This window comes from Manacus vitellinus, unplaced genomic scaffold, assembly GCF_001715985.3.
Source record: "Manacus vitellinus isolate BGI_N305 unplaced genomic scaffold, ASM171598v3 scaffold_1_pilon, whole genome shotgun sequence".
NCBI classification, from domain to species: Eukaryota; Metazoa; Chordata; class Aves; order Passeriformes; family Pipridae; genus Manacus; species Manacus vitellinus.
The window spans coordinates 39,115,418-39,187,506 of NW_021939396.1; the positions used below are offsets into that span (position 1 = coordinate 39,115,418).

At 38.8% G+C, this 72,089-nt stretch overlaps 1 protein-coding gene across 2 annotated transcripts; it reads left to right on the forward strand.

Annotated features, from left to right (window-relative positions):
- The first annotated feature begins 7,600 nt into the window (after positions 1 to 7,600).
- On the forward strand, positions 7,601 to 56,339 carry ATP6V1H (ATPase H+ transporting V1 subunit H). 2 transcript variants are annotated; one of them, XM_018080257.2, is made up of 14 exons: positions 7,601 to 7,707; positions 8,712 to 8,838; positions 16,034 to 16,136; positions 17,551 to 17,640; positions 22,990 to 23,103; positions 26,343 to 26,447; positions 27,502 to 27,555; positions 30,112 to 30,209; positions 31,661 to 31,853; positions 34,862 to 35,040; positions 35,699 to 35,824; positions 38,066 to 38,167; positions 43,246 to 43,359; positions 55,972 to 56,339. In XM_018080257.2, exons 2-14 carry the CDS (start codon positions 8,735 to 8,737, stop codon positions 56,030 to 56,032), a joined length of 1,443 nt encoding a protein of 480 aa, XP_017935746.1. In that variant the 5' UTR covers positions 7,601 to 7,707; positions 8,712 to 8,734; the 3' UTR covers positions 56,033 to 56,339. The 2 variants fall into 2 exon arrangements, with proteins under 2 accessions (XP_017935746.1, XP_029815262.1); XM_029959402.1 differs by lacking the exon at positions 7,601 to 7,707 and adding an exon at positions 8,157 to 8,171.
- The last annotated feature ends 15,750 nt before the right edge of the window (positions 56,340 to 72,089 follow it).

A 72,089-nucleotide genomic window follows, 5' to 3' on the forward strand; every position in this document is an offset into this window, starting at 1 on the left:
AACTTGCAGGAAGAAGCAACTCAGCACACATACTCATACTCTGCAGGAGGCACCAAGAGGAGATGTCTGTTTTAGGACAGTGGCACCTGTCAATCTCATTTTTTATCTCACTGACTGAACAGATGGTCTGCTGGTAATCCTTCCAGCACCAATGAAAATGGCACATGAGTCACAACCATGTCTTAGGATAGAAACAAACTAAATATAAAGACTAAGGCCCCAGGTAGATTATTAATAGCTTATTTCTCCCAGCTATATAGAGGGCTGCCAGGGTTTTGCCTTCTGTTTGTCAACATTCACTTGCTATTGTTTACATATTTTTTCAAGTTGAAATTTTTTTCTGCCAAGAGTCCAAAGTTTTGACAATTCAGAATTGTAGATACAAGGTAGATATAACACCATCTGCCCCCACAGCACCTCTTGCGAGAAGAGCTGCTATGGTCACATCTCTGTCTTTTTTTTAGAGAAATCCAGTAAGTGGTGAGGAGAAAAACTAAGAACGATGAGGCTTGACAAGCTGAATTGCACTAGAAGTCATTGTATAGTAAGAAAGCTGTGGCATAAGCTCTGGTAATAAGTCTGACTTTAGCAGAGTTGTTGCTGATGTCTAGGAAACTATCTTTTTTTTTTCTTCTGTCCTTTAGCCAGGCTTATTGTCAGCATTTCCTTTTTTTCTCCAAAAAGATACTGCTCTGACCTTGCCTCTTCCTGTGTGAGAGGATGAAGTTAGAGGATCTATTACCTTTTTTTTTTAAAAAAAAAAAACAGAGAGGTGGGCTTTATTTCACCTGGTACTGCAGCAATTTCCTGGAGAAGAGTACTCCTTCTATACATCCAGGTGTGGACCCCCTTGTACAGACAAAAGGTGTTGACACAAAGCAGAAGAGACTGATGATGAGAGAAGGAGATGCTGATGGCTGCAAAGAGAGGCTGAAGACTGAGATCATTCAGCTTTCAATATAGAAGTGCACATTCATGAGACAGAGACACTTGTCCCTACTCCCTAAAATAATATACTCTACTGTTTTAACCCCAGATGCATTATTTCTCAAGGCTATAAATAGTATTGCACTGGACTTTCTGTTCCTGTTTCTGCATAGTACTTGACTTCCAATTTTCTGTCAATAAAGCGTTGTTGCGTTCTATCGGGGGGAAAAAAAATAGAAGATGTATTAGTTACAATAAAAGGTTTATTTTTCTTTCAAAAACACTGCTCCTATTGAGGGTAAGTACAGTTCCTTCACTGAGCATGTGAAACCGAATTTCAAAATGGTAGTGGGTCAATCAGAAGATTGCCTGCTACAACATATTGTGGCATATTAGCTTTGCCAGGTCCTTTGGGCTAGGATCTGATTAATTTAAAAGAAAAAGTGATCCATGTGCTATGACCTAGAAGTCATGTAAGTCATTATTGGTTGCAGGAAGCAGGATTTACATGTTAAAAGAGATACTTATTAAATAATGTTCTCCCACCATGAGAAAATAAAATGAAGATAAAATAAGAGGAGAAAATTAACACAGATGAAGCAGTAAAATCCAGTTCACAGTGGGCCAATTTTGCTATAATTACTCAGAAAAAATGTCTAGTGAAGTACTCCATATCTCCTCACATAAAAAAATCACTTCTGTTTCTGTACAAGGAAGCCTCTTCCGTGATAACCCTCCACATTTAGACAGGAGAGAAAAAAGTATCTCTTCAATGTTTTGTGAATTAGAGAAGTACGTTAGCTCTTCCTGACCTTCTAAGTATGTTTTGCTTGGATAAACTTTCTGAGCGTTTTCTTCTATCCATGTTAAATCCTTGTACAGACATGCAGGAGACAGCCTATACAGGTGAGGTATAGAATGCTGAAAGGTTAAATGGCAAAACACTTCTGTAATTTGCAGAATATTTGATAGACAATGACACATCATTCTTATTACAAGAAGGAAAGAAGAACAGAAAAATACTCTCACGATCCAGCTGTCTGTAGTCTTATTAGGAGGGTGACTCTGCATTAATTTTTTAGTATTAAACTATTGAGTATTTTTATTCTTTGTGATCCAGGCAATTGATGAGTTTTCTTCCTGCATGCTGATATGCTTTTCATTTTTCACTCTGTTTCACACATCAATGAAGTCATCTAAATACAGCAACTTCAACTGAAGTTTCATTGCCAGGAGTTAAAGGACAAGCACTGATGTGACCAAAAATAGCTAAACGAGAATTGTTTTGCACACCTGAATCCTCAAGGATTGCCAAAAAATAGGAGCACAGCACTTTTACAGTCATTACCTTTAGCAAGATCCAGAGAATCAACTAGCATGAATAAGGTGCCATGAGGTGCTGTCCAAGGCTGATGACACAGGATGTGTTTGTACTGGTTGCTGAGAATTGTCTCTCACTGTCATAGTGATGACATGCACACATGAGACAGGCTCCTATAATGATTATACAATGCTTTTCTTTCTCAAAGCCTACCACTGCAGTGCAATGAAGTTCCTTAACACAGAGAGGGCCTCATGGGACTTGCACTGAGTGAAAATTTTCAGATGTCCCCAAGTGTTTGACAGATGGGGCATAAGAGCACATGTGAATCTGCAGCTTACCCGCCATCCTCTGAAAAGGTGGTTCAAAATTTCACTGTACACTTGTCAAAGGAGTAACACCGTCATCAGCAAAGTTTTCACTACACTATTTACCTCCTTTCTCAAGCATTTCTGAGTGTGCTGAATAGTATAGACTCCAATCTGATGCTTTTTTGCACTCTGTTGAAGACCCTTCTGCATTGTGAAAGATGGTAATTTCCTCCTACCCTATCTCGTACATATCTCATTCAGGAGTTATGAATCAGTGCACAGATTTTTCCTTTTAGCCCAGGAGAGTTGTTGGATGGAGTCTACCTGTACACACCTTGTCTACTCACATGAAGAATTCCTGCAGAGGTGTGAGACATGACTGTCCCTTACAGAGCTTACAATAACCTTTTGTTATTGTTTTGCCTTTTTTCCCTTACATGACATAGAAGTATATGTAAATTAAATACATTTCTATACAGGTATATTCAGGAACAAGGTATTGTTTTCATCCTTTAACATGGCACATTGGGTTCACTAATTTGATTCCTCTGCTAGAGATTCTATTACCTTGCCTGGCATAGATGTCACGCTTACTGTTTTATAGTTCCTTAAATACTCCCTGGAACTGCTGTTAAAAAAAGAAAAAAGTAATTACTATTACAATTATTTCTCCTCTCTTTGCCTTTCTCTTTCTGCTAATTCAGTAGTTGCATACTTTCAGACATTCTGCCTCACTCCAAGGTTACAGAAATGCTACAGGAAAAATATTTTTTACTGTAGCCTCTCAACAGCCTGGGAAATGAATAGTATAGTCAGAGGCTGCCATTTATGATGAAGTCAACATGCCAAATCACAGCTTTTCAAATTTCTTTTCTATATACAAATGATTATGTTGTTGTAATATAAAAATTTTGACTGGAAATAGCAATCCATCTTCTTTTAGCCAGACTCCAGGCTGAATGGATGGTGCTAGACTCTTGCAGGTGGTGGAATTAAGCAAAAAAATAGTCTGCTATAAAAAAAAGGATGATCACTGATGACCTAATGGATGCTCCAAATAAGAGATCACACTGGGCACCGAACTGAAATAATGAATTTATCATTCTCTGCTTAATATAAAGTACTGAAACAATACTAGAAGCAGTGACTGGAAGGGGGAGAACCACAATGCTGTGCATATGCAGGTTCATACAGAGTACTCTGGTACTGGTGCTTGGGCTAAGCAAGAAATGTGCTAAAGGGATGGGAGAAATATGCTGTGCAAAGTAGACTACAATCCAATGTTTTGAATAATTTCCTTTAAATAGGTGATTTCTAGGGCAGATTAGTTGGAGGGGGAACCTTCAGGCCCTGAGTGTCAGCCCACTACCTGGAGGTGAATGCTCTTCCCCCCTGCCCCCGCCACGTGGCCCTGCGACCCCATAAGGAGCTCACACAGACCACCAGGGAGGGATGGACGAAAGAGGAAGTTTATTGTGGGGATAGGGGTTTATAAGGCTTTTAGGAGGGTTAAAGGGGACCAATTACAGGTTCAGAGTCTTACAGAAAAACCAATCAGGTAAAGAGTTAACAGCCAGTAGGAAGGGGTTAACAAAGGCCAATGAGAACACCTCAGGACATCTTCCCAGGACACTCCTGCATGGGAGATAAGAGTCCTTCACAGAGGGTGTCGGGAAGAAGGAGCAGTGACTTTGTAGAAATGCAAAAAGCCATTTTAAGACATGTTTAAAAAACATTAAAACCTTCTGTTTCTATAACATTTGAGCTGTTTTCTTCTTTTTCTTCACCAGTCCATCTTTGACAGGACTTTTTCCATCCTACATATGGTAAATCCATTGCCACAGATTCCCAGCAGAATAAATATCTTTGCAAGCATCCAGGACATTACTCTGCTAGACATAGGGGTACAGGATGAGAAACGACTCTATTTGTGCCTTAAAACTGGCAGCTGGAAATGCACATTAAGAGGTACTGATCCAGTTTTCCAGGGTTTACTTAATCTCTGAGAACAGCTATTAGACTGAGCTTGGAAGGGTGAAGGTGGAAGAATACCATACCTGGTCTAGGTAAGAGTATGCACAAAGTTGTCAATGTCTTAGGTGGTGGGACAGTTTGGGGTTTGAGCAGAAGTAATATCATGGACAACTGAGGAAGTTTCATGGAAGCAAAGCCTGATGTGACCCTCAGATGAGGGCTGCCCGGTAGCTTGCAGGATCACTGAACAGGCGATGGATGCCTTGCTGCAGTTTAACCCCAGGTGCCTTGGTGCTTTGCAAGCCCTGCTCTGCAGTAATGGAAACATCCCTGTTTTCAGCACTCATCCAAAACATAGCCTCATACTAGCTAGAAAACTAACTCTATCCTAGCCAAAACCTGCCTTCATTATGCAAATTGCATTTAAAAAGCTTCAAACCTTGTTCTATTTATCTTGCCGGACCTCTGTGCTTTGGTTTATTTGTAAAAGGGGTAGAGCCATATGTATCATCGATAACGTGGTTTGAAATGACTGTGGAAAAGGTGAATATGTGTATTCCAGACAGCTGATGCTGGACTCAAAACAAGAGTGGCAAGTGAGACATCCCATGAAAAGGCAGAGCAGAAGCAGGAAACACAGAATGCCACAGGACAGAAGTTACAAGCAACGTTTTAAAAGAGGTTAAAATAAGGCCAAATTCTATTTCTCAGCTATGAAGGAAAAATCAATTTCAAATAATCCTTAAAAGTAACAGATTGTTTTTCAAGATTGTGTGGATATTTCTATGTTAGAGATTAGGAGTTGTGCCAGGTTTGTTATCACAGTATGTAGGCAACCTGCAAGAACGCAAATTTGTTAGATTAAATTTCCAAGTCCCACATGCTGGGTAATCCACAGAATCATATTAATGGATGTGTTTATTACAGACTAGATGATACAGAGTGTACTCAGGGCTTAGAGAGCTTTCTTCTGATGAAGCATAAAGAAATGCATATGCTGTTACTTGGATTGTGCCTCGGATTTAAGCTTGTGCTATCCAGAAACCAACAGTTTTATTGTGGTATGAAGAAATATCCATTTTAAAAGAGAAATTCTATGGAAGTATAAATCAGTGGCAAAGTAACTACAATACTCCTTGAGTTAAAAAAAGCACCTATAGAGATACTTACCAGGCATAATTTAAGTAACAGTGTATCCTCTAAGTGGAAAATACAGAGAGTCAAGAAAAATTAAGTTAACTGTACACCAGTTCTAGGCCAGCTCTACATTGGCTGTCTTGATCTGCTCACACACAAAACTCTGATCATTTTTGTTTTCTCTGCTTTTCCTCCTTATATGCTGGCAGAGTTGTCCTTTGGGATCATTTCTGACTAGGAGTGGCATTGTCTACGCACTTCATCACAGTATGACTGGAAAACCTCACTCAGCAACTGAATGCAATGAGAAGTTTTTTCTCAGAAACATGGAAGTTTAAGCCCATAGCTGCTGAAACACTTGGGCTTTTAGTCTGAAGAGTTTCCTGCATCTTTTGCTTGCAGAGGCAAAGCCCAACATATACAGGCCATCTTTCAAAAAAAAAAACAGCAAAGGAGTTGTGCAGGGTGTATCTCCCACTGAGGTATGACTGAGGAGGAAGGAAAATGGTGTGACACTGATGCATATCACAGAGTGAGTGGCTCATGAGGCGAGAGAGAGCTGTGACACAGTGGATTCCAGACTGGCACAGCATAGCCAGCACAGGTACTTGGGCCTTGCTGCCAGGCACAGGGGCCCAGGAACACTTGCCTGCTTCCCAGCTGTAGGAAAGAGCAAATTTTGAAATTCCATTGCAGCATGAGAGGCAGAGAGCAAGAAAATGCTGGGTACTGGAAAAACAACACAGCTGGGGCATTGCCTGCCTTGTTCCCAGCCCATCCACCTCCTGTGGCTCCCTCCTGAACTTGGTGGCCCCTCGCCTCTGTGGGGTGCAGGGGAGAGCCACAGGAACCTTCCAGGGGCCAGAAGGAGCTCACCCTGGGGGACAGCACTGAGGGGACTTTTGGCAAAGGCATGTAGTAATGGGACAAGGGGTAACAGCTTTAAAATGAAAGACGCCAGATTTCAACTAGATATTGCGAAGAAATTCTTTACCGTGAATGTCATGAGGCATTGAAACAGATTGCCCAATCCCTGGAATTGTTCAAAGCCAGTCTGGTTGAGGCTTTGAGCATCCTGATGCGGTGGGAGGTGTCCCTGCCCACAGGAGGGGGGTATTGGTCTCTTCTGTCAGGCAACCCACCAGTAGGACAAGATGAGACAGCCTTCAGCTGCGCCAGGGGAGGTTTAGGTTGGACATCAGGAAGAAGTTCTTTACAAAGAGAGTGATTGGGCATTGGAATGGTCTGCCCTGGGAGGTGGTGGAGTCACCGTTCCTGGAGGTATTTAAGAAGAGACTGGACATGGCACTGAGTGCCATGGTCTGGCTGACAAGGTGGCGTTCGGTCACAGGTCGGACTCGATGATCTCAGAGGTCTGTTCCAACCTGATCGCTAAGGTCCCTTCGAACCCAAAGCATTCTATGGTTCTATGGTACGTGTATGTATGTATGTATAAACTCACATATATATATGAGTATATACATGTGTGTACTCTAAATGCACACGGTTACGCAGGCACAGCCGCGCACACACACCCGCCCCAGCCGGCCGCGCGACTGTCCCCTCCCGGCCCCGCCCGTCCGCGCTCACGTGAGCGGCGGTCACAGTGGGGCGCGGGACCGGGTTCGGGTCAGCGGAGCTCCACCGGGCTGCGAAGGGACCCCAGGCGGCCCGCCTTCTCACTTCGCCTGCCTCCCACGGCCCCCAGCGACTCCAGGGCCCCAGGGCGGTGGGTCCCGGGGTCGGGGTTGCCGGAAGGCTTCCGCTGCTCCCACCGAGGCTCGGGCTGTAGCTGGGCACCCCGTGTGCTAGGGAGCAGTGCCCGAGGGAGCGGCGAGAGAACGGGAGCCAGGGCTCTATCCCCACCCCCTCTCCCGGGCGTCATCTCGGCTCCTTCGCTCAACTGATAGCTCCTACTCACATAGGAACCGCCGCTGCCGACTGTGCCCTCGGGGGGTGTTTAAGCGGCTCTGAAAGGGTCACGCAGGAGCTGGGAAACCTTCAGTGGTCATCGAAGGACGCAGTGGTGCCGCTTTTGTGGGTGTCTGCTCATAGAAGTGGTTTCAAAGGGAGGAAAGTTCTGCTCCTCCATTTGTCCAGAATGGTTCCTTTTTTCTTTCCCTTTTTTTTTTTTTTTTTCTTGTTAGAATCGTATTTTCCTTCAGTCATACAAACGAGCTGTGCTTGCTCGGGACGGGGCAGAATGTGCCAGTTTGCTCTTGCTTGCTCTGTAAGAGGGGGTCAGAACAGTCCAGAAATAGGCTGCGTGGAGAGGCTTGGTACAGTTTAGGTTGTAAAGAATTCCAGCTCCAGCTGGGTCTGAAGGCTCTGCAAACACAGTTCTTGTTTTGGTATCAAAGTCAGGTGATGATTAAAGGAAGGAGGAAGAAGTGGTGAAGGTCACTGTCAATGGTAATGTGGTGTATCCTGATGAAGGGCTTCTGTTCATATTTATTTTTTTTATTTGTTTCTATACAATAAGGATCTTAATTTTCTTGTTGGTCTGTATAGCATGAGTTTTAATTTATATACTTATAGGTTTCTTTTTTTTCCCTGAAATTGTAGTTCACGTTTCTAATGTCTAAATACTCTTAGACAAATAGGGGAGGTAAATTAGTCCTAATGTGTAAGGGTGGGGAGGGTATGCACTCAATTTTAACCCTGATTTGGAAGGAAGATGACTTCTGTTATCTGAAGGGCTACTTGGATATTGCAGAAGAGTAGCCTTTATTCAAATAACTTCTTTCCATTGTTCAAGGATTTACAAGACTGGAAGTTATTTAGTAATGGTATATGTCTTTTATTTTAGCAAACTTATAATTGGCTATAATTTAGTGTGTATGTATGGCTTATTTTTGTTTCAGGTAATCCACATTTTAAATACTTTACAGAGCTTTGATTTCTCAGAAAGTACTCAGTACAGTTTTAGGGAACAGGATACCTGAAACCAGATTTTTATTTATATTTCTTTAAAATATTGGACAGATATTCTGGTCTTTAATACTTTAATAAGAGGTCTCAAATCTGACTTGTATTTCTAGGTGCATTTTAATTATCAGTCAAGATGGATATCCGAGGTGCTGTAGATGCTGCTGTCCCAACAAACATCATTGCTGCCAAAGCTGCTGAAGTTCGGGCAAACAAAGTAAACTGGCAGTCATATCTCCAGTAAGTAAAAATTTCCCACGAAATTTTTCCCTCTTAATGTTAGACTTCTTGAGATTTTAAGCCGTGTCGGAACATTAGGTTGCAGTGAAGAACGTTCCATGGAAGTAGCTGGTAAAAGTCCACATTAAATGGAAGTGGTTGTGGAAAATTTTCTTATGACTTATTACCAGAAGAGGAACTCTATTTTTGTCAACTCAGTGCAGCAATATCAAATAATAAGTTTGCACAAATGTGTGGTATAATTGTCCATTTTTTCCCTCCTCATTCAAACACCATTCTCAGGTTTAGCCTTATTGGGTGAGTACTGAATTAAGAAAAGTTTGCAGTAATAATTGTCTTATATGTAGGTCTTTTATCTCTATTACTGAAGTGCTTTTTGTGGGAATACAAATTGTACTAGCGAAAGTGGACTGGTAGTCCAGGAAAATAGGCTGTACCTTAAGTCAAGGAAGAGCAGTACTGGAGAGCAATTGAAGCAAGTAAATCAGGGAGTAGGCTGAAACAAATACTTTGGTGTGGGGAGAGCTGTGCTGCTGTTTCAGGTAAGCTCAGAGTTCACTTTGACATGGATATGTTGGCACTAGGAGTAGCAAGAGAAATACTGTCCTAAGAGGATATAAGGGCAAACTGAGGAAGATAGATTTACACATGAAGTAGGGAACAGGGAGCAGAAACAGACTTTCACTAGTCCTCTGTGCTCTGAAGTGAAATGCAACATTCTTGCAGCCCTGCCTTCCTGATGAGAGGCACCTCTAAGAATACTGACAAAGTGTGAATTGCCATTATCTCATGAGGGTCCACGTATATTAGCAAATTACCTCATAGTTCATTGCTCTGTAACTAAAGTGACAGAAATCTTCATGATTGTAGAGGTGCAAACCATACTGATGATGCTTTGTGATTATCAACATTACCCCACTTCAAAAAGTTTTTTTCAGATTGCTGTCATACATATGTAAATAAGTTTTGTATATTAAGATAACCCACAAGACTGTACATACACATGCAAGCTGAGAAATGCTAACCCATTAGAAGCTTACTAATGACTACCTGCTTTGCCCTGTCCTATGTATCTCAGACTTGCTTATTCTGTTCATTGAATTGTATTATTTTTATTCTCTTTGTGATTGTATGTCTGCGTTATAAATCTGGATAAAGGAACTGATCTACTGAGGAAACTTCTCTTTTCTAGGCTATTTTTAAGATGGATCAGTTCCTGGTCCAGTTTGTAGTGTGGTACTCCAGTGGCTTTGCAGGCAAGAGAGGAAGGGTGGTGTGGTAACTTGACAGTGGCAGCTACCAAGCACTTTTCAAATTATGACTTTTGCTGTTACTGTGTGCCCTGTTATCCATCTGGTAGGAAGTGTGTCCTAAGGAAGCCTGAGCAGCTGTGCTGTCCTAGTGGCAAGTTTGCAGTTACTTGTGATGAAAGAGGGAGTACAGTTGTGCACTGCTTATATAAGTGAATATGAGACACTTCCACTGCTTCTTGGGTGGTTTTGACTGTAGGACTGGTAAGATTAATCTGTTGCTTTTGTTAGTATAAGGGATGATTCTGTTTGACAAGGAGTTGTATTTTGAATATTAATGTAGTAATATTTGTTTGACTATGCTTTTTATAATTTTCATTCATTCTTGGGATTCTCTTTCTCTGGTGCTGTATAAGGATGGGGGGAGTTTTGTTTATAAATCTGTTACCAAATTTTTATATAGCTTCTTTTGACCAGGAGGCAGGGTTCTTTTTCAGGATTCTATGTGTAGAATTTGACTTAGTTTTGTTCCAGAACCTGTGAAAGAAGAATATATAGCTATTTCTTCTCTTTGAGCCAACCAAGTTTTGGAAGCTGTTGTAGTCTATCTGGCTAGTGTTTGTGATCAGATTGTGGGACTGTTTGATGCTTGATGCACTTCGTATGTCAATGACAGTGTGTCCTCTTTGTTTTTGCTTTGAACTGAATGTAATCTTGTGTCTTGTATTTACTGATAGCAGTCTGGCTGTGTGGCTGAGGTGGCTCAAGGATTGACTTAAATGGTGCCAGAGGTATTGTGGAGCATCGTGAAGTAACTGTAGTTCCTTGATTGAGGAGTTTTCTTATAATTAGTTATTGAAAAACATCAGCAGAACTTTTGTGCTTCTGAAGAGGAAAAAAAATCATAGCTTGTGTTGGACATGTCCTTTTTACAATGGACAGGCTTGGATGTGATAGTGTCTTTGGGGCTGAGCTTTAAGGGATTTCTTCAAAAGTCAATCAGTGCAGCTATGTTGACTCATTTGTAGAATGAAGCACATTATTAAGTGAGTGGAAACTTTATTCTGATGCACCTGTTAGAGGCAGCTCAGATTGGTGTGTTTTTTGTCTTAGAGCAGAAGGAAAATGCATTCCTGGTGAATAGGAAGGACACTTCTCTTTCTTTTGAGCTCCTTTTTCTGATGGCTGGTGCACTTAGTATGGTACACTTGCATATAAATCTGTGAAGGCATACTTAAATCTTCAGATGTTTTTACATTAGAGGAAATGTTTTTGTTTTCTCTAAGTTCTCAACACATTAGCTGAGGCATCACATAATTTGTGCTCCTTAAGCTGTAAGTAGTATTTATTTAGTTGAAGTCAAAGAACTTCATGAGATGCTTAAAGATTGCATTGGTTGCAACAGCTTTGGAGTCTGGGTCACACAGAAAGGTGTTCAAAAGTTCTTTTCTGCTATCTATTCTTCAGTGCAGAAATAAAATGGCTCACTAGTAGTTGGTCAGACTCTAGTAGCCTGACTTCTCTTGTAGAGTTAGTTCAAGCTAAAGATTAACTGACATAGTGTTTATTCCACCTCTGAAGGTTGTAACTGTAAACTAAGTATGAAACTATGCTAACACACATCTGCTGACTTCTGATGTTTTTTCTGTATACAGTTGGCACAAAAGTGAGGTATTTAGGTATTGCAACTGTACATATTACCAGTTTGATAGTGTGTTCACTGCTCCCTACAAAATTAGGCTGTGGAAGAAGATAATTTGTTTTCTGGTGCTAAAATTTACCATTTCTTTGTGTTGAATTCCAGCTAGGGTCTGTGCCTGAGGGAGAAGGAAGTAGCAAAACTTGGAACAGTGGAAGGCGATGTGTAGGTCTGCCAACCTTTTGGAAACTAAATGCAGTTGAAGGCATTAGTTCTGTACGGACCTTCTTGCCTTTGGTTCTTGAGACTTGTAACAGTTTAGAGGTGTGGATGCCCTTTGTGGGTTAAAATACAGTAGGTCACTGTTTTGACTGTTTTGTGGTTGCTTTCAGTGTTTGTCTCAGGGTGTCAGAATGCCTTTGGGGAGGGTGTGTTGGCTTGCTTGAAGTAGGTTTGGGTTTGCTTTCTAAGGGTAGTGAGTTCTGTAGAAAAATGAACTTGTTTCAGAATTTCACTTGTATCTTACTGTACTGTAGGTTTTCTAGATATACAGCACTTGACAGTACTTCATATTTAATCAGGTTAGATACCTGTTGGTTAACTTGTAAACAGCTTTCCATGTGTCTTCAAGTACTTCACATACATGTTTGTGAATTCTGATGTTAAAACATCTATTCTATGTTCCCGGGGGTGGAGGAACGAGGAACCTTCTAAAGTGGTTAAATATCTCAGACTTTAAAAGCCAATCTTATGTTAGAGGAAATATAGAAGTTTCTTAATTTGTAGTATGTGGGGTTCTTCTTTTTAAATTTGGTCCAGTCTTGTAGAGTACATTCAGCCTGTTTTACTGTTTCAAGTTTGTGTATGTTAAAACTGTTGGGCAAGTGTATAAAATGAGTGTTTCTAGGTACATGCAAAGTACTGTAGAAACCTGGATAAAAGAAATTTTGGCTTCATATGAGCTTCATATTTGCTGCAGATGCAGTAAATTTTTTTGATATTAAAAACAACAACAACAAAACCAACCAATGGAAAAACACCAAAAAATCCAAAATAAAAATCAAACAAAAATACTCTAACCTCCAGAGTGTCTTTTGTTAAATCAGTAAAAAAAAAGGAACAAAAGCTACTGAAGGAAATGCATAATTAAAAGAAGGAGTCACAAGTTTCTGAATCATATTGCGAGACCAAGAAATTTTAAAAATGGTGGTTTTGCAAATTCATGCTTTCTAAATCTTACAGTTTGATTTTACTCTCCTGTAGCTAGTGCTCTCAAAGGCAGGCCTTGGTATATCAAGCACAGATATGCTCAGACAGCCTGTTGTGGTTTAACCTAGCAGGCAGTTAAACACCACACAGCTACTTGCTCACTCCTCACCCACCACAGGGGGATGGGGAAAGAATTGGGGAAAAAAAAAAGAAAAAAAGGAAAATTCATGTGTTGAGATAAAGAGATTGTAATAGGACAGAAAAGGCAGGGGAAATAACACTACTGCTAATATAAAATAACAACAACAAAAGGATTTGTATTAAAACTAGAACACAGCACTGTACCAGCCACTGGGAAGACCATTAACTCTGTCCCAGTTGAAACCAAGACACAGTTGAAGCTCAAAGTGACTTCTCTCTGTTGACAAAATACTGTGTAGACACATCCTGGAAAATAACAAATTAAATGCCTGTTAGGGATAGAAGGAAGCTTTGGTTACTTCTTTTCTTAAAGGTGCTGGGAAATTCCTTTCTCTTTGAAAAGGGGATGAGGAAAATGTGTAATAGGATCATGGGACCTGATATCAGCTGTCTGAGGCTGCTCTGCATTTTCTCATGGTTCGTTGGTTGGGTTTTTTTCCCCCTCCAGCGGTTGCTGAGGTTTACTACATAATCAATTATTTCAGTATTAAAATGAGATGAATGGAAATAGATGCATTTGAAATTACTAAAACTATTAATCAGATGTGTGAGTTCCCTGATAAAATATTAACGACTGGTTTACAAAGCTCTCAGATCGCTTGGAATGTTTTGTATGGCTTGGAAGGTGTCTTTTTGAATGGTGCTAATAAAGCATTGAATAGTAAATCCTAATGTCTTTTTTTCTCAAGGCAATATCAATCCCCATATCTTTTTTTCTTTATTTTTTTTCCCCTGTGGTCTAATGTAGGATAAAAGCAAAAACTTGAAAGCTTTTTTCCTTGGCAGTTGGCAGACCTCTTCTAATAGCTTGGCTATAAAGAAGCATCTTTCTTCACGAGCTGAGGCATTCTCCAGCATTAAGGCTGAAAATTAAGGGTTTCACCTTATGTTGGCTTTGAAGTGTTTTATAAGTGACAATTTTCTTATAAACAAACAACTTATCTGGTTGCTTTTATATCAATATGATCCATCCATCCCTGACTTGGCCAGCATTGTTTGAAGCATAAGAGGTTTTTAGTTATGGGTCGTTAAATCCAGTGTTTGTGTCAGATGAATTGTCCTCATCTTTCCACAACTACTCAAATCCATCCTTAATAGACAAGAAAGAATACTGGTCCATCTAAAAGGCATGTGTTAGCAGCATGGTCATCGTCAGCTAATCGTATATAATTCATCTATAATTAGTTATGTTTTCATAGAAATTAGTCAAGGACTACCCTACCACTGGCTTTGTGAGTCTTCCATCTAGTAAATCTTAATTACCTTTCTTTAGTGCATATGAGGATGAAGCAGCAGCTGGAATACAGGAATAGCACATGTGGTACTAGGCTGTTTATATTCTTTGCTTGAATAGTAAATTGGTAAAAGATGGCTCTTTGATGAGGCCATGCTCAAGACATAAGCATTTAAGTTAAAGGAAAGATAAGAACACATTGTAGATCTTATTTGTTTCTGTATTTCAAGAAACCAGGTGATTTTGGAAAAAAAAAAGTGGCTATTTCCTGTAAGTTTACAAGGATTTTAATGTAACCTCTAGTCATGGAACTTCTGAAAAGTGACCTTGAATGTGGAAAAGATAAGTTGAAAGAGTCCATCCTACATAGCTTTGCAAAGTGGAAGAGGCATTTGATTCAGTGGAAATATTAAGAGGAGATGAGTCTTGGAAATAACTGAAACAGAGCAATGTCTAATGCTTTCACCCCCAGTGACTTTTGTATTGATAATGATGTGCACAGTTTTCTTCTTTCCTGAAGCACTCATGGTATTACCTAGTAAAGGAAGTCACCTGTTAAAGTCTTGGATATTTTTAGGACTAATTGATTTACAATTAGTTTTCTTACCTGAAGAGTACCTGATTGTACTATTTTGGCAAGTTTGTTATTTCTTGTGATGTGCAAGTAGTGTGAAACTACCAGGAAAAACTGAAATGTTGTAATTAGCGAAAGATAAAAATAAATTAGCAACCATGTTCTCTGTCCTCCTTACAATTCTCTTCAGTGCTTGTGGCAAACTTAAAATAACAATTAATTTTGTTTTTCAACACTTATTTCAAGTGGATTAGACTATTATTCATGTTATGTATTATCTTGGCATAATATGCAAAATATGCACTGGAACAGGTTGTCCAGAGAGGTTATGGGTGCCCCATCCCTAGAAGTGCTCAAGGCCAGGCTGGATGGGGCCCTGAGCAACCTGATCTGATGAGTGACATCCCTGCCCATGGCAGAGCGGTTGGAACTAGATCTCCAAGGTCCCTTGACAAACTCTCCCTCATGGAACCTTTCCACAGGATACAGTCTTTCAGGGATGGACAGTAACAGCATAGGTCCTGCACGGGGTCACAGGTCCTGCAAGAAAATCTGCTCTGGTGTGAGCTTTCCATGGCTGTAGTTTCCTTCAAGGCATACCTGCAGGCTTCATCATGGGGCCTTCCATGGGCTACAGGTGGATCTCTGCCCCACCGTGGACCTCCATGGGTTGCAGAGGGACATCCTGCCTCACTGTGGTCTTCACTATGGGTTGCAGAGGAGTCTCTCCTCTGATGCCTGGAGCACCTCCTCCCCCTCCTTGTGCACTGACCTGATCTGAGAATATGTTTCTTCCACATATTCTCAGTCCTGTCTCATGGCTACTGTTGCACAGCAGTTTTTACTCAATAAATATATTATCACAGAAATGTTACTGTTGTCACTGAGTGACTCAGCTTTGGCTCGTGGTGGGTCTGTCATGAATCTGACTGGAACTGGCTCTGTATGACACGGGGACCACTTCTCCTGTCTTGTCATAGCAGCCACCCGGTGGCACCCCCGCTATCAAAACCTTGCCAAGTGAACCCAGTACAGTTATTTCAAACTTATTGTTCATGTTACTTATGGTTTCATATTTTGTTTTTCAGAGGGCAGATGATTTCAGGGGAAGACTGTGAATTTATTCAAAGATTTGAACAGAAAAGGAGTCCAGAAGAAAAACAGGAGTTGTTGCAAACAGAAGGCAATCAAGTAACCTTCCTTTCTTTTAATGGTCTCTCTTTTGTGGAGGAAGATGGAAGGAAATTTTCATAGTAACTCTTATTTTATTGTTGGTTGTATACACTTAAGATGTTATGGAATAAGTATAAAGCTTGCTATCCTGATTCTTTTTTTTCCCCTTGGATATAGGTTGGATGTTATTTTTAAAATCTATTAAATAATTATCAAATGTCATCTGACTTTGACTCTGTTATGGGACAAGCCAGCTCAAGTCTTTCCTCATCCCAGTTTTCTTAATTGCGCACACTTGCACTTGAGTCATTTTTTTTAAGCTTTTTTCCTTGTGGTTTATTGATGATGGCTGCTACCAGAGAGATTTCTGCTTAGTCAGCTGAGTAATTATAATTTAGTTCCAGCAATAGAATCCACTGACTGCTAAGGTTAAACACAGGTGTCTAGTGTCATTTTAAGCCTGGTAAGATACAAGATATCTGCATTGGACAGAGCTGGTTCAGGACTGAATCAGCCCTTATGGAGTGAGGCAGGATGCTCAAAGACACTTTATTGACATTTGAATCAGTAGAATCTCAGCCTTGAAACCTGAGGTTCTAGCACACAATATCAGACATCAAGAGGATTGGGCGAGGCTGAGAGGTAGGTGAAGAGTAGGTTTTTTTAAGACACAAAACTTTCCAGCCTTTTTTTCTACTTTAATTTTAGGTTTTTCTGTGTTTTTGTTTTTTATTTCCTCTCTAAATTGTATTGTGTGACTGTTATGTAATGGACTATAATTTGTGTAGTAGCAAACACATATATGGTGTAAATTATACGTCACTATATAATTATGATGTAGCAGTTCAGTTCTCTTTCCGTTTTAGGTTGCACATAGTGAAAGGGAAGGAGGAAGTAGTGTTGAAACCATTTCAGCCTGTAATATCTGTTGCTGAAATTGTAAAATAGTTCAGGAGGCACAGCTCAGATAGGAACAAAGATTTGTCCACAAGGTATATAGTAAGTGAAGAGACAAGAGTGACCTGTCTTCCTCCCTCCCATTCATGTTGCTGAAACCTTCTTGTACTTTGTCTGAGTTTGTTGCTGTTATTTCAATTTACTTGGATCTTCTCACTACCATAGGAAAGGATGCTGAGGGAGACTTTTCTAATCTGACCTCCAACAAAGCATCTTGATGACTTTCCCTAGCGAGTACTTATTTCATTTGAAAGCCATAAAACAATTTGTAAAGGGTAATGATCAATGTGACAGAAAATTTTCTTTGTGAGATAATGTCAAATGTATTCATCTCTTATTGCAATTAAGTAAGATGTTGGGATGCTCAATGCTTATGTAAGACTTAACTGTGAATTAATGAGGTCCTGTTTTATATTATCAAAAGGAATGAAGACAATTGCCAATATTAATTTTAATGTTTCTCTTATTTTTCTAGTGTGCTAAAACATTTATAAACTTGATGACTCATATCTCCAAGGAACAGACTGTTCAGTACATTCTGACTATGGTTGATGATATGCTGCAAGTAGGTCAATAACCTGTATTATTTTTAAGTCTTTAAATGCATGCCTGGATGTTTCCTTAGCCTAATTTATGTCTCTTCAGGTGTTTGTCCTACTGTGTTAAAAATATTCTTTTAAATTTTCAGATCTTGTCTTAAGAGATTAAATGTTGGATCTAAAGTTGTAAGGGTAATTTAGTCTTGTGTGTGTGTGTGTGTGTGTATATATATGTATATGTTCAAAATCTGGAAATAAAATATACCTGTATGCTTGTTTGTGGGTTCTCAACCTTGTTTAAAGCAGAACTGGGATGTTAAGGCTGGTATTGCATAGCAGTTTCTTTTATGTGATCTTAATTTGCAGAAACTTTTTTAAATACTTTTTGCACTTAATGTATTGGCTTATATTGTGGTGGACTTGACAGTGTTAGGTTAATAGTTGGATTTGATGATCTTAAAGGTCTTTCCCAACCTAAATGATTCTAAGATTCTGTGACCTGTGACCTCAGCCTTTCCTGTTGTGTAGAAGTTCTAACTTGAAGTTGTTGAGGCTTTTCCTATGAAGGTGTTAATTTGGCCAACCTCAGCAAGAAAGTTTAGTTTCTGCAGCTTCAGGTTTCCAGCATAAGTTAGTTTAGTTATAAACCAGGAACTTTTGAATTAATGTGATATACAGCTCTTTGTAGCTATGGGATGCAGAGGCTTATGAGAGTAGGCTATTAAATTTGGTCTCAGGACTGCTGAGCTGACTGGGACAACTGAAGGGGAGGCTTTGCTCAATCAGATAATCCTGCTTTTACATTTCCTTGCTCTGAAGTAGGCTAAGAGAAGTATTTGGAGTGGTGATGTAACAAGATGGGTTGAGCTGTATGAGGTTTTCTCCCGGTATTCACAAGAACAATCTGTGTTTGACAGTTTCTCTTCTCCCGTTTCATGTTATATTTGATACAAGGTTACAGTGAAATGTATCTAATGATATTGGTTTAGGTCATCACCCTAGGAGGTGAACCATATGAGTTCTGATGCCAGCTCTGAGCATTCAGTATTTCAATAGGCAAGTCGAAAAGTGTGAACCTCTCTGCAGTACGTATAACATGGGGATTATGGTGTTCTTTCAGGCACTTGTCTGTGCAGTTGACCCCTAAGTGAGTGCTCTGACATCTAGGATAATACCTAGTGGTGGTGACAGCAGTTTATTTATCTGTAACTTTGTCACTCTGACCTCTTCCTCTTTAGATTTACTTTTTTGCAAGTGTGGCACAAACATCAAGAAGCAGAGAAGACAAAAAGGAACCTCAGCATCATTTCTTGATTATTGCACTGAGTTGGAAGTACCTTGTTTTGTTTTATATTTAGCATTTGATGACAAACTTTATCTCAGTGTGTGAGAACTCTGTTCATTATAGCTACTTTTGTGAGGAGTGAGTCTCACTTTCCGTGCAAGAAATCAGTAGCCACAGAAGTAATAATTTCTCTTAACCTTCTTCAGAACTTTTTGTGAGTGTTAGTAGGTCTTGTTTTGCTTATGCACTTTGCTCTTAGCACATAGCTTATAGCTACAGTACATGATAGCCCCTATCATCTCTTGTGCTGTGGAATTAATACCCCCCCAGGTAAAGGCTTTCACTGGCCCACTCTTGAACAGTGGCATTGGTTCTAGGTGGTTACAGGAAGTAGTTTTGAGTAATCTCTTATTTGCTATATTGTTTGTGTCATAGACCCTGCAATTAGCTCAGTTGGTCAGAACATGGTGCTAATAACACCAAGGTCATGGGTTTGATCCCTGGATGGGCCATTCACTTAAGAGTTGGACTTGATGATCTTTGTGGGTCCCTTCCAACTCAGAATATTCTGTGATTCTGATTAGTGGTTAGATGACTTTATGACATTGCTGTGTTCAGGGCCTTACCCTGCTACAGAAGTGGCATGTGTGGAATTCTTAATATTAAACATAATGACTTTAAATTGTCCGGGCTTTATAGTGATACGGGAGAATAGATATATGCTAATATATAATGTTTGAATTTGGATGCCTTTTTCATTTTAGAAATTCTACTTCAGTTTTTAAAAGGCTGCACTGGCTTTTGTTAATGCTGTGTGTGAATGCATTATTCAGGGATGTCTTGCTGCTGGCATAGAGGGCTTGTGTGTAGGCATCCACTTGGCTTCATCCCAGGGACTCCTAATGTGCCACATCTCTATGCAGCAAGGCTGAAACAGGGCTTCTGTTTTGTTTTGGTCATGTTCAGGTGGTAGAACATGCTGTCAGTGATGCCTTATGGACCCCTGGTTGCATGTTTTCAAGGTGTAAGATTCTTATCAGAAGGCAGTATATTGGCCAATGACTGTGAGTTTAAGGCAGGTTCTCTGCAGACTTCACGGGCAGAAGAACCCACAGTTTCATAAAATCATAGAATGCTTTGGCTTAAAAGGGGATCTTGAAGATCACCTCATTCCAACCCCTGTGCTGTGGAACAGGACACCTTCAACTAGACTAGGTTGCTCAGAGCCCCATCCAGCCTGTCCTTGAAGACCTTCAGGGATGGGGCATCCACAACTTCCCTTGGCAACCTGTTCCAGTGCCTCACCACCCTCAGAGTAAGGAATTTTTTCCTGATATCTAATCTAAACCTTCTCTCTTTCAATTTGGTCCCGTTCCCCCATGTCCTGTCACTACATGCTCTTGTAGTCTTGCCTCATCTTTCCTGTAGTAAATACGGAGTCTCCTGTCTTGCCTGAGTAGTCTTAATTCAGTATATTCAAAGATTTTAAGCAAGAAATTGTTCAAGGATATGACCTGTCATGGTGCCATTGACTCTTTGAGTAAAATTTACCTTGAGCGTGGATGTTCGCTGCAGTTTCACGAGATGAACTAATGAAATAATATTTGAAAGCTGCTTTTGATAGCTGAAACTTCTAGAAACTATCACAGGTAACAGTATCCAGATTTTGTCTGTGTTGATAATGAGTGACTGTGGTTCTTCTGTTATCTTTCTATGCTTTTCTTGTGAGGTGGTAAAAATTACATCAGCTGTGTTCTGAGCACACCAAAAGCCTACCTGAATGTCTAGGATTGTTCCAGCAGTTCTACTTATGGATCTGATGATTTTTCTAAGAAAGATTTCTTTGAACTCTGGCAAATATGAAATGAATGTGGTGTTTACCTTGTAAGAATATTGCTATTCTGCTTACTTCTGAAAGTGGAGAGTGTTAGCATGCTGGAGTCCTGGAGGAAACATTTATTTTTCTATTCATCTGATAAATTCTTGGAACAATTTCGTTGGGTTAGTGACCCCATCATACTGTACAGTCTGTTACTTATAAAATCTTTAAGAATCTACCCTGTAGTTGGTGCAGGTAGTGCCACCCAAGTGAACTTCATTATGCTTTTTCAGAAATGGTAGATGCTAAATTATTCAACTGTTGGTGTGAGAGCTTCAGGATTTTCTTTTTAGCAGCGTAGTCAGTAGCTGCCTAGGAAGGTGCAGCACTACAAATTTCAGGGCCGTAGGCAGTTTTCCACTCCTTCCCTCCTGTCTTTAATCCTGCACCTTAACAGCAAACCAGATGAGTCTTCTGATTGACAGCGTGTTGAAGTTATTTCAGCATTTCTACGTCCAGACCTGTTGGTCTCCTCCTTAGTTATGTTGTAAACTGAACTCATTGATCTAGTTATTTTTGATCTTTTTTTTAAACTAGACTGTGTAGCACAAGCATAGATGCAAACAGTAATTTATTTGATCGAACTACCATTTTTCATCAAACAAGCCCTCACAGAGTGCAAGCTCTCCACCAAGGCACTGTGTTCCTGAGATCTTACTTTTTTATTTACTTCATAGTTTGAACAACAAATTTCAGAAGCATTTCTGTGTGTTTTTTGACACATGCCATATAGAGCATTGATCACTGTAAGGGTGATAGCTGGCAGATAACTGGTGACACCTCAGCTTCCCGAGTCAGTGATCAGGACAGCAATTTACAGCTCATGTGGTACAGGACTGTCATGGTTTAACCCCAGCTGGCAACTAAGTATCACACAGCCACTTGCTCTTTCGTCCACCTGCTGAGTGGGGAAGAGAATAAGAAGAATAAAAGTGAGAAAACTTGTGGTTGAGGTAAAGACAGATACTTTCAGTGAAGGATTGGTTGCAACTCTGATGCTTAGTAAGATGCCAGTGTTTGGGTCACAGATACATTCAGGTCATCATGTGCTTAGTGGATCTTAGATGGATATTCCAACAAGGAGGCTTGCCTAGCTGAGTCTTGGTCCATAGAGTTAACAATAAGGTGTAGAACTGATGGACAAAAGCCTTTCTAGCTAGGGGACTTTGAAAATTGAAATGTTCGGATAGTGGAGACTGAGATACTGTTCTCATGCAAGTTTTCCAATACAGTGTTTCAAACAGTTTTGTCTTCCTTGATAGGAGTTGCATACTTGCTTGTAGTAGCTTGACTTCAGTGGGGAGACATCTCTTCAGAAGGAAAGCTTACTATCCACCAGGCTGGAAAGTATATGGAAGTGTTTGAGGAAAAGCAAGAATTCAAGTATTAGATTTTTTGGGAGACTGTCTATATTTTAGGCTACTAGGAAAGAGCAGGGCTTCCCTTTCTCTTTCATGTTTGTATGGCCTGTTGTCTGGCCTGCTTTAAGGAGAACTGTAATAGCTACTTTGCACAGTGATTATTAGGTGAAATACTAAAAGGCTGTGCACAGTGCCCAGGTTCAGGTACTTACGGTCACATATGGTTCAGTATAGAGGCCCTGGGGAACAGACTTCTGGTGGCTGTGCTCTCTCTTAGGTATGCAGGTTGCCTGAGAACTGCTGAATTAGTTGTAGCCTCATCTGGTAGAGAAGGGCTCACTTCCCATTGAGAGGAATAGAGAGGCAGGGCTAGTTTATGCCTCTGAAGTTTCACTTGTAGCACATGGAGCCAAGGTGAACAACAGGCTCATGTCTAGAAGTAGCAATACATGGAAAACTTTGTACGGACTTTAGTCATGCATAATTGATTGGATGAAGAGTAGTGTTCCTCTTAAAAAATGACAGTAATTGTCTTGTTTCTCATTTCTCTCATTCTACTTACTACTTCAAACGGATATATCCATTTTTGCTCAAGCAGGTGTTAAGAGTGCTGAGATATAACCAGGGTTTCAAGGTTTGTTTCCCCTGGGCCAAATCTCTAACCATAATGTTGAAGTGCTGAAATGAACTGTATCCACAAGTAATTGTCAAACCAAAAAATTTCCATGGGCTCTTACATGCCAGGATGTGCTCTGATAACATGTGCCAACTTAACAAGGAGCAAATAACTGCGTTAATGTTGAATGCTTTTGCAAGTCCGTCATCTTTTCCCCTCTCCTAATTTTTGCAGGAAAATCATCAGCGTGTTTGCATCTTCTTTGATTATGCAAAACGTGGCAAAAACACTGCATGGTCTTATTTTCTGCCGATGTTGAATCGACAAGATCTCTTCACTGTGCATATGGTAAGTTTTAAATCTGAAGATGGCAGCAGAAAATGCTGGTTCTGTTTTTCTTTGTAAGATTTTGGATTTTGAAGCTAAACTTCTGCCTGACCTGTAAAGTTTTCCTCTTGCACTCTAGATGAGTCATTCTTAATACAGGCTTCATTTAGCCACGTTTTAGAAACAAGAGTTACATTGTTTACTGACTTTTTTTTTTCTGGGAGATTAGAGCAGGTTTAAAAACTCGGAAAAGTAAGGATTTTAGACATAATTAAGTACAGGAAGACATACCTGAAAAACTGACTTCTATCAGAACTGCCCGTCAATACTCCTCATGCTGTACAAATACTAGAATTTAAGTTTTCATCCTGTACAAGGAAAATATCTTTACCTTGATAAACCTTATTTTCTCATATACTTGAACTACCAGACGATTCACTGAAAGCTGTGCAAGTGCTGCTCAGCAGCAGCTAAAACACTGATATGTTATCAGCATTGTTTTGGGCACCAGTCTAAACCACAACATCGTATGGACTGCTATGAAGAAAATTAAGTCCATCCTAGTCAAACTCAGTACAATCATATTGTCCTAGTTAGGACAGCTGAGATCAATTCATCATGGTGGGTGTAACCCAAAACTGTATTCTATAGCCTTCCATGTCATTTCCCAGAAACTAGACTATTGTTGTCAATAGACTATTCGCACCCTCTGCCCATAGAGCCTGACTCCTCAGGCTATAAACTAGGTGTTAAGAGGCCTGTGAGATAGGAGGATGTTTCTGTCCTCACACCCTTTGTGGAACTCCCCGCCCTGAGGGGAGCACTGAACATTCCTGCCTGAACTGGAGGATATATAATCTTGGAGTTTTGGAACATTTTTCAACCCACTCGTGGGATCCAGAGGACGGCTGCATCTCATCGCTCTCAACCAGACTTAGACCACCACTGGACTGCGATCACCAGTTTGGCCAGACTGCAGCAGCTCTCCCACCAGCAGGTTCTTCCCCTCTCCCTTTACTTTGGACTCAAACAGGGCCCAAGGAACACCACTTTGTTCAGGCCCCAGGGTACTGGGTTTTACATTTGGGTTTCTGTGGGTTGAGACCAATTGTTTGTTTGTATTATTGTACTTACTGTATTATTTTAATAAATTGTTATTCTGACTTATAATCTCTCCTTTGAGTTGGGTTCATTCCCCCTGCTGGTTAACTTTTAAACCAGCACACATATGCAGTGTATGGTTTCTGCTGTGTTTTGAGCTACTGGGTGTTGGTTGTGTATATGGAGTAACTTTTCTGGAATTCTTTTGTCATCAGTGGTAAGAACTGGCTATTTCATATTGACAGGGTTTTTTTCCTTGTGGGGCAAACATATGGCTGTATTACTGTAAATTCCTAGTGAAGACCATAGTTTCCACCAGTGAAACTTACATTATGGCTTGAAGAGGAGAAAGCTGCATGGCTGTGAATTGTTCTTCACTGCATATGTTTATGCTGGCATGAGATGGTAGAATCAAACCAGGGGCTCAAACTGCAAAACCATGTACCTGGCCTGCATTAGACTGTACTGGTGCAAGGATTCCACCAGGCAAGTCATGCTGTTTGCCCTTAGGTGTGGCCGGTGCAACCCTGTTTGGGGCTGTGCTGCCACTTGAACAGTTAGCTGGCCTGTTCTCAAGGAAAATGTCAGGCTTGCCTTTTTTTTTTTTTTCTTCTTCTTCTTCTTTTCCTTTTGTTTCTTTTTCTTTTTTTAAATCTAACTGATTGACTGTGTGGATGTGAATCAGGTTTCTTTGTGCAGCTGAGGGAGGAGGTGGCTGGGGTTTTTCTTGTTAGTGTAGTTTGTTTCTTGGTTTATTTGGTGGTAATGCTGCTGAACACCCATCCTGCAAAACTGCAGTTTGAGCAAGTTCAGACAATTTTGACTTCCCAAATATGCAGGTAAAATCTGATTTTTTTGGCCTCTTGCAGTGCCAACTAATTAGTCTCCCTGGAATGGTGGCTTTTAAATGTGTGGAATGGAAATTTTCATCTTCAGCATTTCTTTACTCAGAGAGTATCTGTGTTTTTCAGATAACATTTCCTTTAGGTACTGCAGAGAACCTCATGTGAAGTGAATCCACTTTAAAACACTGAGTTTACTGCCTTATTATACCTTTTCATAACCCTTGTGCATATTTTTTTTAAGCACGTGAATGTTTTCTAAACCAAGTTTTAGGATTGTGTAATCTTTGTTGTTTTTATTTTATTTTCCTCCTTATTATGCATACTGGAATACTTTTGTTACCACATCATTGCATTTACCTAGCCAGATAAAAATACTTACCCTCTGTCTAGGCTTAAATTCTGCTAAGCATAAATGGTCTCTCATTTGTGGGCCAGGTAGCAGTTTTAACTCAGGAGCACGGTAGACTAGAGAGCTAATGTCTTGTAAAGCTGGAGGGATTTTACAGGGTTATTTGATTGCGTTCAGAAGGGGATTTGATGCATTTTAGTGTAGAGATCTTGTTCCAGACTCTCACTTGTAATCCTCTGGAAATCGGCGGTGGTGGTGCTGCACATGTGAATGCAGTGAAGTGGAAAGGTGCCTGGAATAGTCTCCTCACTGCATCATGGAGCTGTATACAGGCAAATGAACCCCTACTTCAGTAGTTTATTGATTACACTGCTTTTTTATATCTAAGCTGGCTCAAATGTTTTTGCAAATAAGTTGCAGGCTACAACATAGATTTACTTCAAATATAATTTGGAGAGGCTGACATAGAAATATACTGTTGTTTCAAGTATTCTTGAGCCATAGGCATCATGAAAATTTTTAACCTGACTACATTTTTACTCCTCAACTTCATTCTTAAATTCTACCTTCCCTTTGGGTTTCGTTTTTGCTTTTCAAGCCTGCTCACGCGTGTTAGGCCATTAAGTGTTACTGTTGATCAATTCTGACTGTAATGGTGTCCTACAGCAGTAGCCCATTGATAGCTTCCATCCATCTTCTGAGTTCTTCATTGGTACCTTGTGAACTTCAGCAGCTATGAGTAACAGATAATACTGTGAAAAGAAACCAGTTACTGGAAGTAGAAGCAGCAGAAAGCTGAAAAGAAACAAAATTACTAGGCACAAAGAGTCGCCTACATAGAAAACAGGTAGATTTTTTTTAAGGGACCGTTTTTTCCTTAAACTTGGTTTCCAAAGCTTATAGGACTTCTCACTGAATTCTGAAATTGTTGTGTTTGAAAAATCTGTTTATTATTATTTTTTCAGGCAGCAAGAATTATTGCCAAACTGGCTGCTTGGGGAAGGGAGCTTATGGAAGGCAGTGACCTGAATTACTATTTCAACTGGATTAAAACCCAACTCAGTTCACAGGTAAAAAGCTTCTGTTTAGACATTACAGTGACTTTGAAAACATTTTCTAAGAATATTAGCATATAGATGTGCAAACAAGAGGTATAGTTTTAGTTTTGGATTTTTTTAAATGAAATTTTACTTTGTCATTTTTAAAAATAAATATCTTTTATTCAAGCATGTAGTTTTTAACTTAGTATTTTACATTTTCTACTCTAGTCCTTGAAATTTAAATTTTAAATAAGTAAAGCTTTTTTCCTTTTCTGTTAACAATAATTTTTCTTCTGGACACTGAGAAAATATGTGATGGGGGTTTTTGTCTTGCCTCCGTTGTTTTGGTTATCAGAACTTTTTACTAGGAAGAAAAATCTCATGGCAGCAGGAATTGAATGTCAAAAGTCTTTTCCAGTTGACTGTAGTATAAAGCTTTTATTTTTAGTCTTGTCTCTTGAAATTAAATAAATTCTGGCTTTTTTGGGCATCATTTTACGGTAGTAGCTCAGTATGAACTGCTTACTTCTAGCTTCTGCTTCAAAGATAATACATTCTCCTTTGTGTTCATTTTTGCAGATTTTTCCTTCAAAAACCTAGTGATATATCATTCTCTAAGGTAGTGTTGTAGCAGAAGTGCACTCTGGAGAGTGGAGAAACATTCAGTAGATTTAGTAATTGTGTATTTTTCATAGTTTTCTAAACTGGGTTTATTAAAAAGGAGTTTTATATTTTTTCCTTTGAAAGTACTATCTTAAAATTGGAATTTCCTTCAGAAAGATTCAAGACAACAGCTTTCAAATTCTAAGTTGAATATGTCTTGAGTAAATCTGTACATAAATAAAAATTAAATCTTGATATATGAGAATCAGGTTCAAGCATATTTTTCTAGACACAAAGTGTGCATGGGAAATAAATATAATACATTATGATAATGTGTTGAGCAGGAAAACTATCTAATAGATTCTAAATCTGTTCTTTTTCTATGACTAGAGAGACTGGAGAACCAGAAGAAACTTGGTAACAGCTGTTCCTTAGGGGTGAAAGACAGGTCTGAGTTTAAACTTTTTAATTTTTTTGCTAGAAACTACGTGGTACGGGGGGTTCTGTGGAAACAGGAGCAGTCTCTACAAGTGACGTGAGTATATCTTTGAAATCTGTCAATTTGCTATTTTGGGCAGGTGATACCCACTCCTTGGATTAAGATGCAGATCTGTTCTGGTGTCAGTGATAAGAAGTACTTGGAATTTGAATTTTACAGCAGAGTGCCAGGTGATGGCGCCAAGAAACAAAAGTATTTTTAAACACTCATTTCACATTGAATGTTGGCAGTGAAAGTATATATTTTACAAGTTTGTTTGAGCTGTTAAAACTGTAGATGTATCTAGCGTTCTCTTTGTTAAAACTTGAAAAAATTATGTGAAATTAATATTTGAACAATTTTAAGTCACTGACTCAGTGGTCTTAGAGGTCTTTTCCAACCTCAATGATTCTGTGATTCAATATTGTCTGTTTAGGACGGAGCTGTTGGAGTTGTAGAAGAAACCTAAGGCTACAAAGCTTTTGGCTGTTGGGATGTTGAACTCAGAAAGGGCACATCAGATATTAAAGCTAATGTTGTCACTTAACCACTGTAGCATGAAATTGCAAGAGTGCTTTCAAAGCTGTAAGCTTCTCGTATTTGAATAGCTTGAATTCAAAGGAAAACGGATTGTCCTTTTTGCATCAGTATTTTTTTGATACTAAATTTCCTGTAGCTATAATGAGTGCTGAGCCTGGAGACGAACTGTGGCAGTTTAACAAATGCAATGATCATCCTAACAGGATTTGCTGTGATGTTGCGGCAGGATGAGGCAATTTATCTTAGTTCTTGGATGTGGAGTAGAATTCAGTTTGGTCTCTTGTTCCTTTTGCAACCTGAAAGTGTTCACAGCTTTTCAAAAGACTTAACCTGGAATTTGTTGTTCTTCTAAGTGTAATCATTGCTTTAAAGTTCTAATTTTCTGTAGAGAAGAGCATTTTAAATTGCCATCTGTCTACTGTTTAAAGTAGGAAAGATGAAAGACTGTTATGCATGACCATGGGTAGGGGGTGAAGATGAAGTATTTCAGTCTTTCATGTGCAGATCTTTGTGCTGCCATACTGTTAGGTTTTGTTAGACTGACAGCCCTCTATCCCATAGCCTTAAAAGAGTAGATAGCTCTACAACATGCAACATCACTTACTATGGAGCTCTTCTGACTTGCTTAGAAATCTGTATTCGTTGTACTGTAGCACTGCACGGATGTGCTGTGCCACAGCAGGGTCCCAGAGCAGCAGAACTGATAGTGCAAATACGTTCTTGGGTAATTAAATTGGGCAAGTATTGTCCTAAGTTCATTAGTGTTCCAATTTCAGATCTAGCTTATGCAGGATTCTGAAGCAGCTCCTGACTAATTTATTTCAGAATAAATTAGAGATGCAGTTGTAGCATTTTATAATGAGGGCCGGAATCTATTATGAAATTTCAATTATAATAGTGTTGGAAGAGAATGCTTTTATGAAAGCAAACTCCAAGTTCAATAGTATACGGGCTGGTGATGCAGATAACTTAATATATTATTTGGGGTGGGAGAGCTGTCTATGTTTATAGCTGTTTTCTTTGCATGGGGTGTGAAAGTGAATACTTACCCAGGGAAATGAGTGTTCTGTATGATGATTTGGGCCTAGAGGTTCAGACTTAGTTTTTACATAAAGGTCTTGAATCTCTCATGAGAGAGAAACAGGATGAGTTACTCTTAATTTTAAATTCTGCTTATTGTCTCTTCTCTTTTCATATGGGATCACCTAGTTTCTTTACTTCATTAAATGTTTGAAAGCTTTGACCTTATATTATGTGAATGAGCTACCATAAAACTTTCAAAACACTTTGTAAAGAGAAAGGCTTATAGGAAAAAAAGCCCCAACCAACATTTTCTCAGCAGCGTATCTGAGTGTTAGTGAAGATAATGCTGACAATTGAGTAAGAAGAGAGAAAAATATGCTATTTCTGTTGTACCTTTGGATTTTTCAGTTGCTGTAGTGGGAGGGACAATGTGTTGACCAAAACCCATTTTTGAACTGCAGCCCATCTTATATGTTACTACACAGAAAATACATGTTTTACTGATGAAAAACTGTTTAATGTGACTGTTCATGAATGAAAATAGAGTTAATTGGTGCATCTCATCATTTTTCTGATGGGAAAGATTTAGTCTTATTCTTTTCTTAGCACATGTTTTTCTGGTGGCATTGTTTTTGTCTAAATACACATCTCATTATGATAAGTATGGTACTCTGTGGCAAATGCATAGCAAAATTGACAATTGTAAGGGCACCACTGCTGTTTTGAGTTGGAGTGGGAAGAACCTAAGCTCAAGATTCCTGTTTGCTGATTTGTTTTCCAAAGTTTGCTCAGTGGAATAACAGTTGACTCTCTGGATGAAAGGGCTCTGACAAGTATAATCAAGCAGAAGACAGCTTTCATTCATGGATACTGAAGGAAGGCATGTTCACATGTTCTAGTAATGTCAAGTGGTATCACTTGTGTAACACTTCTTTAGTATTCAGAACTCTTCTTGGTTTATACCAGTAAAGCCTAATTTGGAAAACTGAAGTTCAGCACTTAGTACCTAACTCTTCTTGTAAGAAATGTCGTGTTGTTCTCTTCACCCAGAGTTCTCAGTATGTACAATGTGTTGCTGGATGTCTGCAGCTGATGCTCAGGGTCAATGAATATCGCTTTGCATGGGTAGAAGCAGATGGAGTAAATTGGTGAGCATCTATTTCAATTTATATGGATATACTTGCACCTACAATAGCACGTTCCCCAGTGACCTTTTTTGCAATAGAACTCTTGTAGTAGACAGCTGTTCTGTTTTGGATACAATGAGGTTTGTTTTCAAACATTAACACAGTCAAATAGACAAATGAAACTTGCAATGTTGATGCTTTAATGCTACTTTCCTTTTCAAGAAGAACTGCTTAAATATGTATCTGAAGGGAAAGGTACCCATTTGTCTTCAGCTGAAGGTGCACTGTTTATTATGTAATAGAACAAGGACTAATGAAATGAGTTTCTGCTAATCATCCTTGTCTTTGAGTTTGGAAGTGTTCAGTCTGAAAACATTAATGAAAGGAGAAATTTTCTAGAGCTAAGCTCAATTTTTTGCCACACGTGACTTCAAGTAAGTCTTTCATTTATCCAGATTCTCTTAATAAATAGCTTTGTGTGAGGCTAGGATGGTAGCACTAAACTTATTTAAAAGATGCTTGTCTATAAACAATTTTTCTGCCATTCATGCCTCTGTTGGGGGTTGTTGCTATATGATTTGCACTTTAATGAAAAATACCCCTGTATCCTGAAATGGAGAAAAGTCAAAGTTGCCAGTGAAGTAAAATTTCAGATGAAGTTCATGTGTGTCAAGATGACACTATTGATGCAGCCTTTTTCACAAAGGAGGCTTTTTAATTAAGTATTAATTAAGTAAGCCTGTGTTTCAACAAATTTGAATTTGTCTTAAACTTGATAGCAGTGATTTTGAACACAGATTATTTTTTAAGTTTAGGTTGAGTTAGCTATTTCATGATGGACCTGGAAATTGCTTATTAAATTTTAAAAACTTCAGCTGAGCACATCTTCTGCATGATTTCTTCTTGGAGATCTTGATATTATTTATTTCTAGCAGTACTTTGTATATTTTTGTCTATGAGCCATTTTCTGAGAACTCACTGTTAAGTAATGAGTACTTCAGCTCATTTCAGACACTCCTGTGGAGAGGTACAATTAAGAAAACAAGTTCAATTTGTGTAGATTTTGTTCTGTCTGTTTACTCCTCCTTAACTCTGAGGGAGTTGCTGTGTGTTTTTCTGTTTCTCCTAGAATGACAAATAATGCACTAAACATGCCAGGGGAAAAAGTGTCCTGGTGAACCTGAAGATGGATACAGTACCACATCGGTTCACATGGGAAAAGCTGCTTTATGGCTCTCAGGCTAAGGAGAAACTAACTATATCTTTAGAAGACAACTTTCTGAACATTGTACAATTCTGTACAATGATAAGCAGTGATGCAGGATACTGTGAAGTGTGCACTGTATGCTCATCCTCAGCAGCTCTTTCCAATAAGTTCCTGTTAACCATTTGTTTTAATGTTTCAGGGTGGAAATCTGCAGTCTATAGAGTCATTATTTAAAAATTAAATGTGTACTATGTCAATTTTTCAGCATCATGGGTGTCTTGAGCAACAAATGTGGTTTCCAGCTCCAGTATCAGATGATTTTCTGTGTGTGGCTGCTGGCATTTAGCCCTCAAATGTGTGAATATCTTAGACGGTATAATATTGTCCCAGTGCTGTCGGATATTCTTCAGGAATCTGTCAAAGAGAAAGTAACTAGAATCATTCTTGCAGCATTTCGGGTAAGTACCTGTTGACTGCAATGAGGCTGTGCTTCTCTCCCGAATTCCTAGGTCTGGAATGTTGCTGATGGACAGCTGTTTGTGCTGGGCCACATTAGTAAACTGGATTGAAAGCTTAATTCTCCTTTTTTTTTCTTTTTTTTTTTTTTGTGTGAGCTGAGGTTTGCTACAGGTAATAGACATGCTATTACAAGTAATAGATGTCTGCTATTCAATGTGTTCTTAAAATAAGGTTGACTAAAAAAACTAAACTATGTTAACACAGTCACTAGTGATTTCTTTTTCTAATTCAAGATTCTTTTTTCTATTTGTACTAGTGTAAAACAATTTAGTTACTAATACCTGATAAATTTTGCCTTAGGAAGCTTTAATTAGCAAAATACTACTTTGAACACACACGTGTTTGTCCAACTGAGAAATTATTTTTATCTGCTAGTCCAAAAATCTCCTTTTGGTGGCTGTGTCAAGACAAACGAGAACATCCATGTAAGAGTGATTAGTTGGTTTACTGTGTCTGCATTACCTGAAATCACTGATCCTATTTCAGATAAATTGGGATAACTGAGTACCTGGGCTTGATGTTTTCAATGTGAGAGTACTATTTTATGTTCATGGATGCTAATAGTTTTACGTGCATGCTTGTCAAGTGTCTTTGTGAGTAATACAGGAATGCTATAACAACTCAAAATTCTGTTTTAAAACAGGATGATCTTGGAAACTTTGTTTTCCTCGGTGTTGATTGTGTTTGTTCTAATAGTAAGCATTTCAAGCAAATTAGGAAGAGGAGAGGGGAATTGTTGTTTGCTGACTGGCTGATTAGAAATAATAAGGTGTGTGAAGGTGCTTACTCTTTTTATCTGAAAACATCTGCCACTGAAAAATTTCTGGATAAGGCGGATTGTAAGAATATGCCATTTTTCCGATTGAAGGAATACAGTGGTGTGAGGTCTCAGTGGGGGCTTTTCTTAATATGTAGACCTCTGTTGTAGTGTTCTTTACAATCTCAGTGTCAGGATTAAGCAGGGACATATAGCAAGATGGATTGGAAAAAAAATAAAAAAAAAAAAGAAGTTGAGGGGGTCAGCAGTTTATATCCAGCTTCTTCCAATTCTGAGGTCATAAAAAGTAGGACAAATAGTAGCTAGCTCTTAGATTTGATGTGTTTTGCAAGAAGAGAAAAAAAATGAAGCCAAGTTTGATTTTTGTTTTTAATAAGTAAAGGCTAAGAAAGAATTAAGGTGGTTCTGTTACAGGCTTTGGGGAATGTAATTTAGCTGTTTTCTTTTGCCAATGTTAAAGACTCGTGTTGGCATGAAAATGAGTTGTACACAGGCAACCAGGAAAATAATAGATGAGAAATTAGACATCAGAGTTCTGAAGCAACATTAAAACTGGCAGAATAGACAAAATAGCCCTTTTCCCATGTGAGGTGCTACAATATCAGTTTATGGGGTATGGGGGAAAAAAAAGGGTGAATTGCATAAAAGACTAGACTTGATTCCCCAAATCTACCTATGCCTTACTGAAGGTGTGTCATGAGTCTTGACAACTTGTATGTCTTTTCTACTACTTGATTTCTCCTAATTTGACCTATTTTACCTCTTTGTCAATTGCCTCAAGTATATCATGTTAATGTAATAATTCTTTCTATAAAGCAATAAATATTGGGTACTTCTGTCTCTTTCAATTGCTTTCTTTACCTGTAAATTTTTTTCCCCTCATTTTTCATACTTTTATTGTCTTTTATATCTGTTTCCTGCCTGTAACTAATTTCGTACCTTAAGGTTTTGTTTTTCATCACTGAGTGGTTTACTGATCCATTCTATTTAGTCACCTGTTCAGTTTGTATTTTGTTATCATATCCTTTCAATTTCACTATGTAAAGCTTGAATATCTCACTGTTACATGAGGTGGATAATAATATTTGGAGTAGCTTTCACATCTGCCTGCAATTCTCTTAACTAGGAGTTCTTTGGAAACTTTGTCTACCTTCTCCTTGAACTTGAATTGTCTTTTAAGATTTGTCCTTTTGCTCTCATTAGCACTTTTAAGTAGTTTTGCTTTACTTCCTCTGAATTACCTTTTACTTCTCTTACTGAAGTAGAAACTGGGGTGGGGGTTTTTTTTGCACATTAAATCTAATTGTATGTGACCATTAAAAGCAGTAATATAACTTACTTTTAGTTTGCAAGTTTTAACATTGATTTGCAGTGTTTTGTCTTGCTAACTAATAGGATGTCTGTTATCTAAGAAACCTTGTATGTAATAGTTCTGTGACATGAGAGTGATGCAGTCAAATTCCTTCTATGTAGTTTCATTGCTTATTTCTGGTACATGTTTTCTTATTTATAGGAACACATGTTTTGTTTGTTAAGGACTTCATCTTTATATGAGATTCATGTTTTCAGCTTTATCAAAAAGTGCAGGTGGCCAGCTCTGATTCAACAATGTAATTGAAGCTGATTAAATTGAGTAGAAATGTAATGAATAAATGACATTGGAACCTGACTGTTACATACTGTGCTTGTGATTCCAGTCTTACCAACAAGCTTCTGTTTGAATAAAAATGTCTATTTGGAATATTCCCAAATTTGAAAGGAGCTACTTTAATCCAGATGGTAACCCTTCAGTTGGAAACATGACTTCAGGTTGTTTTGGGGTTTTTTTTTTAAGACTTTTTTGCTTTGTGCTGTTGCTGCACAGAAAGCTAAAATGATAATTCAAGATAAAATAAGGTATTTATGGCAGAGATTCTGGTATTTGGGATATAAACCTGCTCTTTTTTCTTTGAATAGTCTTTGTAGTCACTCTGATTTGATGTGGAAAATGTTAAAAAAAAGTGAATTAATACTTTCTAATATTGAAGAGAGAGATTATTTCAGGAAGTGGTCAGTTCTGTCACTTACTAAATTAAAAAGTGCCAATAAGAATTTCTTAAAAATACCACTTTGTTTCAAGGTAGTCTTTTTTATAAAAACCCAAAAATAAATACATCTTTACTTCTCTAGAATTTGTTAGAGAAATCTACTGAGAGAGAAACTCGCCAAGAATATGCCCTTGCCATGATTCAGTGTAAGGTTTTAAAGCAGCTAGAGAATCTGGATCAGCAGAAATATGATGATGAAGACATAAGTGAAGATATCAAATTTCTACTGGACAAGCTCGGCGAGAGCGTGCAGGACCTTAGGTATGCTTTGCATTGTGAACTTTAAAAAAAAAAGGCAATTGTATGGGCTTTGGTAAAACTTTTTTCCTTTGTAAGGCTAAATAATCTACAGAATTATGATATGTAAATACTAGTTGGTAAGGTAGAACATACAGAGATGCTGGTTGTATATAATAGTTTTCTGTTGTAAGGGAGTAGAGGCTGAATAGAACATAAATCATCTTTTAGATGTATGCTCTAGTGCTTACCTAGTTCTTGCTTTTGTGCCTACACTGAAGTGCCTATTGTAGTTCATGTCAAAGGTTTAATTGGATGGAAAGCAAAGACTGGGATCCTTGACTGAGGAAGTTTAAAGCCTAAAAAACTGGCAAAATAGCTAATTAAATTCCAAAATGTCGCATTCTAGTGGCTTGGATTTTTCCCTTTTTTTTTTTCTTTAGGAATAGTGTTCTGGAGTGAATAGAGAGGCATGTTTGAAAACAAATTTTTCATCTTGCCTTTCATGCACTTTCTTATTAATAAAATGTTGAGACGGAACAGTTCTCATGCTCTGCAGATCACCAACTTCTAAATGTGTCATAGCAATTTATGCTCCAGCTTTGTTAGGGACAGGTTGGGCATGTGATTCAGACTGTTCATACAAACTTAGCCAGTATATCATTTACATCTTGTGTCACAGCTCCTTTGATGAATACAGTTCTGAGCTCAAGTCAGGAAGACTGGAGTGGAGTCCTGTGCACAAGTCTGAGAAGTTTTGGCGGGAGAATGCTGTAAGACTAAATGAGAAGAATTATGAACTGCTCAAGTAAGTTTTCAAGTCTTGAATCACATAGTTCTGTAATATTTTTTGTGTTTAACTGAACCTGTATCTAAGACAGGTTTTACATTTCAAGATGAAGTAATGTCTAGAATGAAAGCAAGTCAGAACATCATACATATTTTAGAATGTATGGTCCTTACTCATGTATTGGTTGTTTTCTTCAAAAGCAGAATTGTTTATTTGCTTTTGCTGGTCAAAGTGTATCTATGATAGAGGGAATATCTCTAGGTTAACTTGTGTGCAGATTTGTGCCATTGACTCTTTTCATGCTTCCATTTGAAAGACAGCTATGCTAAGTGATGTAAATAAAAGTGTTTTTAATATACCTTAGTGGTTGTGTGGTGATGTTGGTCCGAGTAATGAACTCCCACCTTGAATATTTGGGGGCTGAGAGTTGTGGTACTGTTCCATGGAAAATCTGACTTGCTGCATTACATTCCAGTCTGTCTATTTTGTCTTGGGACTGTGTTTGGAGTACATAGGTTGTTAGACAAAATGAAGTGGAAGCTCATATTTTCTTTTGGAGTCAAGGACTGATTTGCAGACTTAGGAAATTATGTACTGAAAAGATGTCTAGGTCTTAAGTAGCTTGTAAGAGCTCTTAGTTGTTTAACTGCAGTGTCATTAACTGATAATATGTGGTGTTCTTTCAGTTCAGGGTTTGCTAATAAGAGCCAGTCTTAACAGAAATCAGGAGGTCGAGTGCAGCGTGTGAGATGTTCAAAGGCCTGGCAAGAGCAAGCTGATCCTGAGCTTTATATGCATTTCAATCTGCCCTGACACCTCACTGAAACAAGTCTGATAAGTTCCTTCCTGCAGGCATATTGCTAAATATGTCAAATTATGGAATTGAAAATTTTAGATGGTGACAACTGCAGCATGAGGTTGATGTTGAGGCTTAATATTTCCTGTAGTGATCACAGTGTTTTGCTGTATTTATCTCTCCTAGTTCTAAGACTGTTAGGTAAATTTTATGGTCTTGTGCTGCTATAAAGACAGTGATCTTCAATAGTTTGTTTAGCACTACCCAAAAAAACCCACCAAACCACCACCACAACAACAAAACCCACAAAAAAACCCGCCCACCCTCCCCCACAACGTGATGGGCACATGTGTGCACCTCAGTTCTCTTTTGCATCTTAAGGCGTTTGACGGACAATACTTATTTGCTTGAGGCTGCATAATTCTATTTCCTTATCTGTGTACTTATTAGTTTTCTAAATCTAAAATATTTACGCTACTGTTAAACTTATTTTTTTCATACCTTCCACCATTATTACCTACTTTGATGCTAGACTTGTATTTTGTTCAGCAATGTTGTATGGATCTTTAGTGTCCTATGATTAGTGTTATGGTTCAAGTTTCTACTTCTACTTCTTGTCCAAATTAAGAGGTTTTTTCATTTAAGAAGTGCTTCACCTGTCACCTTCTGGCCTCTTGGGAGGCAGTGGCTGTAGTAATTTAATTTTACCAGAATGTTCTTTAACCCACCTATTTCAACTTGCTACTAACTTTCTGTGATTAGAACACGTTTCTCATCTCACTAAGCATAGAGTAATCTAATTTTCCAGTGATCTGTGTGTTTAACCTTTTCAATTTATCAGTATAATTTTTCCCCCTTCTCATTACTTGGCTAGCGGACAGTGTTACTGGTAGCTGTTTTCCACTGAAGGCGATTTAATTACTTAATTCAAAAATGCAGACAATATTAAGAGTTGAGAAGCCATTTTCTACTTCCTACAGTTCTGGATTTCTGTGCATGCTAAGAAAACAACTAATATATGGCAATGGAGTCCTAGACAAATGTATAGCTTTCATCATGTCAGTCTCTGAGTTAGGACAGAACTGCTTTTTAGTTCAATTTATCTTGAACTCAGAACTGCTGGTCTTGAACCCAATGTATAAAAAAAGGAGAGATTTTGTAAACCTTGGTTATAGATATTTGTGGATGTGGCTCACTAAACTGACTCTGGTGAATGCTTTTAATAATGCTGTTAATAAGGGCAGGATCTCAGTTGCTTTAAGTGCAGCTGCATGTTGAGAAAAAGTTCTGTTTTAGCTTTGCTGTTTAGGTGACTTGTAAAGCATTTTTATGGTTGTGGGCTTTGTTATTTTAAGTTATCACTGATTTAAAAATAAAACAACAACAAAGAAAACCCAAAACAAAACAAAAAAATAAAAACCAACCCAAAACCCGCGACTTGATGGTTTCAAATCCTTTCCTAGAATCCTGACAAAACTTCTGGAGGTTTCTGATGATCCACAAGTGCTGGCTGTAGCTGCTCATGATGTGGGAGAATATGTAAGACACTATCCCCGGGGAAAACGGTAAGAAAAATTATTCAAGAGACTTACTGGAGTATGTACTTTGCCTGTGGCTTGTTTTGCTTATTTATATTAAAATATTCTCTAAAGGGGTTGCAGGTTATACTTGAGTTTATTTCACTGGGAAGGTGAGAAAGCACAAACTAGATTGGATTAGAAAACGGAAACTGAATCTTTGACTTAATATATATCAGTGTCTCTTAACAATGAAGGGAACCAATGTTTAAAGAAGTATTAAATATGTTGTTTAGACTAAGCAGAAGGCAGACACCAGAAGAAATTGCAAGAGCTACCAAGAATTTAATCAACATATAATTTTTGCCCTCTGTTATGACTGTTGGACTGTAATTATTGGACTTACAGTAGGGGTGGACTATTCCAACAATGATTAAGACTGTTTTGTGGCTTAAGACTACTGAGAAGATTTTTTTTTTTTAATGAACAATTGCTAACATAATTTCAGTGATGTTAGCACATCTTCTAATTGTCACTCTTCTAATTTAGCATGTTTTAACTACACAAATACACATTTCGGTGAAAATGTTTATAGTAAACCTGAATTTCTATAGAAATACTGTTTTGTTTAGTTTTAAAAACCTGTGAGCAAAAATGTTTGCTGTATAATGGCCCCTCTCAGGTAGAGACCACTGAAGCAGAAGGGAACCTTTGGTTTTTGCAGGAATCTGTCTCATCAGTCACACAGAAGGACATGTGACTTAATTCTTGTAGCAAAGAAGTGGTCTGTTTCTGGTTTCTGCCTAGCGTTTAATGGGTGTCTTGTTTAACCCCAGCTGGCAACTCAGGCCCATACAGCTACTTGCTCACTTCCCACAGCAGGATGGGGGAGAGAAAGAGAAGAGTAAAAGTGAGAAAACTTGTGGGTTGAGATAAAGACGATTTAATAGGTAGAGGAAAACAAAGGTTTAATTCACTGCTTCCCATGGGCCAGCATGTGTTCAGCCATAATGAGGAAAGGTAGGATCTATCCAGCATAATGGGTACTTGGAAAGACAAACACCATCACTTTGAATGCTCCCCCCTTCCTCCTTCTTCCCCCAGCTTTATGTGCTAAGCGTGATGCCATATGGTATGGGATATCCCATTGGTCCATTGGGGTCAACTGTCCTGGCTGTGGCCCTTTCCAACTCCTTGTGCACCCCCAGCTGCCTTGCTGGTGGACTGGGGTGAGGAACAGAAAAGGCCTTGATGCAGTGCAAGAGCTGCTCAGTAATAATGAAACACTTCGTAGTACAAAGAAGAAAATTAACTATCTCAGCTAAAACCAGCACAGTAGGGAAGATGAGAAGGGCCTTCTAGCCTTGCTGAGAATTTCATGAACATTTCTTGTGCAGACTACTTGACAGTAGTAGAACCATGGACAACAGACTAAAACTTCATGCCATATGTATGCTAGAAAGATTTGTTCACTCTAGAAAGACTCACAGCTCTTGTAATCTTGTAAGCAAATTCAACTGAAGATATTTTTAGATTATTGGAAGAAATTAAATGTTTTCTAGGTCCACTAAGAAAGGTCAGAGGTGTTCATTGTGAACCACTTATACTGAGCAGTGCTCTGTATTTGTTAATTAGCTCTTGTGCCTTCTGATAGAGATTAATGACAACTGGTATTTGGAGGAGAGGCAAGATATCCTCTAATAAGATGGAAAGTAATAGTACTGCCTGCAAGTGGCAAAGCTGAAGGACTGACTATTAGTCGTTGCTCTTGCTTTGAGTGACTCTTTGAAACCATTTTGTTATGCATTTGCCATAATCTTTAAAACAGCTTGCATGCATCTCCCTGAATGTGCCATAACATTTGGGCTAGTATGGCCGTGCAGTTGCTGGACCAAAGCTATGAAGTCAGAAGAGTGGACAAACAGGCCTTATATCTCTCTGTCTGTAGCTGGAAAAATGTATTGCTTGTTGGGACCACAGCTCCGCTCAGCTCTCAGGCTGTTAAACCTATTCAGAAGTGCATTGACCTTCAAAGGAGTGGTCACCAGCAAATAAGAAGTGCTAGATACTGTTCTAACCCACATTCACATCTCAAATTCTAATACTTTAGCTACTTTCTGCTTACAGACCTGGCTTGTTTAGCTTTCTGTTCCAATGAACAAACTAAAATGCCTCAATCTCCTTCTTTTAAAGAATTTTGTTTGTAATCTGGCATATTCTTACCAAGTATGACTTCAGCAATTTTGAAACTAACTAAAAGCTTAAATACCTTATGTATCAGTTCCAGCATAATAGTCCATTTCTTACCATGATGTTTTTTGATATATAGTCATTTACTATTCCCACGCTTGAATGGTATTTCACACTCCCATTGCATGACTCACTTTGAAAGTGGATACTGTTCCTTGGTTTAGAAGAGTAGAAGAATTCAGATGTCTTATACTTTTGTTTCCTTTAAGTGTTTATTCTTAACTGGATTGTCCTTTAGCCTTTGAAGTTTGCAGAGAAGAATTGGAACCTAAAACTTCTTGACTTTACCTGTTGCACACAGTAGAGACCTTGAGTTACAGTTCTGGCTAACCTTTTCCCTTTGTCTGACAGAAGAAACTATTTGTTAAACTAAACACTTGTGTTTTTGCTTGGTTGTTCTCTAGTGCTGTCATCTTAAATAATCTTAAATTGCCTTTAAAATTACACATTGTGGACCAAGTTGTCAAGACAATAGCACTGTGGGCTTCTAATGAGGCTCACCAAGATGCATTTTCTGACAATGTAACAGCAGAAATAAAATATGGCACTGGTGTTTCCTGTCACTGAAAATAAATGTAGGCCTCCAGCACAGCTTCTATGTGGCCCAAGGGTTATTACTGTGTACTGTCAGCACTTTCAATCTCTTGAATGCCATGAACATGGGCTGTGTGTTTTACATGTACAAGAGATGGACAACTAGAACCATTCCCTTCCTTAGCTCACAATTCAGAAACAACTTGCTTTCCCTTTTCCACCTTGATCTGCTTTTAGATACGTAGTGTGGATTTTATATTTTTTTTCTGCTATAGCAGTCTAACTTGTTCTCATTTGTCTTTACCTTCCATTTCCTCTTTCTCTGTTTAAATGGGTCATGTTAAAATCTGGATCTTCAGCATCCAGACACTTTTTTTGAAATGCCACTGTTTTGGCTTAGTGCCCTGGTATTACAGGGAACAATCCCTGCAGAAGATGTTGCACGTACGGTTCCTCTGGGCTCTGTTTACTGCTGTAAAGTAAGCAGGAGTTGAGGGGAGGGGAAACAGAATTAAATGTAGTGTTTTGGGAACATTTGGAACTTGAAGGAACAGGATTCACATGAACGTTCCTCACAGTTTAGACCTTTGGGTCAAAAACTGATGGCTGGGAAGAGATTTGTACCAGTAAGCAGCATTATGCAAGAATGATAATGCTGTTCTTCGACTCTTCATATTGTCAGCCATAATTTCAGTGATGTATTGTCATCTGAAAGAGCCTATTAGCATTTGTGATTATAGGCTTTTAACTTTTCATTTTGGTTCTTGCATTCTCCTAGCATAAGGAAGCTTTTGAGTTTAATGCCTTTTTTAAATCCTTTCAGTTCCTGAAAATCCAGTGGTTTAATTCAGTCCTATAATAAAGAAAAATGCTTGTTTATATTTCATAGTCTTGTCTTTCTGTGAGGTGGTTTTATATTTAACCAGTAAAAATGTGAGGCAGCCTAAGGCAGGCATAAAGGTTTTTTGAATGTTACATTACTAATAACTCCTTGAATTCTTGGCAAGGATTCTCCAGCTTAAAACAATTGCACTTTTCTGAATGCATTCCTGCTTTATGAAACATACTTAAATGTTTTAATATTGTTAGGAAATAATATTCCCTGTGATCTTAGGGATGGATTTGACAGAGTTATAAAACAGAATTGGATAGTCTCTTTTTCGTTTCCATGCTATGTCTTCATACCCATTCTGCAGCTTACAAAAATACGTTGTGTTATGCAGCAGCAGTACATTAATTTGACCATGAAAAGAGCTGTGCTGAACTCAGGTAGCTCATGCAAGCTTAAAATGGCAGGACAGCATCAGGTTAAGACTAATGCAAGTGATAACCTCTTCACAGGATAGTATGTTTAAATACTAAGTGATGTGTGAGAGAACTCATGTAGAAAACCATATGAAAGTCAGTGAGTAATCAGATTAAATATTCCTTGCAAATACTCTCTGAACTTTATTATTTTTATTATGACAGACCGAAGTGCTGCACGTAGAGTCATCTGGATGGTGATACTTTTTTAGGTTTTAAGTGTGTTGCCTTCTGTTTTTTGTTTTTATGAAGAAATGATATGTTTATGAATGCGACACAAGCTTTCATGGGTATTTCACAGGGGACTTGGTATAGCTATGAAAAAACTATGGCTGACTATGGTGGTAAGGTTCGTAGTGAAAGATGAAGCTGAAACATAATTTTTCTGGAAATGGTACCTTAGCAGCCGGTTCTGCCTCTTGTGCAGGAGTAGCTGTGGCTCTAATACAGTTTGAATATCAAAAAGTACTATGCGTACCAGGTGGGTGATTTAATAGGTATTGATGTGCTTACAAGGATTTTTCTGTGCTGGACTAGATTGGGGTTTTATTCTTACAAAAAATGGAGTGACCTGGTTATCATCCATTTGTGGAGGAGAGGGCAGCACTACCTCCTACCTAATAATTGATAATGCTGTACCCCGCTGACCCTTTCAAGCTGATATTGAGCTGGATAAAACCCCTCTGAAAAGGATTCTTTCCTTGATTGTTTATTTCAAAGTTAATAGAAGTAGATAGTGGGAAGCAAACAGGAGTCCAGTACAAACACTTTCTGTTGTTGTGAATTCTTAAAAAAAAATTTAAAAAACCCAGTAGGTAGTAGGACGTAATCTGCATTTGTAACAAATGTTACAAATACATAATCTGCATTTGTAACATGTGAAATAAGATGTGTATGTTAGGAAATAAATATTTTTAATAAAATAAATATTACATATAACTTAACCTCTTAATGCCTTGAGTGTGAAGTGGTTGGATAGGATAGCTACCCAGAATTCAAAGTAATGTCAAAATAACTGCTCCCCTCTTCTCTTTCAGAGTGATTGAACAACTTGGTGGTAAGCAGCTGGTAATGAACCACATGCATCACGAAGACCAGCAAGTTCGTTATAATGCACTACTGGCTGTGCAGAAGCTCATGGTTCACAATTGGTAAGTGAAGATTATTTAACTTGCAACTAACAGTGAGAAATCTTGGATGTGGAGAGAGGATTCAAGGCAGTAGATTTCTTTATATGGAAAGACAGCAATTTTTAAACAATAGAGCAATATGATCTTGGTTGTAAGAACTTAGCTTTTCTGTGTAATTTGGAAGCAGTTGAATTGAGTAGCTTCACCTTACATGGTTGAATGTCATGTGAGTAATTCACTTAACAATGTATTTTAACTAAGGTTGTATATTAGGAAAAGTTTCTTCAGCCAGAGGGTGATTGGGCACTGGAACAGGCTCCCCAGGGAAGTTGTCACAGCACCAAGCCTGACAGAGTTCAAGAGCTTCTTGACAATGCTCTCAGGTACATGGTATAATTCTTAGGCCAGTCCTGTGCACGGCCTGGAGCTGGACTCGATGATCCTTGTGGTTCTTTTCCAACTCAGGATATTCTATAATGATTTTATTTGGACTGCTTAATATTCAATACAAGCTGTAATTTAGGCTTGTACTTGTTCAAGTACTTAATTGGCAGTTGCTTTACCAAGTGCGTACCCAACCATTCCTTTGCCTTGTTCTTTGCTCTAGTCCTTTCTCCCATTCTACACTGCTATTTTTATTTTAAGGGTTGCAGATACAACTTTTTTGAACTTCTGAAGTAGCAGACATTTATAGGCTGGTTGGTTTGATGAAGCTGAAAATCTCACTTTGGTACCTCTTTCATCAATCACTGAGAATAGTGTTTGAAGTGAAGTTTTTCTTTCGTTGTTTGTTAACTAGTTCTCTAACAACCCCTAAGTCTTGGCATGTTTTGCCACAGAACTTGCTGGTGGGTGATGCTGCCCTTCCAACAGAGCACAGGATCTTTATAGGGAAGCACCGAAGGAGTGAAGTTATGAAAAACTTCATGTAACAACTTTGTATAACTTGCCAAACTAATTAGGTATTCTAAGCATAAAGCATGGAGAGTTAAAAATACTAATTAGGAGTTCTTAATCTGATTATGAATTATGATTACACCAGAGCTCTTATTTTCAATTTGGCATTGCCTGAAAGGAAGATGAAATGCAACAGTACATCTGGGTACATTGGAACATAGATATTGGGATACAAACAACTAATTTAATTTTGAACTTTAACAGCATTTTTTTTTTTTATTTCTGGAAAGCTTAGTGCTTGGAAGTATCTGTAACTTCTTTCAGTTTTGTCACTTCTGAGACAATGTGATCTTTTAAAAAGACTGAGCAGTGATGATGCTAGTGTGTGCAAGTGGTAGGGGAACAAGGTCTGTTGAGTGCCTTCTGACAGTTTAAGTCGCCTACTTGTCCTGACAGGCTGGCAAGGCTGACAAAGAGCTCCTGTCATCTCTCCCTGCAGCGTATCTTAGGTAAAACCAAGCTAGTTTTCTGCCTCTCCTTCTGAAGAATATGGGGTTTAGTTTTCACGTGTGTTATGTTCATTTTGTCCTACTCTCCCTCTCACGTATTGTGGGAACCTTCTATAACAGGGAAACATGTTTAAATATCTTACTATGAACAATCCAGAGTTAATATTCTCCATGTGTAAGAAGTACGTTGGTAAATAATATGGAATTTCTGAGTGTGTGGAGATGGAGACTAAACGCATGGTCATGTGCAACCTAATTTTTGGTCATTATTGTATATTACACTCCACTCTGCTTCTCAGTTTGATACATTTCTCACTATGCTATTCTCATATATTTGAAACATCCTGAGTATTATAAACCAGTTGTAACTAAATAGAGATTACAGCATGGGAGGTTAAGTTACTGAATTTGCTTTCTGCAGTAGGGGCAGGTGTGTTCTGATGTCTTGAAAATGTGGTGATAAATATATGAAACGCCGGTCTTTCTCCAATGCAAACTCACTGGTAGTAAAACTTTTCCTGAATGCCTAACCTGGCTCTTTTGCACTTTCAACTTGAGAATACTACTTGTAAAAACATCATATCTGATCTTCTAGATTTGTCTTGGTTTTTTAATGGCACGAGCATTTCTGTGCCTGCTAGACTTGAGGCTGAGAGGGAGATGGCAGAAACATCTAGTTTCAGATCTTCAGAGGTGTTGGTAAAAGGATCTGTGTAACTTAGTGCCATTTTCAGATCCATATGGTCATCTCTGTAGGGAGTATTTTCCTGTTCAATTCTTATTGGAACAAGCCTCTGAGACACATTATCCTTGGCTCATATTTGCCAGAGTAGTGCTCCCCCTGCCATGGACATCAGATAGTTTCAGCTAAGGAAATGACACACTGTTCGAATGTGGGAAGCTGGATCTATCTTTGTATACATCTGGCTTTTGATGAGTGTCAGGAGGTCTTCTGTTTCGTTGCTGTCCCTTCTCCCCAGAGTCCCCTGAATGCAGCACAGTGCAGTTTAAGTGCCTACTTATTTAGCTTTACTTCATGAGATGGATTATTCAGCAACTTCAAGGTTTTGCTTTCCTTGCGCTTCAGAGCTGGAGAAACAATAAACATTTTTCCTCTTGCTTCCAGATATTCTGGAAGTCCAGTTATTTCCCTCAAAGCAATTGTCGTGTGTCCTTCAGTTTAATTGGCATGGAACAACTCTATATTACTGTCTGTGACACTTGCATGACAGAAGTAGTCAGGCATTTCCTAGTCTGGAGGCTGACTGAGATAAGGATGCGAAAATACAGGTTTGCTCTGCCAGGATGAGGCTTGGTGCAAGTGCTGTGCCCTGAAGAAGCAGAGTAAGGAAGACTTCTGGTACCTGAATTGAGGGAGTGTCATGGGGCAGCTGAAGTATCATTCTGCTTAAGATGCAGCTGTATCATTAGACTGCTAATAACTCAACTTAGAGACAGTTAACTCCTAAGTAATTTGAGTGGTTCATTACAGGCTGCTCAACTATCTTTCCCTTAGGGGTTTTTAAGTCAGGGATAAATGGGGAGAAATCAGACTGTCAGGCATTCTGTTAAATGGTGAAGCGGTGCTGGCAAAAGCAGTAACTGCTGTCAGCTTTTCAGATGAGATAAGTTCAGGTGAAATATTCCAGTTACATTTGCACATTAAATCATCATGCACTTGATGCAGCAGGGAGCAAAATTATCTTTTTGGCATCTCTTAATGCCTATACATGGTAATTAATCCTGAGTTCCACTCTGATTTGAACTGTGTTAGTCATGGCATCCCGTGCTGATGGTAAAAACCTGTTATTGGCAAGTGGGAGAGTTTGGCCTGGTAACGATAGCACAAAGTTTTTTGTGTGTCCTGTTCAGTCTTTGCTTTAACTATTTAAGAGAAACATCATCTCCTTATTCCCTGTCTTTGCTGGTGTTCAGAGGCGATACTGACTTGTTGTTTTTAGTATTAGGAACTTGTTTTGGGAACCTAGTCCTGCTTGGAGCAATGTTCTTAATGATGCTGATATGGTTTGAAGCTGGCTCCCTGCCTCAATCCTTCCATAAACTCTACCACCCAGAGTTTCCCTCCCTCCCCCCCCCACTAAAAACCTCAGGGAGAAGAGGGAGAAAAAAAAACTAAGAAAACCCGAAACGAGAGAGAGACAACCAAAGTGAGATATATAAATATATTTACACTTATATACAATTAAAATATACAATTTCACAAGGGAAAGGGAAGGGGGAAAGGAAAAGGAACAAAACCAAAATATTATATATTTAAATATCCCAATTAGCAGCCCAGTATCTATCCACTAAAAGAGTTAGCAAAGAAATAGCTCACTACTCTCCTGGGACAACCGAGGGTCGCTCCAGAACGATCGCCGGCAACCTCTGTCTCCCAAGGTCGGCAAGGCCTAACCAGGCCTCGCTCCCCAACATGGCAGACTCATCAGCAGGGAACCCGCACCTCTCTTCCGGAAGGAAAGAGAGCGAAGGCCTCTCCTCCTTTCTTCTTATAGTCTGGCTTACGTAAAAATCGTAGGGAATACTGGGTAAATCTGGACCCTTCCTTGGTTACAAACTGACCACCAAGGAAGGCCTAGCCCAAACCACTACAGATGCAAAGTTTAAAGGAATCAAATCATTACATTCTAACAGCATTTTCATGTATCACTTTAAAGAAACACAGTATGTTAATCGCTACAGATGAAGCAGGTGCCTTTCATGTGCTTCATGGCACAACATTTTAGTGAATTTCAGGGATGGGTTGTTGTGACTCAAAGGACCTTCAAATTCCTTCTATGAACAACAGAGAGAAGCAGGTTTTTAGAGCAGTGCAGAGCAGCTTCAGTGCCTGAAGTTAAGCAGTGGGAACAATCTTTTGTCTTTCAGATTTGTAAACCTAGCATCTCTTGGCTTCATTTTAAAGGGGTTAATTCCAACCTTCTATTATTTCACTAAAATAAGATCTAGGTGAAATCTAGATATCGTGCTTTAATGCATATTTTATTTGTGACCTTACTGGTCACCTAAAACATAGTACATTAGTTTCCACAACTTGCTTATCTTCTAGGTGGGTTAGGCCCAGGAAAGTTTGCTCATGTCTCTTGTAGTTAGAGCAGCATATTACTTTTTTCTTGCTCTGTTAGCAGCAGTGCTGCTGGGAGTTGGGGACCAGAGGTCGTAAATAGAAGAGAATGGTTGCAATATCCAATCTAGCTGACATGCAGAGATAGATCGTGTGTGATCTTGTTCATACAAATGTAAAGTTTAATGCAGTGGCTTAACCTCTGTAATTCAAATGTTCTTCACTATTCATACAAGTGCTACTGAAACCATAGTGGATCTGATTGCAAACTTGTTTATTTTTCCTCTGGCTGGTTCAGGGTCATGGAAGAGCTGGTGCATTGGCAGTTGCTCCCGCTGAGTAAACTAATGGACTGTGCTGCCCCATCTTTCTGCTTATGCTGTCGTAGTGAGCTGCTGTCAGGGAGGGATCCAGCTCTTACCTCTGGGCTCAGATGTGATACCTCATCTCCCAGGTTCCTGAGCTATCAACTTCCTTTCAACAGGCAGACTTTTAGAATAAGTGCTCTCTGATGCACTGATACCTACATGGAGAGTATGGGTATGTTGGCGGATGCTAAACAGTGGGTTAGGATGTATCACTTGAGCATGATCAAGTATGGTTTGGGAAGTGGAATTAATAACTGGCATACTGATTGAAGCAACAAATTTGGATGACCTTTGAAGATGCAACAGTTTCATATGTGATTTTTTAAGTGCACATCCTAGACAAAATTACTTGCTTTCCATCTTTTAAAATTGAGAGTTCTGCAGAGAGACGTTAAAAAATTTGAAACTGCCTAGGATTTGCAGTATTCTATATTTAGAAATTTATTCTATAGATAGCTTCCATACCATGATTGCATTTGGTAGTGAGAAGTGCAAGGTGTAATGAGAGGTAACTGGCATCCATAAAGCTTGTGCCCCCTGCCTCTTGGTTTTTCCCCCATCCCAACACTGAGGTCTGGAATGCTTAATAGACTTAAATCTGGGAAACAATGCCTACAAGATAGTGCACTCCACTGTATTTATTTGTCCTGTTTCTTAGCCTTCATCATCAATACAATTCCCTTTTAGTAGTTAAAAGAAGTTAACTAACTGAAAAGTTTGAGAAGTGTTCCTGATAAAAGGTAGTATTTTTTTAAAAGAACAGTTTCTTGCTGAAATGAGAGAAGTTAGGCAAAATTCCAATTAGTTATAGGCACACTTAGTATCTAGTGGAGTGCTCCATCTTTTTATTTGAGCATAAATATGTATTATTTATGTATATGTATATATAAAGCTTAATTCCATACAGGTAGGAGGTGTGGTTTTTATTGTGCATATCCTCTCTGGTATTCACACTGTGATCATGTTTTCTGTCATAAGATCTCTACACATTGCAAAAACACAGTTTTAGTATTTCTAGAGCATGTGATAGTGTGGAGCAAATATTTTACAAATATCAAACATTCTCAGTTTGCATTTTCTTTTTTCAAAGAAATTGCTCATTTTCATGTCTTACACTGAAAAACCTGTCACCAAAGAAGTAACTTTTTGATAGTTTACTTCTGATTAGTATTACTTTAAAGATTTGATTTCCTGATAGGAAAAATCAGTTAAACATTATTTATGTCAGTCATTCTGACATATGCTGGGCAAACATTAAAGCTTATATGTGTTGAAAGCAACAAAATTCTTTGTGGCAACTAAATCTTCTGATTAAATATAAAATTACTTTCAAACCATGTTCCATGGTTTAGTCATGTGGTCTTTTTTAATTCACAGAAGGGCTCTGTGTGTGAGCTCACAGTGTATCTTATAAGTGAAAAATTACTTATACTTTGTCTCTCGAATAGAAAGGCATATCTCAAATTGAATTTGTAGTCTATTTTCAAAATCTGATCAAATACTTAAATAATAGCCTTTTTATAAGACCTCATTGATCTGCTGTTTCTTCATATATGAAGATGTGAAGTTGTGAACTGGAAGTCCATAATAACTTCTTCAAAAAAGGGACTTTCCTCTGAAGGGAAACTGCTTAGTGAAAATCAGGTTCTTGCAGTGTCTCGGTTTGAATGCATTAATTTTGCATTTCGTGTCATAAGGAGGGCTTTAAACCATCCTATGAGTAAAGGTTTTAGTAATCAGGAGATTATCTGTAGATTTTCTATCAATGTTATTGCATTCAGCTGAAGAGAGGCTCCATTTGGAAAAAAACCCACCTTTCATGTAACATTTATAATCCTTCTGCACAACCATTCAGACTGTGTAGTTTTAATGTGCACATCAGAATGTTGAATGTCTCTCTCTAGTGAATAATTAAAGTGAAACAATGTCCTAAGTGCTGTTCATCTTAACAGTTGGCTTTTGTTCTACTTGTTTTTATGAAGTGGAATCTGTAAAACTACATATTGAGAACTGCAGAGAATTTTGTAGTATCTCCTCTCTCTTAGGATCCCCAACCATATATGTAGGTCAAGGAGATACATGGTAAAAATCACCATGGTTCTACTGAAATAACACTTTGATGTGGTGGAGTCCCAAACTGTTTGGTCAAAGTAGCTTTGATTCTGTTGCATATACATTTGTTTCTTTGCTTTTGGTGTTGGTTTGTGATGGCTTACCTTCAGCACTACTTATGGTCTGCGTTGGTATAATAGACAAATGTTTTATAATCTTTAACACTTTAAAAATTGAAGTATTTCATATTGCATTAATCCACTGAGTCAAAGAAGAAAATTGTGTTCAGCAAACAAGTGACAGAAGAGGGCTGCAGTTTTCCTGTGTTAGCACTCCAGCTTTGTCAGTCTTCCCAGCCCAGCTCTCTAGGAAAATGTCTCTTTGTTTTTTTAGTTTACTGCTTTTGTAGCTGTACAATTTCTGTTTACTTCTGTGAAGCACATGATAATGAGGAGCATAAAATGATACATAAAAATATCTAGTGATATAACTTGGGATCCAGCAGTATGATATGTTAATATTCCATTTCAGGAACCAAATATTAACTTCAGGTTTGATTTGAGCCCTGGCTTCTTTATTTTCTTTCCTAGCTTCCAAGACCATGGCTCTTTGGCAAGGCAAATGCACCTGTGGTGGCCCCTCTCCAGCTCCACCTGCCCTTTTCCCAGGCATCACTAGCATTAGTGTGACACTGCAGGTGTTAAGCCTTGAATCAGGTTCAAGGGGGCTGCTTAACAGAAAGCAGTTCAGTTGAGAGTTAAATGAACAGAGAGCAGTCTCACCAGAATGCCTTAAATACCCCGTGAGAAAGGCAGGAGTACACAGCTGGAATGGGTTGAAGGGCAGCTGTTCCAGCTTTGTCTCCCATTGGATTAGGTAGAGATTTGACAGATGGCTGTGACCTTGTGTTGCCACTGTGTGTAGGCTGCTCAGAGGTTCCAGGGAGTGCTAGTCTGTGGAGTTGTTTCTGCAGCAGTGTTACACTTCCAAGAGCAATGCTTTCACGGGACAGTTTAACCTGCTTAGAATTGGGAATATATCAGTTGTGTAATTCAAATACCTATTTGTAAAGCCACAATAAATTACTAAAACTGGTCCATCTCTCTCTACAGGTCTAATAACCTCTCTCCATGTTATTAGACCACTAGCAGAAATGCAACATAAAGATGGCAAAACTGTTCAATCTGTTCAAACTATTCTATCTGCTGCCTGTCCTGTGAACTTGTTTAACTGTTCATCATATATTTATGATTTTTCTGTAAACACTGTATGTTGGCAATGTTATTTGAATGTGTTGTGTCAAGTGGTAGACTTTCTACTGTAGCTTTATTACACTTCTGTACTCTTTCATAAGGGAAAGGATTTCTTTAGAACTAGCTTTTCAATTTCACTCTCAAAAGTATGGGACTCTAGGTTTGTATTTAGATAGAGAAAAATAAAATCCATACTTATATTTTGTTCTTTGTCGAAGGAGGGCATCCTGTCTGTTGGGAACCTCAGTCTACTAAACCAAGCTAGAAACTGCAGATGTTCAAGACTATCAAATCTTTTTTGGATAACTTGGTTCTTTAATAAACAGGAAGCAAAGTTTAAAATAAATATTATAGAAAAGAAAATATGAAAACCTTACCCTTTGTTTCTTCTATGCTTCATCTACTTTTCTTCCCTTCCCTATAATTTTCGATGTTCTTTCATGGACGGGTAAATCTGACTGCACTGGAATTTGGAGTATAACACTAAAAGCAGTACTCCTTAAACTTCAAGGCTTGTTCCTTTTAGCACACAGCCTCTAGAAATCTGTTGTATGTGTCTTATAACTTTCCCTTCTATCATTGATTGTTGTTGAAAACAGTCCATTGGTATATAGTATATATTAGTATAAAATTTTCAGGTAGTGTCTTTTGCCACTTTGCGATTATCTCCTTGTTCCATACTCACTGAATTTGTTGCCTTACATGTTGGATCAGTTCCATGTGCCTTTTCCTAAATCACCTTTAAACAGCTGTGCAATTACTGCAACACTTAAGTATATCTTAGCTTCAGGGTGGCAGTGTCTCTCCTATGAAACAAAGCCAATTAAATTAAGCAGAATGAAGCAACAAGTTGGAATAAGAATTTGAGATACAACAAATTCATGTATTTGCCTCCAAGCTTCCTTTTCTTCTTGGAAGAAGCGCTTCAGAAATAACAGAAAATGTGTGTTTAAAGAGAGGCCTGAAAAAGGGGAAATTGCTAGTGTGGAAGGAATCTCAGTTATTCTAATAAGAATGGAAAGATTAATTTACAAATGGAAATTACTTATGCCTCACCATCAGACTTCTGAATGAGCAGGGAGGTGAAAAAGTGTGGTGTTTCAAGTTTCGTTGATCTGAGCTTTAATTGAGAAATGTAAGCTTCTCAAAAGTGATGTACTCCAGTTGCATGTTTGAAACTTTTCTGCAATGCAGACGTAATATTTTGTGTTCCTGTAAATTTATACTGAATCATTTGTTTCATGTTTGAATATTATTATCTGTAAATGCAAACTCGTTTGGTCTGGCTTCATCTGCTTTATGATAAAGATAGTTTTATGATGAAGGAAGTCAGAAGGTGGCTAAAACTGACATTTTTATAAAGGCCTTTCTGTTCTAGTGTGAGGAAAATGGTTTAAAATAGGTTGAAGCGGTCCAATTCATAAAAAAAAACCCTAAGTCTAATTCCTCATTACTTTCCGTTGTAGCATGCATCACAAATCTCCTAGATGCTACTCGGAATATTTTTTGAAATGATTTTTTTATCTTGGACACAAGATCTATCCTTTGAGCGTACGTGCTCCTACAGTGCAAAGTATTAAATGCTTGCATTCTTAAACGTAACTTTAATTTTGTGAGATAAACAGTAATTTTTCAAATCCCAGTTTTTCTCTCAAGATATAACTAAGGAACAGTGCAGGATAAATAAAAAGTATTAGACTCTTGATTTGTAATAGCCTGGGGATGGGAACTCTTGTTGGAGCAGGTCAAGAGGAGGGCCACAGAGATGATTTAGAGGGATGGAACACCTCTCCTGTGAGGAAAAGCTCAGAGTTGAGGTTCTTCAGCCTGGACAAGAGAAGGCTCTGGGAAGACATTAGAACACCCTTTCAATACTGAAAGGAGGCTACAGGAAAGCTGAAGGGACTTTTCAAGAGGCCATTTAGTGATAGGTCAAGAGGTGATGGCTTTAAAGTAAAAGAGGGTTGATTTAGATTAGGTATCAGGAAGAAGTTCTTTACTGTGAGGGTGCTAAAACACTGGAACAGGCTGTCCAGAGAAGTTATGGATGCCCCATCCCTGGCAGTGTTCAAGGCCAGGTTGGCTAGGGCTTTGAGCAACCTGGTCTAGAGGAAGGTGTCCCTGCCTGTGTCAGGGGGTTTGGAACTAGTTGATCCTGAAGGTCCCTTCCAACCCAAACCATTCTGTGATTCTATGTTCAACTAACAGAGACTGTGAAAGAACTTGTCCTGGGTTAACCAGTGACACTCGGATGGAAGTGATAACCAAACAGAAAATTAACTGGTACTTGTCACAGCTGGTGATGCAAGGTTTTTGCATTTCAGGGGCCCTTGGTGGTGACTAAAGAGGTGATGGGGTAGGAACACTGGGGTTTTTACCTGGGCTTGTGGGATGACAATGTAGAGGAGTAACTGCAGGTACTATTCTGTATGGGAAAACGGGATGAGAGCTTTTCCTTGCCTATGGACTTCACACCTACAAAAGGTTTTGTAGGGAAGATACTGTTCTACTTACTGTATGTTGTTAGAAGTTGAATATGTCTCTGGGGGCACTAAGTACATACAAAATGTGCTACTGCTCTGACTTCTTGGAGATTTTTGCTCAATATACTTGACTATGTGGGAGCCTTCATCATGCATCTGAAACAGTGTGAGCTATGCAACAGTTGTAGTGTTATGGATTGTTAGCTTGATTGATTTTCCTGCTTCAAAGTAATGGTGTAGAAATTTCACATTCAATGTGGTTCATCTGTGCTTTAAGAGTAAGTAATGTTGTGGGCTTGTAATACGGTGAGCAGAGCCATGTATGAAGCAAGTGTCAAGGCTTTCAAAGCTCGATGTCAGAGAAGAAACACTAGAGTCAGTACGTGCATGTAGGCATGAAACAAATGAAAAAAAAAACAACTTCCAACGAGCAGGACAATGTTTGAGTTTGGAAGACCTTCCATAGTTGCTGGCTGTGTTTTTGGATGACTTTCAAATTTTGTTTGTTTTGGTGGTACACATTTGAGTCCTGTAAAACCACAAAAAAGAGCAGCTCATTTCATTCTTTGCCCTCAGGAGTCTCTGCTTTGAGGGTGATAACCTGCCTGTTATGATCAAGAGTCATATCTATTGAGTGCAGCCCAAGCATTCTGCAGCAACACCTGATGAAGCTGTGAAGGAAGGTGCTAAATCGTAGCATATGGTTCAGCATACGAACTCTGTGTTATTTTCTTTGCCAGTAATGTTTGAAGGCAACAGTGTATCTTACAGGAATTTTGGTTTTCTGGATGCTTAATGCTAAAACTGAGAAAAGGGGTGTTGGGTGATGCAGTTGAGGTGCTAAACTTCATTGTGTGATAGGAGTTGTAATGCACAGGGAATAGGTGTCTCACAGGACACTAAGCTGAAAACTATTTTTTGAAATGTGCAAAAAGAACTGATATTTTTAATTTATTTTTTTTAATAAAGCAAAAGCACATACTCAAGTTAGGGGATTTTTTTTTTTTAAGACTTCATTCTGAACATCATTCCTCTGAGCTGCTTCTATTGTTTAACCTGTGTAGGTTGAAATATCTGTGTAGTGAGAAAAAACATGGTACTAAGTGTATGATCAGCAATGGAAAAAGAACGCCTACATTTCATGAGTCCTGAAACCTCTGTTTCAGCTGATACAGTGGTACAAATATTGTGTTTTCAGTAACAGGCAGCAACCCAAGTATTATTATTAAAGACCTCTTTCAGCTTTTTTGTGGTTCTGTGAAGTGTTGATCTGCTTTCACAGGAGAGATTGAAGGATTGAAACATCCAGAAGAATTGTGCAGTTATTTTTCCATAGAATTTAGATATTGTTGCTCAAGGCACATACTAACAATTTGGGGAGTGTTTTTTCCTGGGTTGAGAGGAGAGATAGAAAATAAGTGACTTAGTGCACTTCAAAGTGCAGGTGAAGAAATCACTTTAAAGAAGTGTTGTTATACTGTGGGACTAGATTGATTCTGTCTTCTTTTTTCCAACTTGAATGTGCAGTTATTCAGTCAGTGTCTGTTTTGTTAGCCTATGGGTTATATTGCCAGTATGTCATTGGTGTTACTTGTGCTCATGCAGCTGGGTTATGGGAAGAAATACTTTTAAATGTTTTGCCACAGCCTCTGAAATGCATATTGCAACAAGCAAAATCTGTGAGCTTCATGTAAGTGTCCTGTATCAGTTTTCAGGGTGTCTAAATGTTACCATTGGGCTTTGACCTTTTCTAGAAAGCTTTGTTGATGTTTGATTTGTACTTTATTTTCATAGGGATAGTTGATGGATACCTAAAGCTTTGGTACTCTGATTGTTGCTTCAGTTGACTGTTGACAGTAGATGTTATTTGAAGGAATAATTCTGAATTTAAAGCTTTTTCTTCTTTATCTACTTCATACTTGCCACCACTATCCCACTCCCCAATCTCCAGGACATTTCTCAATATAATTTTTTGCTGTATTTCAGGGAATACCTTGGAAAACAGTTGCAGTCAGAACAACCTCAAACGGCCACCGCACGGAGCTAAACATTTCCATCAGTTCATGCAGTTCATGCTTACAACTACAGTATGTTTGTCTTAAAATTAATATAAAGAAAATACTGAAATCACATGTTCCCTCTCTGCTACTGGTGCATAAACATTCCAACTTTCCTCTAGTGTTGTTGGCTTAGTAAAAAATTGTTCAACTAGTTCTGATGCTTATGCCTATTAGCTTCTTGTTCTATTCTGAATGTATATGAAGAAATGTGGCTAATATATTGCATTTGTTTTATGTATTTATTCTCATAATAAAGAATATTAATAAAGGATGTCCCTTCCATAATGGATGTTATAATTAGTCCAGAAAATTTGTTCTCTTCTTTTTGTGGATTGTCAGTGTTGTCACTTTCCAAGGAAAGCAAATAGTCCTTATATGTCTCCAGACAAAATTTGACTTGATGTTCCATAGAAAGTGCAGCAGCCTGAGAAATGTTGATTATGGGTACTAAAATATAAACCAACTCTTAAAACAGCTTTAAAATTGTATATAAGAGCAAATGTATAGGTGGGGCTTTTTTTAGTGTGGAGTACTTCTCTTGTTAGAGACTTCATTAAAAAATCTGGAAATGAGAAGAGGAAAAGAAAATGAGAACTCTTCCATCTGTGAAAACTGATGCACTCAAGACTGTTAGTCCAGCAGTATAACACCACTGTTGAGGCTGTAGATCAGAGATCAAGTTTGGGGTTTTTTTAATAACAAATTTGGCTATCAGTATTTTATGTGGTTTATAATTTGACAGTATAAAATATGTAAGCATCAATAAATCTAAGATGATCTTGGATTGGCATGCGAAAATAATTTTGTTGCATAGATAGAAACCTGGCTCCAGGCACTTACAGCATTACATAGTTAATATTCTTGCAATTCACTTTTAGAATTTAAAGAAAAAAGGGGCAAACATAATCTTTTTGGTAGTCTTGTGTGGTGCAAGTCTCTGGGGAAGCTTAAAGTACTTTGTCATCAAGTGAAAAGGCAAATTTGGAGAACATTTTTTTTCATCATACGTAATTAAAATTTGACCACTGTTGCAGTAAAGAGAGAGGACAGTTAGGGGATTATGGTTTGATGATTTCTTGGCCTGCTTAATTAAAATTGGATTGTGTAGCTTAATGACTATTGTTTACTTCTCCATATAGGAGGCAAAGGCTTTGATATTGCAGTCAGTATCATGAGGATAGATGCTGAAGCCTGAAAAGAATTAACCTTCACTCAGACTAGTCAGTTTACATGAGTGGATCTTAGCTCTACATATTCCCACAGTGATGGGGGATACTGGTGGTGTGGGAAGCTGTTGGGAGAACAAGGGTGCACCTACACTGCCATTTTTATCTTGGATCAGTTGAATGCTTTTGAAATGAGTCTTTGAGTCCTCCCAGCGTTTCACACTTCTATTTGCATCGCATGATGGTGTCAGTACGTGAATGGGGTTCTTCCAATAAAGCTAAAGCTCAGGACATACATCCCGTGTGTCTTGGCTATTTTGCAAGTGTTCAGTCTGCCGGAGCAGGTAAGATATGAATGCTACCAATAGCAACCCCTTGAATTTCTAGAGGAGCTGGAAATAACCAAGCTAATCATTACATGAAACAAAATTGCTTACAAGGGTTGTCCTGAAACATTATGTTTCAGTATTGTGAGTATTATGTTCATGTGTTGTACAAAGAAATTCTTCTCTCTTGCTTTTCTAGTATTACTCTGTGCATAGTTTAATTCTTCATTATGTGGTCTGTTTCTAAGCTATGTGATACCTGGCGTTCTCCACCATTTAGTTACCACCTCTATCTCCAACAGATTTTTAATTAAAGAAATAGTTCTGTTGTTTCACTTCTAACCCTGTGCAGTATTGATACTCTAGTGCCTGTGAAACCTGAAAGCTCTGAGATTTCCAGCCCCCAGTGGTGAGATTCAGGTGGCTGAAGGGTTATGGTCTGAGTGAGTTGATGCCAACAATTGTACCTTAAGGAGCCTGGAAACCTGTGGGGGAGGAATTTCCTGTGCAGCCAGTAATTTGGACTGAAGTTGCCAGAGCTGAGGTCTCTGCAGGAGTCAGAGTGCTCACTGTGTCCTAGAGGTCCTGGAGAATTTTGGTGTAGCAGGGGGCTGTAGAGTAGGTTCTTCATCTCCCATCCTATGGTCCCATCCTAGACCTGTAGGCACTGAAGGGCCTTGAATCCATGGTCCCAAGACAGAAAATAGGGCAGAGGTGTCCTGGAGCTTTTAACCTTTGGAATCAGGAAAATCGAAAGTTTTTGTTGAATTTTAACTAATTCATAAAACTTTCTACTGCATCTGTTTTGTATCTGGCAAGTTAAGCTTAGTGTTAGCTTTTGCTACTGAGCACTGTTTTTACTATTCACCTGGTCACATTAGCTCTCTTAACTTGCTCAGCCGCGTTCTCCCAAAATCTGGCATGGTGCAGGCAGGCAGATGCCATGGTGGCAGATTGATTGCTTCAGGGCTGTGTGATGACAGTGTGGGCAGAGCTTGGTGTTAGGAAGAGAAATGTGTGCCAGCAGCTTCCTTGCTTCCCTCGGTGACATGAAGATTCAGAGATCAGCTGCCATGGACCAGATGACTAACTTGCTTCTGAAGTGAGGAGATCCTCCAAATTAGGGTAATCAGTCTTCTCTTCGTGAAATTCACCATTTTCCAAACTTTTGATTTCATTCTTATGTTCCATCCAACAATAAATCGAGTTTGATTTTCCTGTAATGAAAGTAACAGTCTTTGAAATCTTTATAAGCTGACTTTTTAGTTTTGCTTTTGAGATTTCTTCTGCTTTTCTGCTTAAATGATTGTCTTTAAACTTTGGGTTTGGTCTGAAATCTAAATGGTAAATAAATTTGAGTAAGTTTTCGAGATGCAGCAACTGTGAAAAGAATGTAACCTGTAACAATTCTGAGTAGTAGGAGGGATGGAGGGGATGTGTGATGAAAAACAGTACTGACACCTAGAACTAAGGAAAATGCTTTTAATCATATGTTAAGTGAATGTTTATTATTTCCACAAGTCATTTGAAATCTTAAGGCCTGCAGTCAGATGAAGAGGAGGCCAGATTTTGCTCTTGGCCACTGTGAGCTACTTTTCTGGAAACAAACCAGGGCTGAGCAGGAGAAGGGCTGCCCAGACCCTGGATGTACCACGCTACATCAGACCTCTCTTCAGTATCTCATCTGAGTTTCAAAAACGTCTTTGTGCACCTGCATGAACAAATTAAGACAGTCAACAGTTTCTAATGCTCAGAACTGCCGGGGCAGTATTTTTTTCTCAAATATGACATGCTGGTTTTAGCCCAGTGAGTGACAAGGAGTCAGACGGGATTTGGTTGACTCATCTCTATCCAAAAGCTTTTGCTTTTCCATTTGGCAGCATCTGCAGAATAGTTGGGAGTTGTCTTTTTAGAACCACGTGTTGTCAGACCTGCAAACAGAGCTCATGCTGTCATGGGGATCAGGTATGTTATTAATTGTATTTGCTTCCTCTTAGACTCCAATATGATTATTAAAAAATCCAAACTACTGTTCAAATTTTCAAATGGCCAAGGGTATCATCATTCAAATACCAGAGAAAGCAGGAACCTGTTTTGCAAATGTTAGATGCAGCATTTAGGGTGTTGCCTTTGAAGTCTTCTTGCCTCGGGATGTGCATATTTCATTGCTACAGCTGATTCTGAGATACATCAGACATTGGTGAACACAAATCATGTTCTAAAAACTGTCAATATCCTTTGTTTAAGAATATTTTTCATGACCTACCTTGGCCTTACCACTGTTTGTAAGCTAAACTACTGTATAGTAAGGAGTCTTATAAATAATAATAATAATAACAAAATCAAATAATGACTCATTTTCATGCAGAGTGTTTTGTTTCTGTTTCTTGGTTGTATCCAAGAACATTTCTGTGCTATGGGAATGTAATTTTTTTTGGAGGTAAAACTTGAAGAGGAAAAAAAAACCCTCTTCATGTAAAAGTGAACACAAAGGCAATATATATATATATATATATATTTAACCTGATAGTCACAGATTTTCCTGAAAGCGCACAATTTGAACCTCTGTGTGAAAACTGAATATGCAGAAGGGAAAAATTAAGTTTTTCCAAGAGTCATCTTTGGTGCCCTTATGTGCACATTTATAATATAATTTCTTCAAGGCTCTTGTTTGCTGTGTCTGGATTCTGTGTAAAGACAAACTGTCAAGTTGAAAATATAAATAACTTTTTCAGTGGCATCAATAACTTTTAAAAAGGCTGCACACATCCAGCTCTGCCAAGAAATAGGCAAAGAAATTAGATAGCTGACTGTGGCAGTGACTGTAAAAATCTTTTGATTTGGAAATCACAGAACTGCTACAATATCAGATTATTTTGTAGCAAGAAAACATGATAAATTGTGGACTTAAAGGTCATCTTTCTCTAGGCAATTTCCATGGTGAGGAGGTGTGCAAAATAAGCCTGTTCTGTCAGGTTTAGTTGGCTAAAATAAAGCTTTGGATTATGAGTCTGCCACTGTGGGGATCACAGCAATACTTTTTTTTTTTTCCCCTAGAAGATCGCAGGATGTCTTCATCTTTGAGACTTACAAAGATTACAGTGCATTTACAAATGCACTTTTTATCTGGCTTCCTCAGCTGGTGCATTTGAACAGAACTAGTTCTTTTCTATCCAAGTTTATGGGCATGAGACCACTGGTCAAATACTAAAATCCATTTGGGATGTCTTCAGTTGGTGAAGTCCTTTTACCGGACATACATAAATTGTACCTTCTGTTGTGTTTCTGAATGTCACATCTCTCTTAGTGTTTCAGTTCTTAGGGGTCATCTAGTTATTTCTGTATTATATCCTGATTTATCTTAGAATTGGTAGAATTTTCACAATTTGAATACATTGTCTTGCTGTGTTAAGCAGATGATGGATGAGACCTAGAATAAGGGAAATGTTTCAGAAAAAAATAGTTTTCTCTGATAAGAAAAGGCTATTTATGCCTCTTCTGTCTTGTTGTATTTTACCTGTTTTTCTTATATATTCTGATTCAAATTCTGTCAATGCTATTTCTAAAGAAAGAGTCGAGATTTTTGCTCGACTATTGCTCTTAATCTGGTAAGTCTCTTTTTTTTTCATGTTTTTTCTGCAGCAATGGGGATGCAAACACGTATCTCTTGGTGGCTGTGAGACTACAGCTTAAATTTTTTCTGTATGCAGATATGGAAAATCACAATTTTGGTTAAAAAAGCCAATTCATACTACGGAGTCATCTTAGATCACCAGACACAATAAATACAATACTTGAAATCAATAGATGTTTAAAAGGTACCTCCTCACCTTCTGCCCCAAGACAAATTGAGGAACAGATGTTGAAAAATGATGATTGTGAAGAGCATATTCTTGAAGACTTGTTTCATGCTGTGCTTGTAATAGATATATTTTCCATTCACTGTGGTCATATCTCACAAGACACTGGCTCTGCAGTATCAGCAACATGATACTTAAAATTTAATCTGTGTGCCCTGAACTCAGTAACCTGAGAGAATTAGATAATATATTATCAATTTAAAATAAAATTCTGATATAAATAAATAATAACAAAAGTAACAAGAAGGTAACTTTTTTCTCATAATTTTTCTATTTACCATAAATGAATAACAGTGACATGTAAACCACTTTTTGAGAAACACTGAAAGGAACTCCATTGCAGCTTCTGTGGGTGACGCTAATGACTTGTGCAAGAGCAAGTTAAATCTTAGTGTTTGTCAAAGTAGACTGCTCTGTGCCATCTACCCCTCCTGCTGCTCAGTGTCTCAAGTCATGTTTAATTTGAAATGTCCATGATGCAACATCTCTAGAGCTGTTTGCTTCTCCCTTATCCCCAACTGGGGATGTTTGTCAGGTAAATGGATGCAAAAAGAGGTCAGCAAGTGGAGGATCTCACGCTGTCCTTCAGCTGTCAACAGTTGGTGTGGCTTTGCAAGACTTGAAAAATAATTGATACTGTTGGCTTGTTTTCCACTCTATAGACAGCCAGCTACTACTTACCTTAGGAAAATCCAACAAACCAAACCCCTTCAGGATGCATGCTGAGGCTTCAGTGTTGCACACATTGTGATGGACTGAAATGTCAGTAATGTCTTAAAAATTGTCAAAATCACAGAAAGACTTTTTGTCAAACTGCAAAGAAACAACTGTCTGTCTGCAACCACCAAGGTGTCCCCCCTCCAACGCTCCTGACTGGAATTTGGACTGGGGACTTGAGATAAGACTGCTGTCTAATCATCTCAGGTCTGAGGAGAAGTAAACAAGGCCCAGGCAGTGGTGGAGGAAAAGTGTTTTGGGTGTGTGATGGTGAAATAAATCTCTCCACGCCAAATCGAAGGAGTAACCCCCCCCCCCTGGGAAGACCATGTACACATGGGACATTCATGTGAGAAGCAGCTAAGAAGGGCTCATAAACCATCAAAGACCCACAAAACTCCCCCCCCCAACTCATTCCTGAAGCCTTCCACCACCAGAGGACTGCATGTGATCCAAGTGAGGTAACAAATCCAAAGATTGTCACAAGAGACTGCAAAGCTTCCCCCCCACCCCCATGGGAGGTGCCTGGCATCTCCTGAACATATATTGATCCATTGGACTTTGTTTTGTGGGACCCTCACCACCAAGAAGACCAGAAGAACCAGACCAATGGGACGCCGCTGGCTTACACAGAGTGGCAATACATTTTCTGTTTTAATTTCTCTCTGTCACTTTCTTTCTTTCTTTCCCCCCTCCTTTTTCCTAATTCTTTCTCTCTCTCTTCCTCTGTATCACATTTACCATTAAATAAAACCCATACTGTTGACTTAGGCATCTAGTCTCATTTGTACCTCAATTTGGGCAGAGGCATTTCTAATAATTTTAATAACCAAATCATAACACACACTCAGCCATTTCACTTTCCTCCCGAATGTGTCTGGATTAGCTGTCTAGTTCAGTGTTGTGTCTGGACACAAGTGCTTACTCCTAGGGCAGTGAGGAACTGCTTTCCGTTCCCACTTAACCTTCTGGCTTTCTGGGAGCCTGACAAAGCAGCAGAAGGGGTTTCATGGCTTGTACTGAATGTATTTCATTGCTGCCAATTTTCTCCTTTTGTAAGCAGACCTACATCTTCTTTTTTCTCTCTTCCACCATGACCGCAGGAAAACCTGCTCCCTCTGAGGCATAAACACCAGGTAAGCCAAGAGAGATAATACTTCCTCTTGGTGAAGTTATGGATAAAAAGCTCCATGCAGCTTTTCCAGGGGTGAGAGTTGTTTGTATTTCTTTTAAGGCTACTTTTTTTAGTCTTGATTATATTTTTTTTTCTATTACGTGAAACTGTTAGATATTGCAGATAAAACTTGTCGTTTTATGAAGTGGTAGGCAGCTATTACCTACTAAAGTGCCTGGAGAGTGAGTGAAATAGAGTCAGTCCTGATCAAATGGTGCTTCTGAGACTTACTCAAAGGGCTGTTAATAGTATTGTGGCTTTCTACCTTTAGCCTGACATGTGTGCCATGCCCTAGAGGTCATCATTCACCAAATGGGGGAAGGTTGGGTTGTGCAGATAAATGTAACTGGCAGCAAAGAATCTCTGCATCTAAAGGATTCTGCTGTGTTTTGTAGGCTGGCTGGGGAATTACAGCAGAAAGACACAGTCTGAAGGGTCCTTGGTAATTACCCAGGTCCATATGAATGGGGAGGTTTGAGCACTATGGGGTGCTGGGAGGAAGTGGACAGCTGCCTCTAGCTTCTACCTGGATTCCTGTTTTGGTAAGTTCACCTTTCCTAAGCCCCAGTGTCCTTGTATTGGTCTTTGACAAGTTAAACTGATACCTTATATCTGCAGAAGTATGTAGTGGTTTGCTTTCAGAGGGGCTCCTCAATGATGACCAAAGGATAAACCATTAATGGTTTTGTTGACTTTCCTGAGCTTTAAGAAACTCTGCTGCCAGATCAGGTAGTAACTTATCTGTCTATTTAAAGTACCTTTTGGCTATTGTATTTTGAATACAAAAATTGCCATGAAAGATCTTTACAATGGGGTCTGCATAAAGCTTCTCTAAATTTCTCCAAATTCTCTTTGGGAATTTGCTTATAGTAAACGTTACTTTAGCAGAAGTGCCTGCCCTTCTCCTAGCGTTTTTAAAAATGAGTGGCTGGTGAGTGCTAAGGGATGACCAAAGTAGAGGACAGTGCTTTTTCTCAGCACAACTTTGCAGTGAAGGAGTTAAAGACTGCAATACTATCAGGAGCTCCTGTGTAACATAAATAGCTTAGTGATGCTGCTTACTTAAACCAGTGCTTGGGAATGCTGTTTAATCACCACTGTTGCAGCCTGGGATTTGTAATAAGCTAAAGAGGTTAAACAAAAGAAATCTGTGTGCCAATTTAGTTTGTTACGAAAATAGTTTGGTTTATACCATGCAAAGTGACCAGGCTGCCATGTAGCCTCCCTTCCAAGGTACGACATCAAGAGGTAACTGGTTTGTATTAAATAAGAAGGTTTTCATGAGAAGTGCCCAACTCTTTTAGCAGACACCATGAGCAGTGCAGGGCATTGCTTTATGTTGTGGTTTAGGAATGGTACTCCCCAATTTAGTGCTCTCACTGAGACTCTCCGAAACCACATTGCCACTTGCTTGCTTCTCTCCTCCCACTCCGGCTCTCCTATTGGTGGGATGGAGAAGAGAATTGGAAGCACAAAAGGTAAAGGTCACAGGTTGAGATAAGAACAGTTTACTGGAAGAAGCAATGAGATGAGAAAACAAACAGTAACACCAACAGTGCTAATGTCAAAACCCCAACAACAGAAAACACCTTCCTGCTCCCTCCTGCTTGGAACCACAGACACACCCCTGCTCCCTGTTCTGCTTTTACTTGACCTGAAGGAACTCCTTCTCCTCAGAAGAGACTCCCTCCCCCCCCCAGGCAATGCATCCAAGTGGATTTTGAATATCACCAGAGGAGACTCCACAGCCTCTCTGGGCAGCCTGTTACAGTGCTCTGTCACACTCCAAGTAAGGAAGTTTTTCCTTGTATTCAGATGAAACTTCCTGCATTTCAGTTTATGCCCATTGCTCCTGGACCTGGGTATTGTAACTTATTTTCCTGCAGCTGCTGAACCTTTAGTGACAGCAACTCTCTCTCAGACACCTCCCAAAGAATTTTAGAGAGAAATGACTTAGAAACATTGTTATCTCTGTTTCTAATGGGTCTTGATAGCATACCAACTCTTCTTCCTTGAGTCAGAATGCAAAAATTAAGAGCATGACAGATGTGATGTATTAGAGGTGTCAGAAAGTCCTGACACGAACCTCACATCGGTGTTACAAAGAACCAGCTTATGAGACACGGTAGATGTGTGCACTGTATCTGTAGATGATGCCTCCTTCCACAAAAAAATCTTAAGCATGAGGACCACAGGCAGAACTAATGAGGTGGTGAATAACTGAAGCCTTAATTACTGCACTGATATACTCTGTTTTTATTGTCTTTCCCAGGTGAGAATCATGGCTTTCTGGGAAAGGTCGCAGTATTAGATCTACATTTAAAAATGTCTTAATTAAGTTGTTTACTCACACAACTATTTTTCGTTTGATTCTGTAGGAGAGTAAAACGACTTTTATATACTTACACGTACTTCGTAATTATCTTGTCACTGAGTCTGCTGGCTTGACTTGTTTTTCACACAGAATGAACTACCTGGTGATATGACAATAGACTTGAGTGCTGTTACTTGAATTTGGTTTTTCTCTTGCACCCAAGAAACTCTGTGGTCAAATATGTCAATCTTCGCTTCCCTCTTAACCATCCTGAGCCACTCAGGTATTATTTACTATTGCATTATTCCATTCCCATGGTAATGTTCTTTTGAAGATAATAGGGAAAGTCACTTCTGTTGTCTTAAAAATACTTTCCCCTGAAGCTGTTTTCCTTTTTTGTTAATAGTTCCGTTTTGATCTAAGTGCAGTGATGTTCTGTTAACGTCACACAGGTATTCTTGTTTCACCAGTGCCTTTGGAGTGGCCTCATAATTTATTTGGTGCACAGCAAGATCAGGATATAAGGGGAAGGTATGTAGCATAAGTAGGTGTTCAGAGATAATTCTGTGCTAATTTATTAATCTGGTGGTTCTTGATGGCAGTGCCACTGCCTTTCCTATGCTGACCCATTTCACGTTAGTATAAAAATGGTACAACAGTACCTGGGTTCTACCTGTCCTCCCTCATTTTTGTCATTCATTCTGTTTGTCCTTCACTGGCTTACAGTGAGGGCCAATGTAATCTAATTCTTGACTGCTGTGAATTACCTCATCTGGGTTCCTGATGAATATAACTAGTATAACTCTGTAAAAGCTTGTAAGGCTTTGGTAGACTACTGAATGTAAGGGTAGAATTTTTTTGGTTTTTTTAGTACATGTGTATGTGTGTGTGTGTGTTTCTGACTTTGTTAGTAGAGAGGATGAAGCTGTCCTGCTTTCTCTAGTTCTGGAGCTAAGAAGAGGTTAACTTCCACTTCTGCTTGCTGGAGTTAGAAGTCTTTTAACATGTTATCCTGAAATGCAGGACTGTTTTTGCATGTGTGTAGATACATAGCAAGCTCTAATTAAGAAGATTTGCAGTTTTCTTCCTGAGCTGAATTGCTTTGAGGTGTTTCCAAAGTTGAACAGGGTTGTTAATGCAGCATGATTTTATTTAATTTTTTTCCATTTTTACAAAACTTGCTTAGGTGATGAGATGTTAGTGATTTATTTACCTTAAATAAATTGCTTAAGTATAATGGTATTAGTAATACTCTGAGTATGACACCGTCTCTCCTGTACAGTTACCTTAAAAGGAGATAATTATTAGCTGTCGAATTAATTTAGCCTCTGTGATAACATATTTAAGAAGGAGAAAAAAAGGTTTTGTGCAGATTAAAATTGCAGCCAGAGAAAAGCAGAATGAGAACATGTCAACAAGTCTGCAGACACCAAGGTCAGTGGAGAAGGAGGGAGAGGAAGTGCTCCAGGAGCCGGAGCTGAGGTTCCCCTGAAGAGTGTGATGCAGACCACGGTGGAGCAGCTGTGTCCCTGCAGTCCATGGAGGACCATGGGGTTGCAGAGATCCACCTGCAGCCCATGGAGGAGACCCACACCGGAGCAGGTGGATGCCTGAAGGAGGCTATGATGCCGTGGAAGGCCCATGCTGGAGTAGGGTCCTGGCAGGGACCTGCTGACCTGTGGGGAAAGGAGCCGACGCTGGAGCAAGTTTTTCTGGTAAGACTTGTGGCCGTGTGGGGGACCCACGCTGGAGCAGCTTGTTCCTGAAGGACTGCACCCTATGGAAAAGTGACTCAGGTGGCAGCAGTTTGTGAAGAACTGGGATGGACTCAATGCTGGAGAAGTTCATGAAGGACTGCCTCCTGTGGGAGGGACCCCATGGGGAGCAGGGGAAGGGCTCCTCTCTGTGAGCAGTGGCAGAAACGATCTGTGATGAACTGACCGTCAACCCCATTTGCCACTGCAGGGGAAAAGGTAGATCTTGGGAAGGAAGGAGAGGTGGAAGAAGGTGTTTTCAAGATTTATTTCTCATTCTTCTGCTCTGATTCTGGTAGTAATAAATTTAATTAATATCCCCACTTGGAGCCTGTTTTGCCTGGGATGGTGATCAGTAAGTGCTCTGTCCTGGTCCTTATTTCAACTCGTGAACCCTTTGTTATATTTTCTCTTCTCTGTCCAGTTGCAGAGGGGAGTGAGAGAGTGGCTTTGGTGGGTACCTGCTGTCCAGCCACGGTCAACTCATTACAGATGCAAATCTGAGGCTCTCCAAGACAGTAGACTGGGGACTGGAGAGTCCCCAGTCTGAAATCAGTGTCTCTGAATGATTGTAGTTTGTATCCAGCTCCAAGTGGACTGTAGAGCTGATGCTGGAAACTGGTTGTCTCTTCATGCATTACAGTCTACCTTACATAGAAAGTTAAGTATTGGGGCAGAGATTGGAATGAAGTAGTCTGAGCACTAATTATAGACACAGAAGACAGAGGCTATATCTGAATCAGTGAATCAGCTACACAAAATGGATCTGCTTCAGCAACGCAAATGGAGACACTTCCCAAGAACACTAGGCTGGTGGTCACAGTACCTGTCTGGAGAGAGATACCTGTTTTAAAATTGATAGTCCAAATAAGATAGATGAGGTGAGTATTCACAACCTGAATGACTAGTCAAACCATTATTTTGAAGTTTGCAGATTTTCCATTTAGACTTAAGTTCATAAATAGCTTAAATGCTTTTCAGACTTAATAGGAAGTCTCCATAAGTGGAGTGGAAATTAAATCCAGCTGGGCAAATTTGATTTCTTCTTATATGGCAATATAAATGAATCCACTTAACACCTGGATTGGAGATGGCTCTTATGCACACAGAAGAGCTGATATAATATTGTCTGGATTCCTTATGTAGCAGTTTATTGTTTCTCTCTGAAATTCATTGTAAAATTTCATCCACTTGGATAAAAACAGTATTGAGAGGATAACTACAGAATTTATTGGATTTATTGAGATGAAGTTTGCTTGTAAAATGCCTTCGAGCAGGTTGCGATTCCATCAGGGTTATTTGTTCTTTAATTTATTTGACATAATTTTCTATTTAGAATTGGGTTTTGTTCATATTTGTTATTGTTGGCAGCAGTTATGTGATTAACTGAGGCCATTGGTTTGAGCTAGATGAGCTGCTGTAATTACATAAGTCACAATCTATCACTTCATATATCTTGATGAGAGGAAAACAGCTTTGTTATTAGGAGAAAAAGTAGAGGCCATGGGGTGGGGAGAAGGATTTAACACTTGGGAAGCAGCATTAAATGAAGAGGATCAGGAGACTTTTATTGACCTAAGCATTATCTAAAATGTCAATCCCAAACACAATTAACTATTTTTATACCTAGTCTGAATTCAGATATGAAATGAAATCTTCTTTTGCAAATTACTTATATTAGAGCAGTTTCTCCCTGCCCCAATGGGGGCTGTTGCCCTTTTTGCCAGGCATTGTGCACATTAACAGCATCTTGCTTGTTTGCCTGGAATAAGGCCCATCATCCCATACGTGCTGTTTTAGCTGCAGAGCCTTGGTGCTTTAAAAGTTGAGCACTATTATTTATAATTAGAACTTAAGCATGTGCAGCGGGTTGTTTTCTTGTTCTGGGAAGCAGCCATAAAAAAAATTGTGATCACATTCAAGACAGTTGTTTACTACTCTTTCCTTAGGTATGTAGAGTACAGCATAGGATGAATTAACAGTGGTCATGGACAGTGACAAATGTTAATTTGTCAAATTAGTTTGGTGGAGGGACAGACCTCACTATTAGAAGGCGAAAAGACCCATTCTGATAATTTTTGGTTACTACACACTTTTCCCCGTGAGTGCCTGTCTGGCTCTTTGTGGAAAGAGGCATCAGCTCTGTAACTGTGGTTACAAGATACCTGCGTATCTTACTTTGCAACATTATGGGTTCTTGTATCCCCAGAAATCTCAAGACAGTGGAAAGACTTCAAAAAAAGTTTATTTAGAAGGCTAGAACACAAAAAACCTAACAGTATGGTTTGTGCACAGGGCCTCAGGGAGGAAAAAGGTGAGTTCCTGCCTCTCAAGGCCCCTTTTATCCTCTCTGTTTCTCCTCCACCTTCCCAAGGCCTCTGTGTATGTCTGTTAGGGCTACCTCTCTCCTCACATATCAGAGTCTGAGAACTTCTCTTGCTATGTGGGAGGGGGAGAAGAAAGCCTTGAAACTGCCTGTGAGAAAGTTACCATTTAGGCAGAAAGCCTTCCTGGCGAAAACGGAGTCCCTGAGTTTCTGTTATAAATTCTTCTGAGATTGTATCTATCCCTACAATGTGAAAGAAATCCTTAATGTGCTTTCTTGCAATCTGCAAAGTGTTTCACTTTTTAAGTTACTAAACAGCAGCTTGACTTTATATTGTGGTATTTGACTGAATGTTATTCAAGTCCTAACAGATGGACTTGGATGCTCCGCTCCCGAGTTTTGCTGTGAACCTTCATGAGCTGAGCAAAGCCAACAGAGGGAATCACAGAATCATTTGCATTAGAAAGGACCTCTAAAGTTCATCTAGTTCAACCCCTCTGTCATGGGTGGCAGGGACACCTTCAACTAAATCAGGTTACTCAAAGCTCTGTGAACACCACAAAGTATGGGGCATGCTCAACTTCTCTGGGAAACATCACACTCAGGTGCCACAATAGCCAATAAATCCTCATCAACCAAGACTCCCTCCCCACCCTTGGTATAGTACACACATATCATTCCCTTAGTATACAGAACACACTTTTAAAATGTGTTTAAAATGTCCTCAAATGTCATTAAAGTCTCCATAGAGCCTTTGGCATTTTTGATTTCAGAATTTCTGTGATATTTTGTGACCAGAATTGTACAAATACGGGAATAAGGGTTTTGCCAGGGTTCTGCAGGCTTTGCCATGTCATGTTTATCCCATCCTTCTGTGGCTATATCTGCATGATATGATATGATATGTGATTTGGAAAGGGAATAAGCTCTGGCTGCCCAAGAAAATGAGTGTCTGCAGCATCCTAAATCCTTATATTCTCTGAAAGAGCTGTTGGAGCAGAGCTCCTGTTAGCTGCAGAGAGATTAACATCTATGGAAACAGCAGGTGTTTTTCACTGGCTGAGGAGCAACTATTTAAAACAAAGCAGGTTACTGGGATGTAAGAGCTAAAGTCAAAAGGAGGATTGAATCATCTGCACAGATATTTAGTGGTGGCTTCATTTGCATCTGTACAATGAGCTGGATAATCTACTTGTTACTGGGGGTTGGTGGTTTTTTTGTTGTTGTTTTTTTGGGGTTTTTTGGTTATCCTAAAGGCTGAAACCATATTCTCTCTGAGTATGGTTTTCTGTTCTAGAAAGGAAAGTTCTGGTTCTTCAGTTTACTCATTTGCCTGTTAAAACTAGATGCTTATCATGAAATAATTTCAAATTCCAAAGTTTCCTCTTCACAGAATTACTTTTCCTTATGCTCTGTGTGGTGGGGAGTCCAGTGTTAAAGAACAGTATCTATTTCAAGTTATTAGTTGGGTTTCCAATGCTTTTGAAACTAGTGATTTATACCTTTTTCTTTTATCACTTGTTATTACAGATTAGCACTCTAAAGATTAACCTTTGTTCTTTGAAAGTTGAATGAAGTAAGAAAAAAGGATATAAATTATTTGTGAGAACAGTAATTGATTCTAATGTAAGAGACTATTATTTTCTTGCATTAAAATTTATGTTTATTTTTTTCCCCTATGGAATAGGTAAAGTAAAATTAATAACCAACAGCCAACTTAAAGCATTTAGATCTCATGGATACTCTGGGAATGCTAGGTGGAAACTCTGAAACACTATCACTCATTTTCAAATACAGACAGAAAAGGCATGCTGTCATGTGTTTTGCCTGGTCAGGTCTCAAGTATTCTGTTTGGTCTGATGAGAGAATAAGAATAACAAGTAATTTCTTTTTTCTTCATTTAATTCTGCTGAAGATACAGGAACAGTGATTAATGAATCATCTGAGAATTTGGAAGAATAGGTTTATGCAAAGAAGTTAGTTAGTTTGGGTTTTTTTGGTTTTGTTTTTGTTTACTGTCAAAAGGTAGAAAAAAGGAGGGAAAAAATGCCAAAGAACTATTTAATAGAAAATTTAAACATATAGTCATCATATAAAATTTGAAAGATAATTTATGATCTAAACTTCAGAATGAAGTAATCTAGCATGTGAAGACTACTATAGACTTCAAGCTAAAGAATCTTGTTATCTGTTATCATTATTTGGCAAAAAAGTATTATTTTCTCAGTTTTGTGCAGTACTCTGCCTATTGATTTATAGCTAGAACAAGGCTTATCACTCCTTTGCTATGTCTTAGTTTCTGTCTTCAAACATATCTTCAAAATGCAGTTCCCCAAAATAGGTCCCTAATGTTCCCTTACTATAGTTTATCTGCTCCAAAAACGTGAGAGAAGATATTCTTTAGTTT

Coding starts and splice junctions, on each gene's coding strand:
- ATP6V1H (XM_018080257.2), top strand. CDS start 8,735: ATGGATATCCGAGGTGCTGTAGATGCTGCTGTCCCAACAAACATCATT. Junction 16,137..17,550: donor TGCAAACAGAAGGCAATCAA/GTAACCTTCCTT, acceptor TTATTTTTCTAG/TGTGCTAAAACATTTATAAA. Junction 23,104..26,342: donor ATCTCTTCACTGTGCATATG/GTAAGTTTTAAA, acceptor TTATTTTTTCAG/GCAGCAAGAATTATTGCCAA.